Source organism: Cygnus olor, chromosome 13 (assembly GCF_009769625.2).
Source record: "Cygnus olor isolate bCygOlo1 chromosome 13, bCygOlo1.pri.v2, whole genome shotgun sequence".
In the NCBI taxonomy this organism is placed as follows: domain Eukaryota; kingdom Metazoa; phylum Chordata; class Aves; order Anseriformes; family Anatidae; genus Cygnus; species Cygnus olor.
This window is the reverse complement of record NC_049181.1, coordinates 7,425,315-7,483,908: the sequence shown is the minus strand read 5'-3', so window position 1 is coordinate 7,483,908 and position 58,594 is coordinate 7,425,315. Positions and strand designations below refer to the sequence as shown.

The 58,594-nt window shown below is 39.3% G+C and overlaps 2 protein-coding genes, 1 long non-coding RNA gene and 1 other non-coding gene across 7 annotated transcripts; 1 reads left to right on the top strand and 3 right to left on the bottom strand.

Annotated features, from left to right (window-relative positions):
• Positions 1-5,068: 5,068 nt before the first annotated feature.
• On the bottom strand, positions 5,069-15,731 carry RBMX (RNA binding motif protein X-linked). 4 transcript variants are annotated; one of them, XM_040572730.1, is made up of 9 exons: positions 15,575-15,731; positions 14,117-14,243; positions 13,819-13,925; positions 8,288-8,459; positions 7,106-7,222; positions 6,598-6,712; positions 6,354-6,479; positions 6,174-6,262; positions 5,069-5,673 (listed from the first exon to the last, which is right to left on the bottom strand). In XM_040572730.1, the coding sequence occupies exons 2-9, from the start codon at positions 14,223-14,225 to the stop codon at positions 5,366-5,368; spliced, it is 1,143 nt and encodes a 380-aa protein (XP_040428664.1). In that variant the 5' UTR covers positions 14,226-14,243; positions 15,575-15,731; the 3' UTR covers positions 5,069-5,365. The 4 variants fall into 4 exon arrangements, with proteins under 4 accessions (XP_040428664.1, XP_040428661.1, XP_040428662.1 ...); XM_040572727.1 differs by having other exon boundaries at positions 6,174-6,277; positions 15,575-15,730; XM_040572728.1 differs by lacking the exon at positions 15,575-15,731 and adding an exon at positions 15,456-15,555 and having other exon boundaries at positions 6,174-6,277.
• LOC121077601 lies at positions 13,994-14,065 on the bottom strand. The gene has a single exon (XR_005824193.1). It is a non-coding gene; the product is annotated as a small nucleolar RNA SNORD61 (small nucleolar RNA).
• A 2,522-nt stretch (positions 15,732-18,253) lies between the features above and the next one.
• Positions 18,254-19,303, bottom strand: LOC121077460. The gene is made up of 2 exons (XR_005824057.1): positions 19,227-19,303; positions 18,254-18,716 (listed from the first exon to the last, which is right to left on the bottom strand). It is a non-coding gene; the product is annotated as an uncharacterized LOC121077460 (long non-coding RNA).
• LOC121077458 (transmembrane 9 superfamily member 2-like) lies at positions 19,215-51,265 on the top strand. The gene is made up of 17 exons (XM_040572726.1): positions 19,215-19,526; positions 20,013-20,080; positions 21,435-21,528; positions 23,227-23,354; positions 23,567-23,696; positions 25,909-26,036; positions 28,428-28,539; positions 31,092-31,171; positions 32,065-32,173; positions 35,830-35,962; positions 37,485-37,604; positions 37,782-37,839; positions 39,864-40,023; positions 40,630-40,781; positions 41,694-41,805; positions 43,008-43,179; positions 50,643-51,265. The coding sequence occupies exons 1-17, from the start codon at positions 19,410-19,412 to the stop codon at positions 50,708-50,710; spliced, it is 1,941 nt and encodes a 646-aa protein (XP_040428660.1). The 5' UTR covers positions 19,215-19,409; the 3' UTR covers positions 50,711-51,265.
• The last annotated feature ends 7,329 nt before the right edge of the window (positions 51,266-58,594 follow it).

Genomic DNA, 58,594 nt, shown 5'->3' with positions numbered 1-58,594 from the left:
CTCAAGACTGTAAGCTACTGCTGAAAAAGAAGTCTTCTTACTGTTACAGAGTACGACCGCTTCTTTTCAAAGTAAGGTAAGTTCTCTGAGACCACAGACCACATCTTAACAGTACACCACCACTACGAAGTACTTGTTGGTAAACACTTCTACTATGCAAGTGTAGCTGAGTAACTGATTTTCTTAAGAACAAACACATAATGCTTTTATTTAACTGCTTATTTATTAGCCCTGGAAAATATTGTTATTATACCTACGTGCTATATACAGGCAGACTTACTACTAGAGTCTGCAGTCTGTAACTGAAGTTTAGTGATACTCTTATACCAAAAAAATAAGATAGTTTTAAATGCCTAGAAAGGGTATAAATGCTTTTTCTTTCTTAGCTACTCATTAGTAACAGGACTGTTTAAATGAAAAAAGTTTGTCTACTGTTGAAATACTATAAACTGTGTTAGCCACGACTAATTAGTTAGTTTTCTGTATGATATACCAATGCCTGAGGATTACTCTCACAGACATTGGCACATCAACACATATTTAGGACAAAAATGCATCAAAACCAAGAAAATATTCTGAAGAAAACATCGTTTCTATGGAATTCTACACCTGTTAAGAGATGCACTGCTGGGTGGAGTTCTGTAAGAACCTAGTACACGTAAAAACAGATCATTCTCGAGATTTATCACTAACATCATCTCAGTACATGAACACTTTCTTACTCTAATCCAGAAGGCTTGGACAATTATAAAACTGTTAATGTAAGAATACTGTAAAACTTCTGATGGTTTCTTTGTGAGGTAGAATTTGCAGCAATTTTGTCCTTTGCAATTTAGGTGACTACAATTTACTTTCATGTAACTGGCTATTTTTCATCAGAGAGGGAAAACACTGCATGTAAATACCCTGGATTATTTTTCTGCTGCACAATCTACTGATGCATGTACGCTGAGACTCCTGGAAGATGTTCGCTGCAAGAGACAATAACTGATTTCCACCTATCTGAACAGTTTTTGTATCCAAGAGATTAGTAGCACTAGGCAATACCCTGAATGGTAACACAACCCTCTAAAACAAATACTGCGTAACACCATGGTCAAAAGACAAGTTTTATCAGCTGCTTTATATTATCCTTCGCTTTTCCAAGCATATCCACTGCTGCACTGCCTTCTTCTAGTCTGAAAAAAAGGAAATTCAAGTTAGTATACTCTCAGAAACCAAGAAACACAAAAAAGCCAAATTGAGTTGTTTTTGTATATTCAACAAATACATTTGGCTTATTTCCAAACTGTCCCAGGATCATAAAATACATCAGAAGCTAACCACAATAATTAAAATGATCTGAAAACTATTTTTATTGATATGGAACAACAGTGTCTCTAGACTGACTACCAAGTAACGCCTCTGTAACACCCATGCATATCGTCCTCTCCAAATCCTGTCTACCAGAAAAACCCACTGGCTTTTGACCACTCAAGAATCTTTTAAGAAACTGGTACACACAAAGGTACAGATTATAAATAATGTGCTATAAATTAAATAAAACGTAGGATAAAAAAGCAATCAGCTTCCTGAACTAGTACAGTTAGTATTTTTTAGGAAGTTACTATTACCTTTCCTGCCAGGTAGTCACTTAAATGCTATTTACTGCTCCCTAAACTAAGATTGTCATAATTCCTGTTAAAAACTTGGAAATGTTTATAAGCTGGAGAGTAGGCTGAGAAAGTGTGTTATTATTTTTGCTATCTTTATTAATTACAACATGGCCCACACTAAGCATTAGTAAGCAACAAAACACATCTAGTAAATTAAGAAAGCCCCCCTTAATTTTTAGAGAGCTTTTTCATTTGCCTAGAGCAAATCGGGGGGGGAAAATCTTCTACTTCCCAACTAATACAAAGAATTGAAGCTGACGTGGCATATATGTATTATGAAGTTGAAAACATTCTGACACAATCTATATGATGATTTGGCAAAACCTTTTAAAGTCACTTAGGATGCTGCATATTAAAGACAGGCTGTCATCTCTGTTATAGAATTCATGACCTGGACCAGCCTCAAACATTAAGTTTGATAATTGACTCCTAATTTTTAGTAGGTGGGGAAGGGTGGGAAAAGAACTTAATTTATGATGTATTTTCCCATTTTTTGTTCACTGAGATTTTATCAGTAACAGCAAAATATTAAACTGGCCAGGTAACAGTTTTTATTTAACTATGTGCTTCCTCCAACTCGTATTAGAAAATACACTTGATGCTTCTGTATTTTATCTGAAATAAAATCCAGTACTCTGAAATGAAAGAGGAATTTGTCAGGAGCATGTACAAAATATTACTGTAATATTCTGACAAAAGCATTGTATATAGAATCTTAGAAAAAAACTGTAAGCAAACTGAGATTATAATACCACACAGTATGCAACAAAACCTATTCGTTCAAGATGGATCTTCCCTAAAATCAGTAATAATGCATCAAATGAACAACACTATCAAGTACAGCTTTTTCTGCTCACCATTTCAAAGCTGGTTCTCAAAAGCAGTACTTGAAAGTAGCAACAAAATATGTTCTTATATTTATATAGTATTTTGAATACTAATAAAAAAAAATACATAAAAAATAATTCTGGCAAAACTTACCTAAATTTTAAATTTTTAAAATTTTAAATTTTAATTTTTAAAAAAACTATACACATTTCTTACATCAGTACTGCCATTGAAAAAAGGACTTGTACATATCCTTCACTCTATGCTAGTTTTTAAAAGGCATTACACGCATTTTTTTAAAATGATGTTTGTTTAGTGGACAAGTTTGTCAGGGCGCTACGTTAGCAGGGCAGCCACTACTGCTTTCTTTTTTCCTGGTAAGTATCAGAGAAACAGAACAGTGACACTTTCACATGAGGTCTGAACAGTTATTCCAACATCAACTTGTCCCTCCACTCACAGAGAGAAGTAACTTTAATGTGGTGGGCTTTGAAATCATGAAGTACAACTGACCTAAGAAGTTTAAAGCAATTTTTGTAATGGGTGTAAGCCTGCAATTTAATCCAAGGACACTTGCAGAGATTAACTCCTAGTCAAAGACTACATTTTACTGTAACCATTAAATTCTACATTCTGCATATTTAACAAGACCAATTAAAGGTCTGTACCAACATCTATTATTTGTATTCATATTTTTTTGGTCTTATTTAGTGAAAATTGCTAGATTAAGTAAACTCCGCATCTTTATTTATTATGGACTTGTTATCATATTTTATTATCTGCTGTTCTTAAACTGCTGGTAAGATTGTCATTCCTAACTTGGCAATTACAAAGCCCAGCGAGACCGCCTCCTCCAAAATTTGCTTTCAGCAGATCATAAGGGATTATTTAGCCACCAAGACCATCCACCCAAATCTATAAATACAGAACCACCAGAGATCTTCCATCCAGCTACTTCATTAGTACAATAATTACCTGTTCTATTAGTACAGGCACCACTCATGTCTGCCATCCACAGACGAACCAGCGTTACTTCAGTGTCATCTTCTAGAAATTATCACCCTGCAATCAAAGTAAGATATAACAAACTGAGAAGAGTACATTTTATAGTGCAAGTCAACCTACAGTGCTTCCCCCCATTTCAAGTCACAAGCTTGGGTTTGCAGATTAGTCTCTTGCAAGTTTTACTACTTCTCTTCTAAGTGGTGGAAGATTCACTGGCTTGGAATGGACTGGAATGACTTAGTGATAGGTTGCATGGCTTATGGATTCTCATTCCTTTTCAATGGTGCACTGCCATGTTAAATCCATAAGTTGAACGACAAAATTTACTGAGGACTAAACAGTAGCACAATGCTTTTGTTTTGTTTTTAGTTGGAGGTCTTCATGTCTATTACATTCAAGAGCATCTTTTGAACTTCGTGGCTTTACCTGAGTCATAACTTGCCCCAGGTTCTGCCACATGTGCTAGATATCCCTGTAACGTAGTGTCAAACTAAAGAGTCAGGCATCCAACTAAACGTCAAGTTTGCAATGGCTTGCTTCAAACTCCCAATAGCCGAGATGGTATTTGTCAATCTAAACCAATTCCTGATTTCACAAGGCTTTTATTTTTAAAATAATAGTATATGCAGCCTGTTTAAGCATCTTCACTGAGAGATACTGGGCACAAAACATCCCCTCCCAACCCTACTTCACAGTATTTTGTCTATAGCGAGCTGCATTCTCACGTCTTTAGTTTCAAAATCAGTGCCATAAATGCTTTTATCCAAGAAGAAATGTTGAATTTGGAGAACTTCTAATGCATTGAAGTTTTTCGTTTTCTTTTTTTTTTTAATCTAGACAGCACTTCCATTGCCATGACGTGCAGATTGTCTTACTGTACTAGAAGACAACTTGATTCAATTTCGACTTAGACTGAAAAACTAGTTTGCTTTGCTTACCATCTTTGCTGTTTCACAGGCATTTGATGCTTTAAATCAGCTGTGGAATGCTGAAAGTTTCACTTGTTTTTATGAAGCCATAAGCCTTTGAGAAGTGGAGAGAAAGACTTCCTTGCTTATCTTATTTTCTCCTTTGGAATCAAAGATGCTCCTTTAAAAGTGAAACACTACAGAGTTGCAAAAATTTGAAACAGTATGAGTAAGCATCGTTTTGCAGCTTCTTTGATGGAATTGGTCAAACTTTTTATTTTTTTACTTTTTTTCATACAGTATTCTGTAGCTGACTTACAAGTACACGGTTCATTTGGAGGGGACATCTTTTAATTCCCCATGGAACAGTAGGGAGGCAAAAAAAATAGTATTATCCACTTGCTTTTTCATTCAGGTTAATTGAATGATATCCTCTATTTTCTTTACACAAGGATCTGAAGGCATTTTGAACTGGGAACACTAACTTCAAATTCTAGACAAAACTGAACTTTGTGTGGAATATCCCCACCACCCTCCACATCACAACCAATACTTTAAGAATGAGATGCTGAATATGTAGAACAATCCAGCTCCATCCTAGATGGTTAGATGTTGTGTGGAAGATCGTAAGAACTGCTTATTCCATTCATGAGGAAAGTCAGATGGGAAGTGTGGCATTTCAGGGAAACTTTACTTTGAAAATTACAACACTAGTACACAGCTCAACTTTTATACATTTAACATCTGCCTTTTGAAAGAAATGTTAACAATTTTGAAATGAAATTAAACATTGGTTTAACTTTTCTTCACAAAAGCATAAAAGTCATGGAGGGGAAAACTTAACAGGCAACAATAAAAAAAGGTAAAAACAACTTTTCCTTTTAGTAGTCCTCTGGTAGTAAAGATAGAACAACTTCCACTTTTTTTGTTTGCGAAATTTATCTTGGTCCAAAAAATTTAAGAGTGTTTTTAGTATCTGCTTCTGCCTCCACCTCTGTCAGATCTGCTTCCGCCACGGCCACCACCTCTGGGTGCTCCGCGGCTTGAACTACTGTATGAATCACGAGGCGGTGGATAGCCCCTTTCCATGGATGGGGGAAGACCCCTGTCTTGTCTTCCAACACGATCACGGCCACTTGAGTAGACATCACTTCTGCTGCTTGAGTAACTTTCTCGGCTTCCATATCCATCACGTGTGCTGCCGTAATCATCATACCGACTGCTTCCACCATAAGATGGCGGGGGCCCTCGTGCAGGTGGAGCACTACGTGAGTTACCTGCAGGGTCAATGGTCAGGTAATATGGCAACACCATAAGTTATATATAACAATTTCAATCTGAATTTACAGAACTGCTGTATTAAATGTTTACTGTTACTCTTTTGTATGTATCGAGATGCTCTTTATATAATCTGCCATGTTAAGGGTACTTAAAGTGGGAATTGAGTATCAGGCAGTGAGTGGATTTAAAGACTTTGAAGGAATGCAGACGGTGTTTATTCAGGCAGGCTCTTTACTGGGTATTCCAGAACAGCTTGTTACTTTAGAGAAGAAACTCAGACATTTTCCAGAGATAGTTGCAATTCTGAACTGTAGACTTTGCTTCTTTAGTTTATAGCTTATTTAACAAGACGATCAAATGATAACCAACAACTGCACTTTCACTGTAGGGGAAAAAAAGTGTGCCACTTCCCCCTAAAACATGAGCAACCTAGTAAAAGTCAGATTTTAATGACACCTGTAAAAATTACTACGTGAATCTCAAAATGAATTCTTACCATAACTCTCATATGAATCTCTGTAGGATCCTCCACTTGGATGATCGGAGTAGTCTCTGTCACGTCCGCCACCGTATCCGTCACGATCACTGTAAGAGGAAAGACTACTGAGACTTAGTATAAGTCAGCTGGACCACAGCAGAAATAGAAGGACATGGACAAAAATCCAGTAGTAGATACCTATAGCCCCTCGAGGGGTATTCATCACGTGAACTGGAATGACCGTAATCACGATATGCATAGTCCCGTGGAGGTGGCGCATAGTCCCTTGTATCCCTGGAACTGGGATAATCTCTGCTTGAGTAACTACAAAGAACAACAATTGCGTTGTTAACTACTTGTCACACTTTGAAACAATCAGGGATCAAAATCCTTCTCAGAAGAACTTAAAATTAAGCCAAGCTAAATGAGTAAGAAAATTTACCCGTCTTTAGTGCTGTAGCCGTCATCTCTTGGAGACATGTAGACATCTCTTCGTGATGGCATCGGTTCTCTGCGTGGAGGACCACCATAACTGTCTCTTCCACGTGACACAGGAGCTTAAGAGAAGCAACCCAAATTTTAGAATTTAACTAGCACTTGAACACACAGAAGACTCCTCAACACACAGAAGACTCCTCAAGGCAGTATTAGCAAAGTATTAGCAAACTGCTTACAGTGATTTAGGAACACCATCTGTAGTTCACCTTGCAATAATTTACAGTGCTGCTTTAAAACTATACAAGCAGAAATAACATGAACATCTTTAGAATCACACTAAATTGTACAAACAGCTACAAAGTGGTGTAAATAAGAGAACTGACAGATTAGTAAAGAGAATGCACTAGCCCACAACAGATTTAACTTAAAATCAATGATTTGCATTAGTTTCTGAAGACTAAGGTACTGCAAGCTGGCTGACTAAGCAATAACATAATTTATCAAGTTCTTACCTCTTCCTCCCATACTACTGCTACGCACTGGTCCTGAAGGTGCAGATCTTTTAGGTGGAGGGCCTCCACTTCGTGGAGGCGGACCTCTCTTCATGGGAAGTGGTCCTCGAGAAGACCCTAAAAGGGTAAGCCACACACCTCGTTACTTCTGTAATACTCACCTATATGCCCTTAAAAGCCTGAACTGCAATAACTGCTGTTACCAGTACTGTGTCATCAACAGCAAACCTCTTAATTTTAGGCACCTAAAAACCCCTCCTCTTGTGCTTTGGCCACTGCTAGATACTGGCAGAATTGAGAGCATGCCAAATTAACTTTTTCACAGCTTAAATTCCTTTTAAGAATTATCTTACAGAAGTGAACCAAAAGCCACAGGGTGTGATGCAAGGGAGAAAGAAAACTGGTATCTGTCATCAGCCACAGCTTAAATGCTGAACAAGTTATTGTCCTCAGAAGACAAAAAGCCACCACCTGGGAAGATGTACTAGAGAAGATCCTACATAAAGAGGAAACAGAGGTTCTGTAGGACCTACTACACAGACTCTCTAAGAATGGAGTTTTTACTATTTCCATTTTTCCCCTCATTATACCTCAGGTGCTGCTTTATTTTTAAATGACTATTTTGATACTGAAAAGTCTCTAAACAAAGATATATCTAAGTTAAAGAACATCCAGTATCAAGTAGCATATTACCCCTGCATTTCAGAAAACTTCAACTGAAAACACTGTAACAAGTAATGCTTAACTTCCCTAATTGCCACTGTGACCCAGAAGGATCAGTCATTTAAACACCTACAGTTCACTGAGTTTTGACCACTTTCTACATAAGAACAGAAGGCAGTTCCCTGTCCCTGGTGGAAGAGAATCACTTTTTCAACTTGAATACCAGAAAACTTCCTTTCTCACGTGCAGGGCAGGAGTTTTGCTTTTCTTTCATAGCCAAAAGTCAGGTAGAGTGTTAGATGTAGAAGGGAATCTTCATATTTGAAAGCCTTTTTCTTAAGGTGTACTTGCCTAATCAAAAATTTGACTCAACTGCCGAGATCATATTTCATCATTTTAATAATGAACAAGGAGTGCACTATTCAGCTCTTTGACTTTTTCCAGTAGGATTATTGTCATCTTCCAATGGAATTGTCTTGTATGTTGTCCAAGTATATAATGAGATAGGTAAATACATACCCAAGTGACTCCCTCTTGAAGGTGGTCCTCTTGCGCCACTTCCGCCTCTTCCACCTCTAAGGCCCCTGGGAGGACCTCTGCTTCGTGGAGGGGGTGGCGGCCCACGCCTACCACCACTTTCAAAGGAGGGCTTGGTTGCTTGTTCCACTTTAATTGCTTTCCCATCTAATGACTAAAGAAGAAGCTGCTTTACTTATTGCTCAGTCATGTTTGTATTTCTTAAATTAAGCCCCTCTTGCTTCACTATTATAGGGCTTCCATTTTATAAAGTTAGAGCAACTCTAGAACAGATTTCAGTCTTCAGTATTAGTCCCCACGTACTCAGCAGCATGTTGGGCCTATTTCTACAGTACTTCATTCTTGTTGTATTGATGAAAAATACAGAGCAGCATCGAAAAGGACTTTCAGTCAAAACAAAAGGGTCCAATGACTACGGCAGCCCCATGTCATTTATTCTGTAAATGAAATACGATTTATGAGCTCCAATTTACTTCCAATTGCCACGAACTTTTGTACCAAACTGACTGCACCAGTAGCTACAGGATTAAGCTGAAGGTATCTTAGCTTCAGTTGGGGTTTCTGGCAATGGGGAGGCCGTTTAAGTACATTTGCTTGATGTCCTGATTAAACGGTGATCGCTGAAGTATTTAGAAGTAATTTCAGCATCTACAAAGCAGACTGAGTATGGTAATTCACCCCTCTTTTCTACTGTTTCAAGCTGAGTTTTCAAAAAGAGGTGACTGCCACAAATTACTCTTACTTGCTTTTGCAGAGGGGACTTTTCTTTGAAGCGTATGTTTTTTCTGGAGCACAGACCTGCAGTAACAGGAACTCTGCAGCCAGCTTATTGTATCTCAAATATGAGCAGGTAGTAAGACATACCAAGTAACTTAAGTTTATCAGATTTCTGTATTGCCTTTCAGACACCTCACATTTGGTCAACCGAACAGAGCCAAGATCACAAGCTCTACTGAAGTTGGCTTATTGTACATTTATCCTGGCAAATATGTTTATTTGCCTTTTGTTAAATATTTGACTCTGCTACAATACCTAATGAATTAGAAAAGAAGTGCTGTTAATTGCACTTCTTTACTGCAATAATGGTCAAAAACCGACTGCTAGTAGTATGTTACTCTTGACTGCTGGTGATTATTTACTGAGGTAAAACAATCTTCTTCAATGAAATCTGTCCCTTTCTGAAATCATCCACTCCAGTAGCTCATGTATCCTGCCACCAGAGTTGTACCTACTGTTTGAAAAACGTGTGTGTATCCAAAGGTCTGACTTGATCCATTGTGGAAAAAAATACTAGCAAAATCACACTGGTCTTGTCTTTGACTTAATAGAAGTCTTTTAATTATATAAAGTTTCTCAAAAACACATCTGGCATGACAAGCTGAAACATTCCAGGAGAAAGCATTAATACCGCTAATCCCTGGAACTTAGTTTGTATCTTAGTTTGTAATTTTACCATCACATCTCATATCTCAGTCATCCTTCTCAAAACTGGAAAAAGTAGGCTTGAAGCCTTAAACTTTGCCATCACAACCGCAGCTGTCCCATTTCATGAGAAATTCCCGACAGCTTGTTTGAATTTTGGAAACCTAATATCACCACTTTTCATTACCATGAGGTTTTGAGTATCTGGATGCCAAGTCGGTGTTTTTTTTTTTTTTTAATTTGCTTTTCTAAATATAGGGAGCAGAGTTTTCCCAATGACTTCTACTATTTCCTTATGTCTTGAACCTATGCATCCTACCCAGGCAAAACACATTTCTTTTCAAAATGCTTTCCAGCAGTCCTGAAGTCCAAAAAGATCTTTTAAACCAGAAGGTATCTGTCAAAGTTTGTCCTATTTTAAAGCAGAGGGAACATTTTCATGTTATCAGTTTTCAGGTCAAGTAGAGAAAGTTCTCATCTTACTGAACAGATAAAACTCAGACAAGCCATCTCAGAATACGGAATTGTTTTTCCAATGGGCCCAAAGCGAAAAAAAAAAGCTGTCAAAATGAACTTATTAGTTGGTGTTTATAATCTTGACACAGAGTGTTACAGCAGCATTTGTAGTATGATCCGGGCACCACTGAGTGGCATCGCCTTGGTGCTAGAATGTAGGGAAGTCTACTGAACAGTCATCTAAGGCTAGTAGTAGATTTGCAATCATAATTAAAACTCCCGTATGTGGAATGAACAACCTGTACCATTTTGTATTGTGCCAGGGAACCTCAAGCAAACAGAATTAGAGAACTGTCCTGCAAATTGCTCCCTTTCCAACAGAAGTTAAATGTAGTGTATTTGGAAGGTTTCAATGGCCGTAATTTGAGAGCTCCAAAGAAACTTGCATGAAACAGCAGCCTAACATCACACAGGGCTTCACTCTCAAATGGAAGATTTTACTATTGATGCTGCAGTGACTCCACCATTTCTGCATGTTCCTTGACATCACATCATGAAGGCTTCCTTCCACCAAATACATTCAAGAACTGAAGGTAATTTCCTATCAGGCTGAGCTTCTGCATATTGTATCAATTCTTCACCAGAAGAATGGGAAATAAGTTTCTGATGATTAGACGAAGGCAATCTTCTCCAGTGCTGAGTACAGTTTAGACTGTCATTTGGATTGTAGTATTTGCTTCCAACATCTCAACACGCTCCAGCTGGCTTGGCAGGTCTTCAAATGGAAGAATGCAATGCTTCAAATGGAATTTTATCTCTGGCTTCTCCCGGATGTTTCTCTAAGGTCATATTCTCTTTAATTATAGATTATTTTTTTCCCCTCAGGACTTAAAACCAGAAGATCACAACAGCCTACTTCATAGAATGTTCAATACATACTTGGAGTATTCACACTTGTATTTAGATAAGCAGGTCCATTTCATGACATCAGGATGTTGACTTTACTACCATGCAATTAAGGTTTTTCCTGAAGAATTCGCTATAAGATACTTCTAACATTTTTACTGTGCAGCTCAGGCTAAGATTGATCCAATTCTGCAGAGAAAGTTTAAATTGAAAAAATTGCCCTTCCCCCAAAACTATTATCTCCTGACCTTCTTCAGGACTAAAATTTTCAACAAGCATGCTGAGACTAGTTTATGCCTGTTCCATTTTAAAGTGAGCTATTTAACCCTTTTCTTCCCTTCCCCTGTCCCTAACACGGCAACTGCAGATACACTCTTGCAGAAATCATTGAAGTCAGCCTCTTCTACTGGCTGCAAATTTGATTTTTCTTTGGAATGACAGAATGAGCTATACACAGGCCACACAGAACCTTCTTCCCTGGCTAGACTGTAACTTACTCCTTATAGACTGCTTGAACTATTGTCTGCACAGTACTGCTGCTGCTGCGTCTTTTGAAGTGCCTGTAATTTTCATGAGAACTCCAACCCATCGCTTCCAAACGTGAAGAGAAGCTTCTATTTCAGACAGATTAGAATGATCTCTTCCCACAGCATGCCTCAAGCATCACAGCTCTTCAGATCTAGAGTACAGAGTCTTTTTGAAGTACAAGCATCACTTATTGTCTAGAAGGCTTTCTCAAGATGAGGACGAGAGGCTACCTCCCAATCATCTTCCACATCTTCCATACCCATGGTTAAACCACGCTAGACCACTACAGAATTGGCATGATATATAGCAACACCTACAAGATTTATGTTAAACGGTCATTCTTGGCCAAATCCTGAGTGAGGAAGCTCTTTTCATACTTCGGTGTTCAGATTTCAAAGCAGATGGAGGCATGTTTAGTTTTCCAGCTCTGAAGACAGAATCCATTAGAATGATGACCCACAAGGCAGTACTTTCTAACAGTTCTTGAGTGATGCATATGGTGCGGTCCAAAACAGGCATCTCAGACAAGCATTAAATTTCATTTAGCTACTTTACTAAGCATTATTTTCATGAATGTTTCCAATGTGATCGAAAAGACAGTACTAAAGATCTAGACCAGTTGGTGATTTATTTTCAGAGGCATTAAATGAAAATGGTGCACTCCGCAAACAGTTCCTAGGATTAGTGACTAAACTCCTTTCAGTCTGACAGTTAGTTGTTGGTGCTTCAAGTTACCATATGTGAGGGTTCAGTGGAATGATTAATTCCGAGGAAATCAGGGTTTCAGAACTGCAGGTAAACAGGTCTTCAGAACTGTAGCAAACTACACAACGGGAGGTACATTCAGTAAGGAACGCACCTTTAAGGATGTTTAGACCAGCAATAGAAAGGACATTATCTGACTTGTCACTCTCCACCTTGAGAAAAACGACTAACTTGAATAAGACAAAGCAAGTCTCTGAAGAAAGCAACACTAACCATCATGAGACTGTCCTCAAGCACACAGGAACTAAGAAGCACACACAGCAGACAGCCCACTATAACACAAACCAAGGAATAACTACATTTTACTATATGCGTTCTCTGTGAACACTAGAAAAAGATTTTTTTATTGCTAGAAGTGCAAATATTTATATGCATTACCTATGGACTGCAATAACGGACATTTTTCTTTCAATTCAATATCTTGCACCAACAGCTACCAAAAACACAAGTGTTATTCAATCATTGTAAGTAGAAGCTTTTTTTAACCTTACAAGAAAGCACCACCAGAAGCACTGCTTACAGAAAGGCCGATTCAGCATGACCTTAACACCTGACCTGTTCAGATTATGCATTAAAGACCAGAGATTGAAATTCAAGTTAACTGAGATGACAGCTTGCACTGCCTAAAAAGACAGCATCTCTTTGAAGATAGGCTGCTGTTGACCGTTAAGTTACAGACTTGCATCTAGCTTTTCAAACACATCCTGAAACAGACACAGATCACAATAGCTTGTTGAAGGAATTTACGCTATCCTGATGCTAATCTCAGAAGTCTTTGTTCCAAATTTTCAGGTTTGATTTTCTTTTACAAACATTAAATACATATTAGTTATTTAGTATTTTCTCCAGTAAGTCATATAGTTCCACTGTAGGGTGTAAACAAGCGATTCAATTGCTAGTTAACTACAGAACTATTTCACAGTAACTGGAAAGATGCTCCACATACATACCAAGCGGGTTGACGATGCAACTCGCATATGTACGGACACCTACAAATTAAGGGTGTATCAATGCACCACAGAGTAGGGAAGTCACATTAAACCCACGTTACAGGGAACATTCACAGTTTTCAGGTAAGTCACTTCCCCAAATTGTAGTTTCTACAGCACTACATTCAAATACAGTTTAAAAAAGCATCATAGAACAGAAAATAGTGAAGAGCAGTCTACTAGAAAACCATCCATCACCAATTGAAAAAGTATGACTGACTGATGGCCAGGCTTCACTTTCTACTGTCATATCCAGGATCAGGAGAAAGTGATTCCAACTTCATGGAAGCTCAGAAGTAATACATTTTGACAGATTTAAAGCTATGACTTGTCTCCAAGATCTTCTAGTCCATTGTCTTTCCCAGTCTTATTATTAGTTAATTTATTCCATAGATCAGTATTTCTGGTTAGTAGCAACAGCAAAGTGTAATTGATCTTAATTCCTACCTTTCCATTCATGTCTCTGGCAGCATCTTTTGCGTCTGCTGGACTCTCGAACGTTACAAATGCAAACCCTCTGGACTTGTTGGTTTCACGATCTTTCATCAAGAGGACTGTGGAAATAAAGCTATGTTATTCTTTTTCCATAATTAGGTTTCAACACAGCCTTTATTTAACCTTTAAGCTCAGAACTTCTTAGAGGACATGAAAGTATCATCATTTCAGATGATCAACACCAAAGAGTCATCACAGCTAAGTTTTTTTTAATCTTAAAGTAGCAAGAGCTTTTTCTTATTGTTTTTACCTTCCACAATGCGTCCATATTTGCCAAATACAGCCTCAAGGGCTTTTTCATTTGTCTCTGTGTTCAGGCCCCCGATGAACAGTTTTCCAGGACGATCTGCTTCAACCATTTTGATGCCACGAATGACCTATTAAAAGCATATGGCTGTCATTAACAAAACATTAAACTAAAAGAGACTTCCAGACAACCCCATGGAATATTCAACTTTCCTCATACATTCAAGGAAATTTTCCTTGAACGGGACGTCAAGTAAGAGATTTGATGTATAACAGACAAAAAAAAAAGTAAGAGCCTAAGGCAAATAGCTATTTCAAATAGAGTACGTCAACTTTGAGAAGTGAAGCAAAGCACTGATGAAAACAGTTTTAACATCAAATAATATTGGGGAACACGGAAAAGCAGGTTTTTTTGGCCTTGATAATAAACCTAGCAGTTGCTCTTAAGCCCTGCCACAAGTTTTCCAATAAATATACTTAATATGTCAAGATAAAACCAAAGTACTTAATTTAAAGCCAGGTGGGCCAATACTCCGAATTAAGCACAATCTTTTAAGTTATTTTAAGAACATCGAGGCTACGCCAGAGTCTCGGCCTACGGAACGCATACCACTCCATCACTGCAACCCTACGCAGGCTAATGGGAGTGGGAAGAGCCCAGAACAAAGACAAAGCACAGCCTCAGAATGCCTGGCAAAGCGCCTGACGCCTGGGGCCAAGCGTTACCCGCACGCCTGCGGGCCGCTGGCGGGAAAGCCCGCAGCGGGGCGCACCAAGGGCCTGCTCCGCTCCCTGCGCACACGGGGCGCGGAGACAAAGCAGCCCCCCGAGGCGCGGGCTGCCGGGGGCCGGAGGGGCCGGGCCGGGCCCCCTCAGCCGCGCGGGCGGCCGCAGAAGCCGCGGGGGCCGCCCCCTCCGTGCCCCGCGGAGCCGCCGGGAAGGGGAGGAGGAGGAGGAGGACAAGGAGGGGGGCGGCAGACCCTCGGCGCTCTCCACACACCTCTACAAAATGGCGGCCACCTCCGGCGGGGACTCCTCTCCCTACCGGCGCCAGACGACCGCCTGGGCGCTGACCCGAGCGCGCAGCCCGACCGCATCCCCATCCCTCCGCACGCCCCTCCTGTGTCCTCCCCGGGGACGCGGCGAGCCCGCGGCGGCACCCCGCGCGGAACCCCCGCACCTAAAATGGCGGCCGCAGCGCGCCTCGCACGCCTGGGACCCCCCCGCGGCCCGCCGCGGCCGCGCTGCTCCCTCGGCGCCGCGCGGGGCGGGCAGGCGGCCAGGCCCGGCTCCGCCGCGCCTCGGGCCCGCAGCGGCGGCCGCGCGGAGCCCGGCTGCCTCACCTACGCACCGCGCTTGCTACCGCGCCGCCGCCTTCCGCGGCCGGCCCCCAGGCGGCCACGGCAGCGGCACCCCGCTTCCCCGGCGCCCGGAGCCCCCGGAGCCGCCCGGCAGCACTCACCCCCACTCCCGCCGTGCCGCAACTGCGCAATGAGAGCGAACAAAGGCGCTGCAGGCCTTTATAGCGCTGACGTCACCGGCCGGCCGGGGCCCCGGATGCACGCGGCGCCGGAGAGGGGGGGGGGCCGGGGTCTCCCTGGGGCCGCCTCGGGCCCCGCGCCCCGGGAGCACCGGGAGGCCGGGGGCACCGCGCCCGGGCCCTGCGCCGCCCCCGGGTACGGTAGGAGCGGGGCTTTCTCGGCCCGGCTGGAGCCACGTTCTGCAGCCGCGCCGCGCTTCTGCCTTTGTCTGCAGGCGCCTGAGCTCGGGAGGCGCGGCCGCTCCTCGCCTTGCGCTGGGACGGGCCACCCGGAGCGGTCGCTTCGCTGCGTTGGAAACAACTCGCAGTAGGGTCAAACTCCGTGGAAGTGCCTGTGTGGGAGTTTAACACTTAGAGCGGTCTCAAGGCACTATTAGTTAATATATGTGTACGTCACATGGCAGGCTTATGTCAATACCCCTTCCTCAGAGACCTATGGTAAACTGAAACAAGCCTGGTTTAAAATGAAATACGTTGTTCGTAACACGGAGTTTTCCACTATTTCAACTAACTCCAATTTTAATTATACCTGAAGTTTAATTGTGGCCATTTTGCCGAGTAAATTTGATAGCTGAAAAGTTAGAAAGAAGTCTGTGCGTACAGAAATTTGCTAGGTTTCCATAATTTGAATTTGTGTTTCATCTAAACTGTCAACGAGGCCTATTTTCTTAGAGTCACCCCAGTGTAAATATCATTCAGTCTTTTAATTTAAAAGCAAAAATGGATTTTTCTGTTACCTTCTTAAAAATAAGTGACAAAACCAAAAGGGAAGTTGCTTGATTATTTATTCTGTGAGGTTTTAAACCGGATAGCTATTTTGTAAGTCCTTTCTCAATTTGTTATCTTTTACAAAAATTCAAAAAGCCTAGCTGGTTGCCAGGATTACTAATGTCTTTCATACTCTTTGAAGGTCCCTTAAATTGATTTCTGCAAGATGCAAAAACTAGGGAATTGTAGATTCCTTGAATGTTTTAGGGGGTTCATATAGTTCCTAACTCATCCTTGTACATTAAGGGAATGGTGACAAGATGTATTGCAGTAAATTAATACACCTGGTTCCTATGCTGAAATCCTACTAGTTAAAAACCAGGGAACTCAGAACCCCACATGAAGCTCCCTCATCTCAGGTTTGAGTAATAAATAGGATGCCAGCAGCCAGTCCTTGTGCGTTCCTAGGGATGGATTTGCTGTACCGAGGGATGTTAGCTGGATGTTAGCTGTGAGGAGCCAGTTTCCAGAGCCGCTCCATATTCTGGTACTGCATCTGTATCAGTGGCATCAGGTCACCAATGGCTTTTCCTAGGGCTTCTCAAAGTAATCGGAAGTGGTGGTGTAGTTTTCCAGGCCGTGTTGTCCTGTGGCAGTCATAGGAGACAAAGAATATGGGTCCAGCTGCACATTCTCATCCATTTTCTTAGCACTTGCCCAAGCCCTCTGTGTCTTGTATTCACCAATGTGGCATTCTTCAGACTGTCCTTCCTCAGAGGTGCCACAGAGTCCACAGACTCTATTCATTCTGCCCAGTGCAGTTACAGTCACGTGGCTACATAATTGTCACATCCTGATAAGAAAACACCAGACCCTATTCTTATCTTCAATTTTTCAGACCCTTCTGTTCAGTTACTGACATTCAACTGCCCTGTGTGTTGGTGAGAACAGAAGGCAACATTGCTTCAGACTACCTCATAGATCTGCTGAGAATACAAAAGAAGGTAGCTCTCAAACACTCTGGACTGTAGTATGTACTTAAAAGATAACTTTTCAGCATAGATGGTAAAAGTTTCTGGATGATATTACTGTCCATTGGAAAAGGGAAAGATGACCTTCTGTAATTCATGCAGACGGGCAGTACTTTGGATCCGCCTTTAGATCCTGCATTTTTTCATCAAACATATTGGCCTTTCACCAAGTTCTTCATACTTTGGGCTTAATCTAGATAAAGGGATCAGGAGAGCTGGGGGATGAGGACTACTGAATACAAAAATAATCCGATCACATAAGACTTGTTTTGGGGTTTTTGTTTGTTTGTTTGGCTTCATTTTTAGAAAACCAGGCTAACGAGCATAGATAATCACAGAAACAGATCTGCATGCACCACACGTAATCAAATAAGCCTGAAACAAAATATAGAGAACAAACTGCGTATCTTCCAAATGTCTGAGCAGAGAAAGAATTAAAAGTATGTCAGAAAATGTAATCAGAATGAATAAAAAAGGAACATAATTCCCTCCAGATATATAGTCAAAAACTAATAACTGAAAAGATCAGATTAATACTTCCATGACAAAGAACAATTTTCTGGGCAGCTGTCACTTGCTAGGTATTTGTAGAAAATCAGTATTTTTGCTCCGTGAAATTCAGGATAGAGTGGATCAAAGCAGCACAAACCAATTGTTTCTGGGATTAACTTTGTTAACTTTCTCTAAACCGCAACTCCACTATGTGTTTCTCCCAAATAACCTATTTGGGATCTAGTTGTGCTCCCTTTCAGATTAGCAATACAAGGTGGATCACAATTCCCTGATCTATAATTGGAGCTTCTTGAAATGACAACTCAGCTTCCCCAGATTCAACAGAAAAGACACGTGAGATAAGCAATTATTACCCTTCCTTTATTTCTTCTCCTTTTGCTCAGTGCAAAATGGTAAGGGCAACACACCACTGATTTACGAGTTGGATAAAATTGTTGTACATAGTTTTGCATGGGAAATGCAAATAGATAGATTGGAAACCAGAGAGGCAACAGTTTGCCTCAACAGGAATTACAGAAAGGAAGATGGAGACATTCCCTACCCTGTATCAACAGCGATACTTTTAGCTTAATGTCTCAGCAGTGAGTTTACGTCTTGCCACAGTGGCATGGAGCTTGGATTGCAGCCAGTGCTTTCACATGCCCTGCTTCTCAGACAGGCTTTGCAGCTGTCCCCGAGCACTGCTCCTGCCGTTGCTACCTGAACAAGCGATCCTGGAGCCTGACACCATGTTCGTGGCACCGCTGTAGCTGCACTGTAGCGGGAAGGAGCCAGGCAACACCAAGAGCTGGTGTGCATCCCACTGTTACTGGCTGTAAGCATCACAAGGTGATGAACCAGATATCCAGACAAACAAACAAACAACAAAAATAAAACACACTAAACCAAAAAACAACCAACAAACAACGTCCCCCTGCTCCCCCTACAAACCCCACCACATTTAATTCTTGAAAGTGATGGTTGCAACCACAGGTTGCAATATCTGGGATTTCCACCCCTAATTTCTGAGCTGGTAAAGATCTAATTTAAGTTTTTCTCTGCTATGCAGGGGGCTAGAACCTGGAAAGAGGCTCTGGTACTAATCACCCATAGGAGGCTTTAGGAAAAAGAGCACCTTTCTATTTATCGTGAAACTGAAAATAAATAGGGAGCACTGCAGAGGGTGCAGCTGCGTGGAACCCAGTGCCAGCAGAGGGCTCTTAGAGCAAGAACTGAAGTGAACGTGGAAGGCGAGGAAGAAGAGAAATCGCTTCCCCCAAAACGTCCCAGAGTAACGCCAACCTCCGTGAGGAGCGGAGCGGCCGCGCCTCGCAGCGCCCTACCTCAAGATGGCGCCCAGCCCCTCACCCGGCACCACGCAGGCGCCGCGGCCCCAACGCCGTTGTGACGCCGCCGCTGCTGGCCTCTGCCTGGGCTGGGGCTGCCTCCGCAAGGCGCTGCCGGGGGTGGCGGGAGTCGGGGCTGCCGCTTCGGCTCATGCTGCCTTCGCCCCCTGAGGCTGGAAGATGAGGCTGCTGGCGGCCGGCATCTTGCTGCTGGCCCATCTCTGCACCGCCTTCTACCTGCCCGGCCTGGCTCCCGTCAGCTTCTGCGACGACGACAAGGAGAGCGAGGGCTGCAAGGTGAGAGCCCTCGCGGGAGGCCCGCCGGGGCTCCTCCCTGGATGCGGAGGCACCGAGCGGGCTTGACGGGGTTCCTGCGACCGGGAGGGGCTGCCGAGGAACCCTTCAGGCGCCCGGCGTGAGCCCCGGCCGGTCCCTCTCGGGAGGCAACCTTTGCTCCGGGAAGTGACACCCGCCGCCTTCTCCCCGGCACACCTGAAATTTCCCCCGGGGGGGTGGAATTCTCCCTTTCCCGCCCAATTTTTCAGTCATTACTCAAAAAAAATCAAATTTCCCTTCATTGCTGCAGCCTCCTGTGGTGGACCCGGTGCTCTTGGGGGTTGGCTGTGGCGTGGCCCAGTGCCGCGGTCGGGCCTGTCAGAAGAGTGTAGTAACTCTGCCGTGCTGTAACTTTGATTAGCTCCTGACAGTTGGTGATGCGCTTCGTGTTGGCCGTGCATCTGATTTTGCAGATTTGTATTTTCACACTTCTTTTCTCCGTTTCAGTCACTAATTGAGCTCTTTGTGAACAGACTGGACTCAGTTGAATCGGTTCTGCCATATGAGTATGATGCGTAAGTACATCACAACTGGCTTGCAGAAGCATTTGGAAAGTCTGTTTTCTGTTCTTAGTGCAGTGATACAACCCATAATACAAGTACTCTTGTTTCTTGTAAGCCTTGTTTTGGATGTACAGAAAGGATTGTTTTGGATGTACAGACAGCAGAGCAAATCCAGTACTCAACAGCAGGACTAAAATGCAAGAGTGGAGAGGATGAAGGCCAACCCTGTGCCTCCTGACCACCTTCTGTTATTGTTAAAGATGAGGTTGTTGAGTTTCTACAGTTTTTTTTTGCATTTAAGCTCAGTTTTAGATTTAGCATAGACTGTTTGACACATTTGAAACTCCTTCCTATTTGTCAAATCCAGGAAGACAGGATCTTTGTGTTCTTGGTTTGTGGCAACTAAAGTAATTGAAAGAAGAGTCACTGTTATTTTTCTTTTACCGCCAAAGCTCTGTATGTAATTTTTGGGTTTTATTTTCACTTTGATTCTTGTTGGTGAATACTGTAACTATCTACAAAAGCACTTCTAGTAAGCAGTTATATGCAATCAATAAAATTGCCTTGCTGTTTAACATAGAGAAAAGAGAAACTTGCTGTTAATGTAGCTCTAACGCTGTGTAATGCAACAGTAGCAATAAGGCCACAGGCTAGCTCAAAAAGCCAACTATATCTCTATTTGCACTAAAGTTTATGAAAGCCAATGAATTTAGGCCCACACGTTGAGGAAAAGTACTTATACAGAAAAGATAAGTGAATTTCTTTTTTTCATAACCTACTGCTGACCATGTTTAAATAATAAAGACTCAGAATGGTTATATTCTCTTTCCTATATTCAGCTGTTTCAGACTACATTGAGTCAAAAAGAGTTGGTGAACGGCATTTGGCAGTGTGGCACGTTAATATTGGAAGTACTTACCTTCTTTGGAACATGTTTCATATTAAAGAATCTTTGTAAAAACCCCTTTAAGAATGGGGGGTGGTTATTTTTCTTTTTTTTTTCTTTTTTTTTTTTTTTTCCAAGAGAATGGACAGACAGTCTGTGACAGGTTCTTTTTTTTAATGTGAAACATGATATTGTTTGTTTAAACTCTACTTGAAAAGACTGTTTGGACTAAAAGCCACCTGTTTTGTTAAATATACTTTACCTTTGAAATATCTTGGTTGAAACTGACATCAGATAGGAATATTTCTATTTAGTATATACAGAAGCACTTCTATTTTTATTAACAGCTGCAGACCTACTGAAAGAAACGTGAAAACTGCAATGCTAAGGACAAAACTTAAGAAATTGTTTTAGGCTATTATTTACAATTATATGCTAATTAAAAATTAAAGGTTATCTTTTCTACTTTTTTTTTTTTAGTTTTGACTTCTGTCAAGATAAGGAAGAGAAAAGACCATCAGAAAATCTTGGGCAAGTGCTGTTTGGAGAGAGGATAGCATCATCTCCATATAAGGTTGTTCCATCCCTCAAATACAATCCTGTTTAAATTTGATAGCTCTCTTTTTGTTGGCTGTAGTCCGTAGATATAGCTGAAGACATGGCTGAAGAATTAATGTTTGTGTGGGTTTTTTGTTTTCGTTTTTCATTTAAACTTTGTACAGTTTATGCAATAAAAATGAACAAAAAAGAAATCCTTCCAGTCCCAAAAGCATCAAAGGGTGGCTAATTAAAGTTAGGAAGCTGTGAGCCAGTAATCACTCTTCTTTCCTGTTTCTCTATGATAGAGGAATCGAGAAACTAAGTAGTTCTGGAACAGCTGTGTGTATAGCCTAGAGTGTTAGGTGATCTGAAATCGTTATTTTTTGAGCTGTGATATAGGAGGCTATAAACTGTTGGTTCAGGAAATGTTTGTCATATATCTTGGTTGTGCTGTCAGGCAACTTCCAGAGTGGGAAGGGAAGCCAAGCTGGGACTCGTTTCCAGCTTTCCCTGCTTGTATGCATTTAAAATCTGTTGTCTAAAACCAACATTTTCATTTTTGAAGCATGCCATTTGAAATCTTCCATAAAATAAAAATGTGCAAGTATTCCATAGATTAGGTATTTTTCTGTCTTGTGCACTGTGTTACCAATGACAAAAAAGTAGCATCTGTCAAGTACTGGCCAATCAGATTGGGAAAATTATTGGCAATAAAGGAGATATGGTCAAACTGTGGCTCTTAACGCTTGAAAACTGTGTGCTGTTCAAGTGCGCTTTCCAAACTGGGATTTGTTGGTGAAACTGAAAACTGGGCTATGCTTGTCTGTGAGGTTACTGGGTAATCCAAATCTCTGTGAGACAATCAGGCAGCAGAGTTTGAGTCTACTGCTGCTCAGTCGTTAGGGACCTAGTCACATCTTTTCATAGGACTGTTAAGAAGGTGATGACTCCTCCCTTGTGTAAACTACTCCTAGAGGTCTCATTCTCCTTGATTCTCTGAGCTAATGTAGTTTTGAGTCATGCGACTGCTAACCGCAAGAAGTTTTTAAGTACAAAGTATGATGTGTCATTTGGGCTTGATACTTGTAGTGTAACAGTTATGTCTTTGAAATGGCTGTATACTACAGTAATTAAAAAATGCCCTGTTATTGGTTAGCACTTAAGCCTTGCTAATGGTAGAATTTTCAGTCATGGTCTTAGTTATGTTAGCTCAGTAACAGGTAAATTCTAACTGGGTTAGAATACCAGTTTGATATACAAATGTGAGCATGTTAGCGTTAGGTGGTATCTGCCCTTGAAGCATAGACGTTGTGCAACATGTTGCATTTTTGGCAGCGTTGTCTGATAACTTAATCATGGGGAAACACAGCTAAAATTAAAGCAGAACATTCAAAAAGATTTAGTTAAAAGTCTGGTGTAACAGTTGATGAAACTGTCAAAATAAACTGTTAAAATAAGAAAGCAATACCTTTTCTGCTAACTTTAAAATGTTGATCATCTGAAGGTAATTTATCTGGGCTGTTGTAGACGTTTAGCAACATGAAAGGGGAATACAGTTTCCAGATATACAGAACTCTTGAAATTTAGTTAAAGCAATTTATTGTATGGGGAATTCTGCCTCAAACTTTTGTGTCAAGGATGTATGTCAAATAAGTCAGCTGTACATGAGAAAAGTCTGGACAGATTATTGAAGCAAAACTTAAATTACTCTTTTTGTATACTTTCATATCAGTTCACTTTTAAGAAGCAGGAAACATGCAAGAAAGTTTGTACAAGGTCTTATGACCCAGAAAACAGTGCTGATAGAAGCAAGCTGGCTTTTTTGAAGAAAGGAATGCAGTTGAACTATCAACATCACTGGTAAGCTGAGATGTGTGCTTGAGCTTTTTTCATGTTCCTTTTTTAGCATCATGTTATTTTTCTTCTAAGTGGTTGCTTTCTTCCTTCTTCTATCTGATTGTTGTGCATCTTGTGGGTGCTACTGAAACCCGTGCATTACATGGATGCTAAATGTCAGTATGAAATAAGGTGCATCTCTTCTGAGGACTTGTTCTTTGATGATTTCTTTATAGGATTATTGATAACATGCCTGTAACATGGTGCTATGATGTGGAAGATGGACAAAAATACTGTAATCCAGGATTCCCAATAGGATGTTTTGTTACTCCAGATGGTAGAGTTAAAGATGCTTGTGTTATAAATGTAAGTGGTGGAACTTTTTTGTTTAGTATGGTAGATGTAATTTCATTGAGAGTTTTATTTTTAAGCTTTGTTTTCCTGAAAAAGAATAGGTATCCTCCTAAGTATAGTTAATATTCAGAATGCGGGCACTGAAAAAACTGAATGCTTCTTTTGTATGCAGTGTCTCACTGATACAAGTGTCCAGAAAGACACTTTGTATGTTTGTCTACATGATGCTATAAAATAACTGTTTTGATGTCTGAAAGCCCTAGAAAACTCAGAGTTTTTGTTCTGAAATATCATATGTATCCATCCCCGCACCTATTAATTCTGTGTCCACGCAACTTGAATTGTATCTGTGTGCAAGACCTTTTATGGATTTCACATACAAGCTGTCTAGTGAAGATCTAGAAATGAACAGTGTTCTAGTTGCACAACTTATGTCTAGCACAGTTTACAACCTAAATATCTCAGGATTTTTCCCAGATGGCTGGAAGATAACACAGCTGTGATAGAGAAAAGAATTATATTCACAACAGTTTGAAATGTGTCGCTCATCCTGGGAGTTGTATGGTGAACTACTGCTGTTACATATATTAGTGATGCAGTTCTTCTGAGGCGGAGGACCACCCTCTTGAGGGAGCTGTTTGCTGTGGCTGTGCTCTGCCGCATAACTTACTGCTTGTATGTAGTGCAGTCAATTTACTTGTATTCACAGGTGATGCATTTATCATGCATGTTCACTTAACTCTGAAAATGGTCAGTGATTTGAATAACCTGCTGTAGTTAGGTGTTCGACTCTATTACTTTGTGATGTTATACCGTAGGGTTATGGAGAAGATTGATTTTATGTTACATTGATACTGGTGTATGCTGTCTTGGAAGCTATGTGGTACATGGAAAATGTTTGTGGCAAAGTCAGCAACTGAAAAAAATCTTTTCTTTTTTTTTTTCTTTTTTTTTTTTTTTTTGGTAGGATGAGCTTCATACATAAGTGGCAATGGTTGAATTTCCTAGTGAGTGCTTAGGGAGCTTGTATGGTATATCCATGAAATGCTGCACGCATTGGGTGTGCTAGCTATGGTGTGGGTGCTTTGCTAGTGTAGCTGCAATACCGAGCTTCAGTTTTAGTCTGTAGCATCTCATTGCAATGAGAATGTTGCAAAGCATAGCAGTAGAAGAAAGAATTGTTACCTGGGCAAATAAGAACTTAGCACACGGAATATGACTGATCTCTGGACTGAGTTGGGGAATATCATCCTCCTCAGGAAGTATACCTAAATAACTATTTTGGAAGATGTAATTACCCCTTCAAAATGGGGCAGAAAAGAGGTTGTTATCACGCAGTGTCAGAACTACTGTTCATCCTCACATTTATGCAGCTAACAAACTATATTACTGCCTCAGCTGCTACTTTAAATTGGAGGGAAAAGGTACCTAAAGATAGGGTTATAGTATGATACAGGCATGATTCTAGTCTTCTTCTGGCGGTTAAAGATGAGGAATCCAGATAACTTTAGTGCAAGACACTAATGTTTGGCCGAGAGGGGCAGGAGAGGAATATTTTATGGCAGTTGGAAAGTGGCTAACATATAAAACCAAGAAAGGAACTTTAAACTTGGAAACTCAACTGGAAGTCCATCATCCTCGTCCCTTAATTCAAGTGAAAGTTATGGTTAAAGTTTTCTAAACAATGACAATTGTGAGAAGAAAGGAAAATTCAAGTCAACTTGAATTGACTCAGGTATCTTCTGTGATTTTTTTGAATGTGAACTTTATATAGATCTTCAATTCCAAATTCTGGAAGGATATGGATGACAAAGCAGAACAGCTACTGAAAGTGAAAGGTATTTTTTTGAAGCAGAACCTGTTTTTTCAGCTTCAGTAGCTGGAGTGTCTACCAGGTTGGCTGTATGTCTTGGGCGGGAGTGGTGGTGAATTACTTGCAGTTTGAATAAGATCTTTGAACTTGTTTTGGCAACTTTGTACAAAAATAGTGTCAAATGCTTTTAAATCTTAATAGAAACACGTGATGATTTAACTATTATGTGGGTTTTATTTAGATAACATACTACAATGTACTATTTAAGAAAATGTGTATATATTTTATACAAGCATGTAGAAAAACGTTTTTCCTGCTCCTTTATTGGACAGTAGTCTCATTCTAAAATTCATGACTGCATTGCGCCCTCTCCTGCTGGAAGTTTCTGAAGCTTTTGATGATATTTTTTAGTCAGAGTTTAACAAGAAGAACACTTTCTACCTCTTCAACCACGTTGACATAACAATCATGTACCATAGTGGGAAGGATGAAAACTGGCCTGGTGCAAGACTGGTGATGGCACGACTGAGACCACAAAGGTAATTCTGCGTTAGAGCAGCAAATTCTAATACTGAGGAATCTATCAGTAGTTGCAAACTTTGAAATGATGCTTGGTGTTACTAAGTTCTGAGGAACCAGTTATTTTGAACTCTGGTGAAGTTTTCAGTATACTGGTTCACAGCTGGAACTGTGTTTGCAAAGAGGAGTTCCATGACTGTAAATATCATATAACTTCGCTTTTCAGATGTTCTCCAAAGTCCATCCTGATTGGAAAAACCGCTTTTGTGGAGTCTTACAACCTGACACAAACAATAGAAGCATTCTCATGTTTATATTGATTTGCGTATGGCTGGGTATTTTTTTTCCTTTAACAAACATGTTTTAGATACACAAGAAACATCTATTAATTGAGTTAAAGTTTCCCTTGTCATCTCTCTTATTTTTGCTGCACTGCACCCCAAATGTGCTCTGTACAAAGGTACAGTATTTGTACAGATATACTTTTTCCTGCGTTAGTTTGGATACTGAGGTACAAGTGAAGTACCAAGTTAATACTGCCATTCAAAACAGCAGAATATCTGAGAAGACTGACTGATCTTCTTATAAGTAGCTTTTTGGTTTCTGCACTACTAGGTTGACCAAGAAAGGAGATGCAAGAATTCAGAGGTCGGACCGAAGTGATTACTTTGGCCTATTGCTAGTTTGCTCATGCATAGTTAATACTTATATTTGAGAACTGCAGTTCAGTCTTCCCCCTTTTCTATAGGGATTAAGTACATTCTTAAATTACGTGACTACAACTTCTCAAATTATACAGATGTGTATGATCCGTGTAGAGATTTGGGTGTAGTTGTTTTTTTTTTTTTCTGTTGCCATGGTATGGTGTATTTTTAGTGAATTATACTTGCTATGCATGTTTATTCCTTCCATTTTCCTCTGCTCCCAGATGGTGGCAAGAAGATTCTACCAACCTTGTCCATTTTTGTTTAATGCTTTATTGGTTGCGTCCTGAATGGTTCAAAAGAGAACTTGATTGTAATGCAAACCACAAGGGGGCACAGTTAGGTTGCACATAACCTTAATTTTGCCATTCTGTGACCTGATGTTTTGCTTGGTGCTTTGCTTCAACCTTTAGTCTCTCCCAATGGGGAGTATTTGAGGTTGGAGCACCCTAGACTGTTCATGAAAGTTTTTATTATCTTGTAGCTTGACTCAGTTGTTGACATGTAATAATGCATATAACGAATAATTGTTTAGCTACGCAGGGTAACTACATCTTGGTCGAGAGGATGTGAGAAGGAAGCTATTTTCCAGTGTTAGAAAAGGATCACAAGAGTACATTCAACCAAACCTTAAGGTTTCTTTGATTTTGTGCTTCTATAGCTGTAGTATTTCTAAGGTGCAACAGAGAAGGGTTTGTGCATTTGAACTGTAGAATGTTGTTCGGAGTTGTTCTATATTTTTCTGAGTATTAAAGGCTGAAGAGAGGTGAAATTAGACTACTTGTATAGGAATGGAAAATGAAAAGGTTTACGCAGTCGCTTCTGTTGCCCCAGTGTTTAAAAATAAATAAAAGGCACTCGCAAATCCACTAAAAATAAAATATACAACCTTCCCCTAATGACACTTGAGGGAAGGTAAGAACCTGTGGGAGACTGATAAAGTCTCCATCTTCCTTGTTGACAAGCATATACTGATGTTAAGTCCCTCACCAATAACACGGTCTTGTTTAAAATGTGGAGGGGAGGTATGATGGCAGAGAAAGGGGTGTTTCATGTTAAAACTTACCTTCGTACCAGGTAAAGATCTTCAGGTTTCATGGTCCTGTTAATCAAGCAGCATATTAGCTTAGGACTAGGATGCTGTTCTGATGTGGCAAAAAAAAAAAAAAAGTGGGTAGGGCGAAACTATATCTCCCACAGTTTTGGAGGTCTTCGTTTCTTGTCTCTCACATACTTGACAATCCTGAGCATACCTGTCATGTTCTCAAGTGCCCAAAAGTCTGAACAGGTATTAACTGAACTTAAGATAGTGATCCAAATCCCTGGGATGCTTTCTAGGGATATTTTAACTCACTGCAAGTGCTGGTGAGAAACAGTGTTCAGCTCTGCTATAACTCTATGAAGTTGTTACAGAAATTATGAATAATGATGCCTAATTATATAAATGTATTTCTTCCATATTGTCTGTAGCTACAAACATAAGAGATAATAGAGGTATCTTTGAAGATCTTTGACCTTTAGTGGTAGAAGCATGGAAAAGCAAATTCTCAAGGAAGTTGAATAGCTGATTCAAAATTGTATACAGCGCTCTCCCTGTTCTTTTTTTTCCAATAAAAACCCATTCTGATTACCTTTAAAAAGAAATTGTGAAAATTCATGCTGTTGATTAGATGCAATTGTATTTTATTTAACTATTTTTTTCCTTAGCTACAAACATACAGATGAAAACAACTTAAGCTGTGAAGGTCCACCTATGGAGATTCCTGGAGAATTCAACAACAAACTGAATTTGATCTATACTTACTCGGTGACATTTGAAGTAAGTATTGAATCTGTTATACATAATTCCCCAAAAGTACAAACCCAGAAAAACTGCATAATTTGCTAAGAGCCATAACTGGGTTAAAACAGCGTAAACTCCATAAGGACGATCTTGTGAAGCATTTTTCCCCAAAACTACTATGTTTCCATTGCTGTAGTTTAAGTGACACTTGGAATACGTAGAGACCTTTTGCCTTCATCCCCCCACCATCATTACCATCATTTAGGATTCTCTGGGTCAAATATCCTCAAATTTTATTTGTAACTGCAATCTTTACTGTCCTATTGAGAACCAGATCTTTTGGTGTTAGAAAACAAGCGGAAAAAATGTAGACTTCAGTTTTGCCCTGTTTTATTCAATCTAATGACTTTCTGTTAGTAATAAATTGAAGAGTTCTGTTCCTTGAGTTATACTGTGTTTTTCAGAGTTCAGTCTGGTTAGCATGAGTCTTGTGGTGAAGAAATGTTTATATAATATTTGGAAATACTTCTGCATTAAGGATTTAGCATATCATAAAGCTGTCTTTGTAGTGAAGTTGCAGTTTTTGTCTGATGGTGCCATGCTTTCATTTGGTAGCTTTTTTTTTTTTTTTTTTGAGTAGGGGGCCATTTGTCTTTTAGAGTATTATGCTTTATTCAGCCTGCTACAACTTAGGCTGGAGGAAATCTGGCTTTTTTGCTACTGTGTCTTTACCCCAGCATGGAAAGTGAGCCTCCTGTGGGGGTGAGAATAATGTGATTTGAGCTATTGCAAACCTCGGTGCCTCACTTCCAGTCTGTCCTGAAGGCATGGTTATTCTTCTGATGTAAGACACTGATCTTAAAGGATTTGGCTTGAGACCACCAGCTTATTTTGCATAGGCAGTCAAGCCGCCATCATGTGGTAACAGCTTTCGTTGTACCAAATGGAATTTGATTTGAACCAGTGACCTTGAGGTGCAAGGCTCTATATGCAGTTACTTTTCCCTTGAGACACTCAATCCTCCTTAGACTCTCTGATTTTACTACGTGAATGAACCTCCTGTCTATTAACATTTTTGTTTAAATTTCGATGATGAATTGCCATGTAGACTTGCAATGTGCACTTTGTCCTGTTATCGACGCAATGTGTTAGGTGTTTTGGCTATTTACTCTCTTTTTCTTGGGAATAGAACAGGTAAGGCTGAACTGCTGTTGGTTCAGATGCTTCCAGCAGATGGCACTCAAGGCACTTCAAAATTGACTTTTCTATGTTATCCATTAGCTTTGATTTGAAATGAAAGAAAAAATAAAATATATCAGGCATTATCAATAGTTTCAAAATAAATTAAAAGGGTAGTATTCATCAGTGAAAAATATTTTAAAAGGTGAGAACGTTAGTTTCAGTAATCTTGAATACATAAACAGGTAAAATGCATTCATGGTCTTTTTTGATATGAGAGCTGATTTCTGATGAGAAAGCTTTGGTGTCTGTTCTAATTCGTTATAAAAGGCCAAGTATTCAGCTTCGTGTGTGTGCAGGGTATACAATTGTGCCTCACGTGTTTAATACACAACTGTACAAAAGTTGAGCACTTTGATACTCAAATAACAAACTTTAAAACCACCCTTCTGGAATATCTGTCCCAAGTATCCGTGCGCCACTGATCAACTACAGATTGTGCCAGTAAAGAGTAACTTGTGGCAATTTCAGCCACTTAGTTGTATTGGTGCAATTCATTGTAACGTTTTTTTGATCCAGAACATGACCTGAAACTTAAATCCTAGGCCATTGTCAGTATAGTCTAAATTTTGATAATTAACTGTACAGATCTATCACCTGGTAAATAAGCAAAAAATTTCGTATGAACTTCACACCAGTCAGGAGACAGAGTTTGGTAGCAGGACCGCAAATGTACCTTCCATGAGACTAGCTGGTGGAGGACGGGGCTTTGAGGTCAGAAGTTATCTTCTGCTTTCACATTAAGCATCTAGAGGAGGAGATAGGAGAGGATGGAAGTCTCTTTTGAAGAGGAAACTTGCTGAATGATTTCTTCTCATATCCTTCAAAGGGAAAATGGAAATCAAAGTTGTCAGTGGGTGTGTTGCCAGGAGTGGAAAATAGTCTGTGTCATACACCATTATGGCAGGGAGCAAGAAAGTTTGTGCTAAACACAGTAAAGATGATGAGAAAGGGAAAATTCCAGGGAAAACTAGAAACACGCTCATAAAGTGCGTTGAACAAAGTTGAAGTTTCATGTCATGTGCTATGCTGGGAATATCTTGTAGCAATGGCATGATTGTATTTGGGAGTTGCAGGCAGCTACATATCAAATCATGGGAAGATGAGGCTTAGTGAAGCCCCATTTGAAGGTAGATTCATTTCAATAAATGAAATATTCTTGGAAAGGCTCAAGAGATGAAAAGAATTATTAATGCACAAGGGAGGTCTAACATCCAGGGCTGATACCAAGCTTAGATATTAATGCTGAATGGAAGGTTTCTGGAAGAGATTTTGTGTGCTTATTCCTTCTCAGAGACTGCAACAAACTTGTACTTGTCTCTATTAATTGCTATTTAATTTCTTTATAGGAAAAGAATAATATTAAGTGGGCTTCCAGATGGGATTACATTTTGGAGTCCATGCCACACACAAACATCCAGTGGTTTAGGTATGACTTGCATTTATGCAGCGAACAACCTTGCTGGGGAGCACAAAGGCTTCTTATTTGTGCTTCTAGAGATACATAACTTCTGCTGTGGTAAAACAAAGTCTGTTAGTCTTCAGGCAAGCAAACTTTCTTGTTTTCATATGTGGAGTGACTTATCAGTCTTGCATCTCTTGGGAGCAACCGTAGTATTGCATTTCACCAAAGGAATGCAACATTAGTGTCCAAAAGGAAGGCAACCTCTACGGTCTTACTTCTTCATCTCCATTTTGTAAAACTTCTGAGAAGTTGCTGCTCGGCAGTGTTGTTATTGTTACTGGCTTTTGCCATTTGTGAAGTAAGAGGTACATATGTGCACTGCACGTTTTGTACAGAGCAGCTGCAAACAAACAAAAAGGGCTTCTTTTATGAGTAAAATACATCAAGTATATAATTTATGTTGAAATGATAATGTTTTGCAATATTAAGTGTTTGAAAAGGCTGATCAGATTAAATATGTATCCAGAAAATACTAACTGGCATGATATAGATTTGATTGGCTCATACATGTAAAATGAGCTTTGAGAGCTGTAGCTGTTTCACTAGGAAAATACCTTTGGAGCTATATAAAAAGGAAGGTGAAGAAATGCAATATGTAACTGTCTTGAGAATTAACAACATAAATAGTATTCTTGCTTCTGTCTCCTAAGAAGTCATAAAGGTACACAACTTAAAATGGTGTATCTTCTCTGTATGAGAAAGTACTAAAAGGTCTGATGGAATGTCTTGTCTAATACCTGAGTATCTGAGGCTATTCCTATTGACTTGAGCTGTACACGTGGTTTTGAATTGGAGTGCGTGTCCTGAAACCTGAATAAGTGGACTGAAAGCCTGACTTTTTTTTTCTTTACCTACAGTATAATGAATTCCCTCGTAATTGTTCTCTTCTTATCTGGCATGGTGGCTATGATCATTCTGCGGACCCTTCATAAAGATATCGCAAGATACAACCAGATTGACTCTTCTGTGAGTAAGATTTACAGCTTTTGTATATGTGAGCATGTTTTCTGGCAATGGGGATATCTCTCAAATAGTTTGTATACAATCTGAAGAGATGTATAACTATCTAGAATTTGAAACATAATTTATCTGGGAGTTAAAAATAGCTTTATTGCTATTTTGTCCCTCCTAACAGAAGGAATAAATGGGCAGATATGACAGCCATTCTTCTTGGGCATCGTTTGATGAACTTTTAATCTGCAAGGACAGACTTCAGCTTTAGGAAGTAGGTGGAGTGATTCACAGATTTATTTTTTTGCTAGTGAACAAACTCATTTTTAAAACGTAAGTCCCTTTGTTCCAAAGTCTTAACAAAGGAAAGCTGGTGTTTTTTTTCATTTTGTTTTTAACATAGATTTTCACAGCATACCAACAGCCACAGGATGCACTGCAGACATTGAAAAGCTGAAGGAAAGTGTTCTGTCAGTGGTTCACCGTCAGAAGGTGTCAATTGCTCTGAGTCCTATGACTGCATTATGGAGTCAGTCAGGATGTACGGAGGGTAGCATGACACTGATCTAAGCAGCCAGTAATGTTCTTTATGGAATCTGCATCACTGGAGATACTCGGAAGCCGTCCGGACATGGTTCTGGGTAACCTGCTCTAGGTGGCCCACCTTGAGCATGGGGGTTGGACAGGATGACTTCCAGAAATCCATTCCGACCTCAGCCAGTCAGTGATTCTATGACTGGCAACCTGGGATTATACAGAAGATTCCCCGTCAGTGCAGCCCTGTTTGTAGTCACGTTACATAGGTTTAGCACAGGAGCTGTGCTGTAACTGTTGTAGGTATATGTGCAGCACAGAAACAAAGATTTTGCTATCCATTTGGCATGTTTTCTCTCTAAAAATGTGTTTTAAAGTTTGAACAGCCAAACTTGTGAAGAGCAGATATTTTTATTGATAGCTGTGTTTTCCCCTCTTGATGAGAGATCAGGCTTAAAAACTACTGCAGCCAGGTGTTGTGTCTATCTGAAGCTGCAATAAGAAGCTCCATTGTTGTAACTTTTTCAGTTCCACGGTGGTATTTTTTTGTAGTAGTTTGTCAGGTAGCTTGTCCAGAAAGCAAATGTGCTAGCATGTGACTTGAAAAGTTTAGAAAATTTGTGGTCTAACTCTCATAAGAAATATCATTCTATGTATCTTTGTAAGGTAAGTGAAATCCTTTAAAAGTAACAGACAGTTATAGAAAAAAAGATTAAAATAAATAAATAAAAATTAAACTAAGGGCTAATAATGGAGTAAAATTAATGTGAGGAACAGTATTTTCTTACTAAATGTGACAGGAGAGATTCTGATTAACGTAGACTAATACAAATTGATGTTGCCTTCTGTCAGTGGCTAGAAAGTGTGATGGAATCATATACTTCCCCTCCACTGAGGAGATCACAGTATTGTATTTTGTGTGCAGCATGACTTCAGTACATTTTCAAGTAGCCTCTAGCTGTGTTAGAACTACTTGGTGTATATAACTGTTTTTTTTTTTCCTAATACAATTGTCCCTGCAATCCCTGTGTCAAACTGAACCTGGTTTGTGTGACCGAAGCTTGTTGCTGACTGCCTGAATCCGTTACAAGTTCTTTTGAAATATTTACCCCTTCAGAATGGGAAGGGGCAAGTCTCTATGGTGGCTTGCTGCCTTGGAAGAGAATATAACTGCTTGTAAGGGGAAAAAAAAAGACTTGACCAGTTGACTGAGAGTGAAAGACTGAGTGAAAATTTACTCTTTCTAATCGGTAGAAGTGGTATTTGCAAGCCAAAGATGAGAAGTAATGTCAGATACTACAAAGGTTTGAATTTGCACTGTCGTTGCTGTCTATCTGGATAAAAAAAAATACTTTAAATGCACAAAAATGTTTCATATTGAAGCTAAAACATCTGAAAGTACTTTTATTCTTCTGTGTGTTTTTGATATTTAATGTCTTTTGTTAATGCAAATGCAGACAGTAATTAAAGTGGAAGAATTTTTCCATGTTCTTTAACTGCTCATTTTTATGAAGCTCCTGTTTGATCTCTCAATTAAATCATGTTCGGTATCTTATACTGTGTTGTCTTTTTATTAGTTGGTCATTCTTAATGTGATAAAGAGCGAGACTTTTAAAAGTTTGATTAGTTTTTACGGATAACAGCAGGGATAGGTGCAACTTTCGAAAAGCCACTTTTTTGTATTCTAGCCAGTGTAAGAGACTTAAAGATCTGTTGTAGTTCAACGAGCTGATTTTAAAAAGGTGTGAAATAATGGTGCAAAAGAAGGCCCAGGCTGAGGAAGATGCAGTGAAGGAGATTAGTAATCTCACTTAGGGAATGCTGATGGTTCACTTGAACTGGTGGTTCACTGGAACACTTGAAGAGAGAGAAATGCGTGGGCCATCCATTCCAAACCTGCACATTTTCGTCAGGAACTAAAGTACTAAGTGTTTATGCTTAGTGTTCACCATTTTGAAAACAGATAAGGATTTAGCTTCAGATGGTAACCTTTTACATTCTTTCATTCCTTACAGTTACCTGGGAAAAATCTTCCTTCTGTCTTTATTTTCTTATCTTCTGAACTTCAACTAATTGTGGTGACTTATAGGAAAGTGTGTTTTTTATTCTTCTTTAACTAAACAAACCTTTCTTTACTGGAAGAGTACTGATGTGTTGGAATTATACCGAGATACCTGGTATCCTGTTCTTTATGGGCATAGTTATAATCAAAGTGTTATCTTGTGTTTAAGAGACATTTCTCAATTTTTAATACACCAGACTTCTGAGAGTAATTTCTAGCTAACAAATGCAGGCAGAGGTATCAGCATAAGGAAGACAAAGATAAGATGCTTTGTGTCATTCACCGGTTTGGTCTGCATTCTTTGTTGCAACATTTATTGCGTGCTGTGATTTTGGTGTTTAAACAGTCCAGTGAACTATATGCAATTCTCTTGGGTTGAATGAAACCTGTAGCTTTTAACTGTATGAGGAAGAGAGAAGTCTTCTTGAGTGGTTGTTTGCTTGCGGTTGTGTGTTTAGGTTTTGTTTTCTGTGAGGGGGAGGTATTTGTTTTTAGCAACTTCATTGAAAAGCTGTATTCTTCAGCAGTGGTTCCTTAGTACCAATGGACTAAGGATTCCTCCCTCCCCCCATGCCATCCATCCATTCACTTCTGTCAGTGGGACAAAGAATGTTTGTACTTGCCCCCAGTGAGTCTAGGGAGCAGACTTTCTTCTGGAGTACAGGGAACAGACCACTTAATCCTTTTCAGTATTGTCATTGAGACTGATATGCTTTGGAAGAGGAAAAAAAAAAAAAAGAAAGCTTAGCTTGAACTACATTGAATTGCTATAATCCAAGTTAAATTAAATGAAATGTTTTGTTTTGGTTTAAATTTAGAATGATGTTACATGGTTTGGCTAATTACACTTTGTTTTTTCTTGCGCTGAGATGAGGATTTTCGTGATAAATCCTGCCTTTTTCTTTCACTGAACCGTTAGGGGGTTATAAAAACCAATGAGTGATGAATCAGATGCAATTAGTCTGTCTCTAGAACTAAACTGGAGGTTAATCAAACTCTAAATATGTATTTCACATCTTGTTAATTCACTACTGCGTTATGTATTTTTGCTAAAGACATTGTTGATTTTGTACAGGAAGATGCCCAAGAGGAATTTGGCTGGAAGCTGGTTCATGGAGATGTGTTTAGACCTCCAAGGAAGGGAATGTTACTGTCTGTCTTCTTGGGCCAAGGAACACAGATTTTCATTATGACATTTATTACTTTATGTAAGTAACTTTAGTTTATTAAGGTGATATGTTTGTAGCGCAATAGTGTAAGAAAGATGCAATGTTTTTACACAAATATTAGAAGCCTTCTTTTGGAAGTGAAGTCCTTCCTTTAATAAAATAAACTATCAATGCTGTTTCATAACAGTAATCTAGATAGCTTCAGTAATGTTACTGGAAACGATCCTGTTCAAAATGTTGTGGTACCTGGACTAGTTCAGATTCTTCATGATTACAGAATTGAATCTTCCCTGTTACAAGCTTCTTTAAAAACAAAACAACAACAACAAAAAAAACCACAGTTTGTCATGGTGTAAATTATCTAAGGATCCAGTTATGCAAGTTCAAAGACATATAATCAAAGCTTTAATGTTCTCAGAACACTTTCTATCTAATACGTTTGACACAACAGCCTGCAGCCATGCAGAAATAAGAGCTAGAATGCATGCCGATGAAATAATACTGACACAACATTGAGATAATGACAGCCTGCAATAAATAACTAGACATGTACGTGACTTTGGTACCTGTCACAAGTCAGTGTTTTATTATGTTATCTATAAAGCATATTACCATTCTTTTTTCTTTAATTTTTGGGGATTTTTCTAGACATCATGGTCTTTCAGTGCTACCACAGAATGGCTCCTTTTTTTTCTATTCATTAAGTGATGCTATAAGATTAGTACAAACTTCACATTATTTTCTTTGCGGGTTTGTCCTTCATTATTGATTACAGCTCTTTTTAACTCACTTAACTGAGGTAGTTTTTTGCCCAACCAGAGTGCGTAGAAAGAAATTGGGGTAGGAGGGGGGAGAATCCTCTTTCTGCTACAAACAAAACTTTCTGCTAGTGATCACTAAGAAACTTGTTTTCTGAGTATCTCGCTGTGCTGGCCTCTGTAATTAGTTTGGACTCAGACAATTTTTTTTTTTTAATAGACAGGCTTATTTTCAAGGTAATGCGTTCTTGAGATAAGTGTTGTCCATCGTGGTGGCTGAGTGCTTTTGTGGTTTTCCAAGCAACTGACTTAGTCTTTCATCTTCATGCTTATTTCTATCTTAAAAGGCAAACAAACCACAACCCTTAGCTCTGTCAAATTTTTCGGCTTCTCCAGACCTACTGTTCTCACATCTGCTTTATGCCGCATACTAAACTTCTCGTATTACTTACCATGTGTGAGTAGTGGCCATGCGTGTTTACAGCAGAAACGTGGGATGTTGGAAGCAGACTTCTTCAAGCTGCATTGTGGTTCAAGTTCATTGCTCGTCTCTGGGGAGGGGGGCTGTTTTTTAGTCTGCTGGCTATGAGACACTTCCCGTAAAAGTTGAGGTGGAAATAATGCTTTGTTATGAAGGAAACATTGACGGTGGGGGTACTGTCATATGATGAGATATAAGAGAACTCAAACATGTAGTCTTCATCTGAATATCTGGTGGTGGAATGGGGTAAGCCTATACTCTGATATGTGTTACAGGAGAATCTGATGTTTCAACGAATATCTAAATCTCTCTGTATCTTTAGTCCTAGCTTGCCTTGGTTTTCTTTCTCCTGCCAACCGTGGTGCTTTGATGACCTGTGCAGTTGTATTGTGGGTCTTACTAGGAACTCCAGCTGGTTATGTGTCTGCTAGAATGTACAAGAGTAAGTAGAAGCATTTGTTTAATGTGGCACAGCAGGTTAAACTCAGAATTGCTGAGCTTAATATAAACTTCAGACTGGAGCTCATGTCTCAGACAATAAACCTGCTTCTTGCTGCCCTGCTATAAAACAGTTGGAAAAAGTCCACACCTTGAAATTATTTTTACTTCTTCCCCTCAGCATTTAGAGGCGAGAAGTGGAAGACAAACGTTTTGCTTACAGCTCTGCTTTGTCCTGGGTAAGTGTTTCCCCTTGTTCTTAGAATTCCTCTTGGCCTTAGAATTCTTCTGAGTGACTGGTTGAAAAATGTTGCTTAGGAAGTTAACTTTGGCAATGTAGCTCTGTTTTAATAGGCAGTAAATCTTAAGCCAAAACAGATCTAAGAATCTGGAGAAGTTTAGTATGCTTCCAGGTGAGAATAACGCAGAGATTCTCTAAAGTTGTAAGCCTTTATATAAATGTAGGTAATGTCCAGTTTCTGAGATTGCTGTGGTTGTGTATCATACTATGGCCAATGCTGTTGTGCTTGGGAAGAGTGATAGTCCTCCTACCTTTCGTTTTCTCGTAGCTCTCAAGACCTTTTGTGAGAATTAGGTCAGTGAAGAAAGGGAATAGAAACTAATTTCTTCTGCAAGTCTTCTGTATTTTGTGGTTTCAACTTTGGCTACATGAAGTTATCCTTTGACAAATGCCCTTGGCAAAGGTTAAGGAAAAGGTTATAAATTTCTTAAGGTATTTCTGCCAAAAAAAAAGAAGTATAAGTTGATTTCAACTAACATAGAGCTTCATCAAATGAAATGTAATGTGTTCGATAACAACTGAGGGTAGTATTTCTATGAGGAGATCTTATTTCTAAACACAATGTGCTTCAGTCTCCCTGCTGTCATTTAGATATTATCTTGAGAGAGAAGAAACTATTTATCGGTGGAAGAAATATTGTTGTGATCATTTAAACTCCCAACTAAATTAAGTTTCACAGAGGAAGTAAAATGATTGGGGGTGGTAAAATAGGAACAGATGTCTTGATTATGCTATGCTAGTTCAGTGAATTTGCATAACATCATAAACAACCTAAGGCACTTACAGTCTCAGTAGACTGATGGGTGTTCATATATGCGGTATTTTTTTCTAACTTTGGAGGGGGTAAGTGGGGTCTGCATTAAAAGCGTGGGTAGATTATAAAATGGATTTATTTTTTATTCGACAAGATGCATACACCATAGGTAACTTTGAGTGTGCTTATTTAACATGTCTATTCCCCCAAACGGTTTTGCAAATTTTTGGCTTCTTCTGCCTGCCTATTAATCTAGTCAAACCCTCTCTCCCCTTCCTTTCTTAATTAAATAGGGTGGAATGTGCATGTTTACTTAAGGGTAGTATAAATTCTGCCTCAGGAACCCTTTTTTAACAAAACCCAGAGAATGGTGCATTTTGCTGTGGCCCTTCCTGAGGCTGAATCTTTGTGAATTCAGAAGATTCAGAACACAGGACAGTGGGAATTCAAGCAGGCTTTTAAATGGCGTTCCCTTGCAGAACGTTAGAACATTTTGTTTTACTTTCAGAATGGGATGTTTGAAATCTTCATCATACGTCTTGGAGTTGTTTTTCTAAGATGTTTAGAAAATGAGGCGTATGCACTCAATGTGGGAGGAAAGAACAGGTCTGTAGATATGCCATAACTGATGACATATTTGTTTAACTTCTCCGAAAGTGTGAGCTACTTAACTGTGTAACTTCACGGGGTGTTAATACAAAGACTCTTGAGAGATTTTCCCCATAACAATCCATCCTTCTGCTGCAATGTTGTAGCATGGTGTATGTTTGTTGTGAGACTGACGTGGCCTCCTAGAGATTTTTCTATCACTATGGTTTTTTCAGAGAGAATTTACTGATTAGAAAGGACCTTTGTAAAGGAGTTAAAAACTGGCAATATTAGGAAAGTTGATTCAGATTTTTTTAGTTTTTTTAAAAACTAGTCTTTTAGCATAGATTTTATAATGGAATCTTTCAGTTACTTTTTTTGTTTTGTGTAGTATCTTTAGATAGTGGCTTTACCATAGATGCCTTCACTAGAGGCATTGGGTGTTGCAAGCATTTTTATATTAACTGCTCTATTGCTGAAAGTAACTATGACTGTTAGAGAATGAAAGATTGCAAGAAGCAACATTTTTCTTATGCAGGCCTTTAGCTGGCTTGGTTTTAATACTAACTGATATTTATTATTTCCTGAGTGTTTTTTATATTATCTGATCTTTTTTTCAGAATTGTCTTTGCTGATTTCTTCATTATGAATCTCATTCTGTGGGTAAAAGGATCCTCCGCTGCCATCCCTTTTGGTACTTTGGTTGCTATCCTAGCCATGTGGTTTGGAATTTCAGTCCCACTAACCTTTATTGGCGCATATTTTGGCTTCAAAGAGAAGGTAGGGCTCTTTGTATACACTTTTGAAATACACTTGTCTTCTGCAGTTGAGCCATTGAATCCCTAATACAAGAACTGGTTTGACTGAAATGCAGCACTGTGACTGAAGTGATGTTTCAATTTCTCATGATTTTGAAACTCTGTATGTGCTCATAAAAAAGCTGCATCAAACTTTTCTTCTGACTACTGGAATCAGAATTTGATAGTGCTCTTGTAGAGGTCTTAAGCGCTTGTTTCTTCTACTTCAGTAGTACTTCAACCTTTTCAGTTTTGAAGTAACTTCAATTTGTGTTTCAGCAGTTTGAGATAATGCCAGGCAACTAAGTTTTATTTTATTTTTTTTTCAATTAAAGACAGCAGAGTTCTTTCCTCTGTGTTCTAACTTGCTTAATGACCAATGGCTGGAGTGTTTAAACTGTGTGTATTTTTCCTAATGATAGATATCAGGTTTGTAGGGTTTTTTTTGGTTTGGTAACTTGTGATAGCTTATGGATGAAAATAATTGAAAGTTAAGTTTATCAAATCTTTAGATACTTAATACTAGGGAAAAGTAATCTTATTTATGATATAACAATTTATCTTCTAATCATGTTAATTTCATTCAAAGCCTATTGAACACCCAGTTCGTACAAACCAGATTCCTCGCCAAATTCCGGAACAGTCCTTTTTCACAAAACCATTGCCTGGTATCATAATGGGTGGCATCTTGCCCTTTGGCTGTATTTTCATTCAACTCTTTTTCATTCTGAATAGCATTTGGTGAGTATTGCTTTGTTGTTATTGCTGCTCTAGTTACACTGGTTTGATAGCGAGCACTCTGAGTTTGAACATTCTAAGCCAGTTAACATGAGGAATAACAGATTCTTCGTGCAGACTTTTTTGGAATTTCCAGAATCTGCATATTTTTTTCCTATGCTTAAAAATTAAAAAAAAAATAGTAGTTCTTATTGACACCCATGAAGCATGAAATTAGAGTCCCAGTTGTCTTGTTTTATCTTTCTGGCTCTGAACAGCATATACACGGTTTCTTGCTGCAGTGCTTAGGTAGAGCTTAAGCTATTGTATAACTATATTGTGATCTATGAAACTAATATTATTTAGCAGCTTTAGCTCTTAAATCAGATCAATATATTGGGATTCCATCTTCTGCAAAACAAGGACTCCACCCCTTCTGAAACATCCACAACAGTCATGAATCTTGTCAAAACCTGGTTAAGCAGGTGGATAGAGAATTGACAGTAAAATCTTTCATAACTATCACAATGTAAATATGAAGAGTTTAATATTTCATTCCATGGAAAATATTAATATTAAAGTGCCAGTTTTTTCCAGCCGTCCTTGGTCTATCCTGAGATTTCTTACAGAACATTTTTCTAAATAAATTCTTAAATGTAAATAAATTAGACATACCAGACTTTCACATTAGTCCTCAACAGAACTATGAACTCTGTAGTATACCCGTGCTGGAAAATGTAATTGACATATAAACAGGTACACTTTGGAGCTTTTATAGTTGAAATTTTTTTCCTAACTGTATGGGTGTGTTGATTTTTTGTTTGTTTTTATTAGCTTATTATATGGCCATGTAACACTGTAAGTTAACTCAGAACTTCAGCTAAAAATGATACTCTTATTTATTTATTTATTTATTTATTTATTTATTTATTTTAGGTCTCATCAAATGTACTACATGTTTGGTTTCCTGTTCCTAGTTTTTATAATTCTTCTAATTACGTGTTCTGAGGCTACAGTTTTGCTGTGCTACTTCCATCTCTGTGCAGAGGTAAAAAATACAGTTCTGATGTAGATATCATTTTTAGCTAGAATATGTTAGAAGTAGAATTGAGGTATTCACATACACTGTGGTGTGCTGGATGCCATAAATGGCTTGTATTGTCAGCCCTTGACATGCCTATCCTAGCCACTTCTCTGAAATGCACCTCCTGCTTCAAAAAGTTCTTGTAGTTTTTCCAGTGGTACTACAACTATCATTATAAAGTGCCTGCCTCCTTTAATGGTGCAGGCGTTTCTGGAAGTACATGGACATCAGCGCTAGCCTTCTAGGCATACTGTTTCTGTTCATAAGTAGGCTGAGTAGGAAGGCTGCTATGCAAACTTGTCATACAAGACTTCAGGCTTTATTTGATGGTGGCTTTAGCTTAGTGGTAGAAAGCAATGGGTGTGCAAAGGGGAGAAATTTTTCAAGTTGACTTACGAGGTTTGAGTGTACTTCAGGTTTTATTAGACTTTTTTTCAGCACTGAAATTTATATCATTAAAAGGTATCTTTCCTTTAATGTTTGGGAGAAGGTAAAACCTGAGGTTTGTCCTGTCAAGCACTGCATAATGCCATTATGATACGGTTTCAGCATCCAGTTAAAGGTTTTGTGTGTTGACCAGGAGAGATTTACAAAAACTCTCAGCATCCATAACATTTGTATGCATTGCAAGTAGGGAGAACTTCGGTCTTTAGTATCTGTTCCTTGCAGTTAGTGTCTAGTCTGCTTGCAATTAAACTGTATACTAGAGTGCCTGTGCTGCTTTTTTTTTATGGTGATATGTTACTATTTGTAAAGTTGCCAATCTGAGAATGAGCACTAACAACTTTAAGATTAATCCATTGGAGCAAAAAGTCTCGGCATACATGTGGCTGATAAGTAATATTGGTACAAATATGGCGGGAAAATCTACATTTACTTAAGACAGTGTAGACTGGACCTGTATTTTCTGCAACCATCTGCAGTAGATAAGCACAAATAAACAGCCTTGATCCTAGAATAATTCAATGTTCATGTTGGAAACAGTACAGCGGACTTTGAGGGGAAAAAAAAAAAAACTAGTTATGCACTATGTTGGGTTTTTTTGGAGATACCTTTGATTCTTCCAAACTTGTTTCATGAAACAACGCTATTTTTTAAAAAACAGATTGTTTATTTTTTGTTTTCTATGTGGTGTCTCCTACTGAATGGTTTATTGTTTCTTTCAGGATTATCATTGGTGGTGGCGATCGTTTCTGACAAGCAGCTTTACAGCTGTTTATCTCTTTATCTATGCAGTTCATTACTTCTTCTCTAAACTCCAGATAACAGGAACTGCTAGCACCATTTTATACTTTGGTTACACAATGATCATGGTCTTGATTTTCTTCCTTTTCACAGGTGAGTATAGCATTCAATGTAAAACGAATGCAGGGGTTTCATTATTTGTCTAAATTTCACCTAACATTTCATGTTTCAGTCTGAAACATTAAATACAATTTATGACTCCTTGGTCAGTATTACTTTTATGGTTTGTGAAACCACAGTGAGATATTCTTAGAGGCTTTTTGTTTAACTTGAAATTACTTTTATAGTACAATTTTCCTTTATTGCACATTATATTAGCAGCGAGTTCAAACCATTCTATTTTCAAAGAGCCTTTCTTGTTCACTTTGATATCAGGGGTATTTAACTTAATTTTGGATTTCATAATTGGTTCTATTTCTGTAGTTAAAGATTGTACTCAGTATATGGAGGATAAAAGATGTTTTCATCTTTCACTATTAGCAGGTGAAGCAGAATGGTACTGGATGACAATAGTGAGCTCTAGTACTGTTAGAGATAGGTGAATTGTGTACCTGTTGAATTGTGGCACCCCTTCTTAACGGCACGAAAACACCTTAACTGGAGGAACCTTTTTGAAATACAGCTTTCCATTTTAGTAATCCAGTTTCTGTTCCTGATGGTACTCATGCAGACTAAGTGCCTTTTACATAATTACTCCAATATTCATAGTCATGTGGCTCAAAATATAGTTTTGAGGTTGATTTGATGGGAAAGCCATGCCAGTTTTACCATGTGAAATTAGAAGCTCTTTGAAGCTTCTCATAGCCAGGAGTGTTCTATATGGGTGTTCTTCACTGCTGCTGTTCTGTACGTAGTTTTAACGCATGAAGTTATGTATTACTCTACTTGACATGGGAAAGTCCTGCAGTGATGGAACTAGAAAAAATGCTAGTTCATGTATAATGAATTGCTTATAAAACCAGCCTTATGTTCATTCCTGAAATTTGTTCCAAAAGAAAAGGATCTCGTTGTGGATGGTACGATGGTTCACATTGTTACTTCTTAACATCTACGTGATTATCAAAGCCTGCTGTAAATACTTTCTGTTGTCTTCATGGAATGTGTCACTTAACTCTCTTGATGCAATTGAGAAAAGAATGGCTAAAATAAGTAATGAAAGAAGCCTTAGCATCATACTTTGTAAGTTCAGCGGTGAGAAGGACCTCCTTCATCTTTGTGTCTTTAACACTAGTTGAGTATGTACAAAAAAGATAGCACTATTCATATTAAAATGCTGAAGAAAATTACTGTGTTTGAGAAAAACAAATACTCTCTAGAAATTAAATTTAATAATAATAACTGTTACCTATTCCTAGATCTTTATTGTTTCTTGTTATTTAGAACTGTCTTCTAAGGAAAGTCAAAAGAAGCTTTAAAAACAAAAAAAGGAAAACAAGGAGGACTTAATTCTTCTAATTCTTTATTATTAGAAGGCAAACACAGAAGTTGACATATTGCCAGTTAAAACCCTGCTTAAATCCTGGCAAAACAGACAAGCTCCAGATGTCCTCTATAATATATATATGTGTATATATATATATATATATAATAGATTTATTAAAAAGAAATTAAAAAAACCCACCCTGTAGTCTGAAATGTTTTAATTACCTTTAAACTAAGGCAATATGTTAACGTGTCTGGGTTTTAGCATAGGTTAGCTGCTATTCTGCCAATTTCAATTTCACTTACAAGATGCAAATTGGTCGAATTAAAAAATATCCCTTTCATATATAAAACGATAATTGAAACTGTCATGGCAGCTGCTGAAATGGCATTAAAAGCTTCAGATGTGCTGATCCTGGAGTTCTTGATGTGGAGACCAGTGAGGCCCCAAAAGTACAATAATAAATAATAAACTGTGCTGCTGTTACTGCTGTGATGCTGTCATTTTTAGTTATTTACTTATTTTTAAATATGTTGGTGGCTGTGCTATATTTGTAGTTCATGAGGAAAGCTTTTACGTGGTCACTTTAAAAAAAAAAAGTTGTAGAATAGCTAGTCACTAGAAAGGTGAAAGATGTGTAGAGTGTATAATAAATCTTTGCTAATTTAAAATGCAGTAATAATTTTCTTTCCTGTATTCAGTTTGGTAGTTGATGTTTGGGCTGAAATTTAAGCTATTGCAGATAAATGATTCAAAGTTCGATGTTTTCAGCTTTATTTTGTAGAATATTCCTTAATAACACTTGCTTTGGAAAGTAAGGGTCCTTCACAAGTTTATGGAGGTTAAATAGTTTACTAACATAACTTGGCACGCTGTTTGTAGTAATAGCATTCTTCCTGTACGTATGTTCCCAAAATGGGACCTTGGCCTGTTCCACTTAAGTTAGCAGTAGGCATTCTGGTTTTCTGTGTTGCATGCTAGGTCTCAGCAGCTGTGACAGAAATATGAAGGGCAGTGTTAATACCTCCTACGCGGCAGTGTGTTATGTTACCGTGAATGTTACAGAAAGGATTGTAGTGAATAACTATATAGGAACTGAATACTTGTATGGCAACAATGACAATAATATAATCTGGTGAAGACTAAGCGTGCACACCCAAACAAGACAATTTTATTTCAATGTGCAGCTAATCTTTCAAGAAGGAATAAGTATGGTTAAATGTGGATAGCTACATGATTACATGCATTTTATGCTAGGAGACGAAAAATGCTGATCGTAGTCAAAGCATGTTGCTTTAGTGACCTCTATTTTTGAACATCATTTTCACTTGTGGGTTAATGCCATTTTCAAAATTGAGTTTTGATCTTCTGGGTAGATTGTGTTTAGAATCTGAGATTCTGAAGCACCCACCACTGTGCAATGATTGAAACCAGTATGATACAGAGAGCTTTTAAGGTACATAAGAAGTATCAGCCAAGTGCAGAGTGCTTTTCTATTTGCTTTCTTACAAATTGTTCGTGCTTTGAATTCTTTTTTCTTCATTAAACAATAAAGCTAGAAGAGATGAATAGAGCAGAAAAGTCTGCTTAATGTATTTCGGCATTATTCTGTGGAATAATCCTTGTTTTTAATGTTGAATCTAAACTAGTTTACTAATAACCTTCCTTTAACCAGTTAGATGCTAGCTTTTGATCTTCTTTCTCATATAAGAAAACTGTTGCTGAGAGGGAGTATATATTACCGGCCAGAGTATTCAACACTATAGGAACTGGAGGCCAAAAACTCAAAGAAACAACTGAGATGTCAGTGTCTCCCTAGTAAGTATAAACAGGTGCATTGGACGTATTTTGCTTCCTGGATGGAGAAACTACTCAAGACATCTTCACAACTAGGTACTTGAATTTTAAGTATCTCGCACGAAAATGATCTTTTAGCTGTGCCTCCCTAGGAAGAACAGTCACGTGCAGTGGGCTGCAGTGCACTAGGATGGTATCAGCCTCCTAGACTAGCAGGGGTTATTTAGAGAGGCAGGATCTTAAGATATGAAGGTCACCAACTTGGGGAAAAATAAAGGCTTATTCTGCGAAAGTGAGTTCTTAAATGTATGTTGTTCAAATGCTTTTTCATATAACTGAAGCTGCTGAGTACTTGTGATTGGTTAAGGTAGACATTACCCACAAAATTAATTGATCATGTTGAATTAAAACAAATAGATTTTACAGGCTCAGTGGAGGAATTGGTGTCAGGCTTGGTATCTTTGTGCTGTGACATTTAATAGATTTGCATATTAAAGCTGTGAAAACCTTACAATGGAAAGGAGTTTAGACCAATCGTAGAATAACTTTAGAGGTTACTTCTTTGAACTGCTGGCGTTTTTTTGTTTTGTTTTTGAAAGTACTTACTGCTAGAATTTAACAGCTCTAAGGGAAAAAAGGCTTTATGTCTTTATGTATCTGTTTTCTGTTTTGTTGCGTTCATTGATGTGTGTCAGTGAAGCGGCAAGCTGAAGAGGTATGCTCTTTGTTGGTAGTGTCTCAAGACTTTGATTTCAGTTTGAATGTGTTTGAAAGAAACATATGTAAGCAAGATGCTTGGGTGATTACAGCTTATCTAGGTAGTCCTGGTATTCTAATCAGAGAAGCATAATTTGATAATTTGAGAGGGATGATTTTTATTTAGGAACAGGATGTGCTTAGAAAAATGCTCAAGATTGAAGAGCTGAGTGCTTTTCAAGAAAATACACTTCGAGCCATGCTACTTTGGATGGCAAAGTTGTACTGTAAGTAGTGCAACCAGTAATGACAACTTTACTGGGTAGAGCGACAGGTGTAGGGAACTGGTTGTATGCTTATCTGTATTAAAATTAACTTTAGTTAAAGCAAAAGAGGAATCTGAGAACCTGCTACCCAAGTCATCACTGTCCTGAAGGTCCAGTATGTTGAAGCTTTTGTATAAAGTGCTAAAATTTGTAACAAATGGCAGATTTGTGAAATGGTCTAAAATGTAGGAAACATTCTGGCTAGAATTTTTTTTAACAAAACAAACTAGGTCAGAGTTGTTTTTCCCCAGTCATTACTCATTTGAATATCCCTTTCTAATTTGGATATTTACTGCTCTATAGAAAATTGAAAACCTTCTGACAAAATTTGTGGACCTCTTTAGAGGTTCATGGAATCATCGGCACCTATAGGTCTGAGGTGGAGGGAAAAAACCTGAATGTCAGTGGAACCAGACACTGTACTGCTTACATTCTTTAAAAAAAAAAATAAAATAAATAATAAGCTTTTCATTGCACTAACATAAGCAATGCTGTAGGTAAGGTAGCAATACAAGAAAACCTTATAAATAATGTTTCTTAACTTATGTCAGTTTCTGTCCATTAATACTGATGGTGTAATATCAGCACACCCATGCACTGACCTTTCTGGTCTGTAGAGCTATCCACACCTGAAATTTGTAGGATACGTTTGTGTCCGTGGGGAAGAAGAAATTACTGTCCTGGTAAGCCCTAATTATAGATGTGGGACTAAAGCACTGTGGAAGTAATAACGGAAGGAAACTCTGCTGACAAAGAAGGTAATGAGTACATAAGGCTGTATTTTAGGTGATGAGTCTAGCCTTTCTCTCTTGAGCTTGTAAGTTCATGCTTCAAATCTGGTATCTGACAAACATTACCACTTACTGCTTGTGTTACAAAACACTGACTTGCTCTAATTCCAATACATTGGTAAAATTTCTGATAAAGTTTAAAAAAAAAATAAAGTGGGGGGAACTTGGTCTTTGATTAGCTAAACAGGCCTTTTTAAGAGGGAAGCTGAAAATCAGTGTTACTGAAACCTGTGAAAATCTGTTTATAGATGAAATGCTTGTTCGCAGTGTGAAGTCTGCTGATTCTGCTATAAATGAAGCCATGTTTTTTAGAAAGCTGGTGTATCATAAAAATTCAGAACGACAAGGATTGGAGGAAAATGCTGTGCATTTAGAGTATGTTCCCATATTAAGTTATGACATGTTCAGAAAACTGTGGTAAATCTCATTCTTGTGTTAAAGTTCTACCATTTTCTTATGATATTACAATTCTGTTGTAGAACAGCAGATAGATTTTAAGGTATGTCATCTGTTAAACATTTGGAAGAAACATTGCTTTCAAAGGCATAGAAGGCTCAAAGTGGGCTATATTATAAAAACAACTAGAAAGCAGATGCTGACAACCATTATTAGGAAAAGAAAACATGAGAGTAAGACTTAGAGTAACAATGCTGATATTGGAGTATTGGACACAGTAGGAAGGAACGAGAATTGACCATAAACTGCAAAGACTTCGCGATGTCAGGCCTACAAAGGAATTAAATTCCTTCTGTGGTTAGTGTCTGATCTCCTATCAAGAGCAGTAAATCTGCTGTCTCCTACTGTTTCAGAGGATGATAACTGCAAACTCAGAGGGAAAGGGTAATCTGTGGCACATAATAGTAGGCTGTCAAAAAGCCTTTAACTGCAAATATACGTGGTAGCACGAAGGACACAAGAATGGGCATATAGATAATAAGCATCCAAAGACAGATTCCTCACTTATCAAATGCATAGATGCAATCTGAAAGAGAGAAAGTGTAATGAATGCAGAAGAGACAAATACCTAATAATGAACCTCCTAGTTAGTACACCAGTCTCAATGAAATAATGAAAAAGGTTGGAGCTGATGTTAAACGTGGGCTGTAGAAATAGAAAATGAGGAATGTAAAATTGGTGGAGCTGAATGCATCATCTTGAAAGTGACGGTAGTGTAGCTAATAAGGGTTGTCACAGGGATGGTGTGTAGTTGTGTCTTTGAGAGCGAGTTCAGATGAAACTGAGACTTTTTTTTTACTGATAAAGATTAGTATCTGCATAGCAATTTACACATAGGTAAAAGCATGAGAAACAATGTGTCACTTCCCAAAGTAGCTTAAGACTTAACTGTATGGGAATCAATGTCTCCTTGTGTAGTAAGTTTTTAAAGGAATTCATAAATAAATGTGCTGGACAATGTCTTTGCAATTGTCCCTTAATATTTCCTGTGGGATGAAAAACACAGTCTTGTTCTTCTGGTTAAAAACAGAAAACTGGTATAGCCAATCTCATTCAGTGTTGTCATATCTCTTCGTCATCTTAATCTGGGGCACATGTCAAGTCCTATGGCTTGAGTTACCAAAGTACAAAGTGCTTGCAGAAGATTATTTTTTTTTTCTCCTTCTGTTGGGTTTGATGGCTAAAGAAATGGATTGGTAAGAACTCGAGGAAGGTTATACCCAAGAACCTTAACAGCAGTACTCCAAGTCAGGGGTGTGAGAACAGAGCAAGCATGTTAGTGGCACTTTCTCCCAGCCTTCCATCACCTGTGGCTCAAGGGTTTTTTTAGCACTTGAAATGGTGTCTCTGTAATTAATAGCCTTTGGATTTCTTTGTTCATTAATTTGTTCAGTTGACTGAAACACTCTGTGTTTTTAGGATCCATAGTGACCTGTGGCAAGCAAATCCACAGCTTGAATATACTTTACATAAAAATTGTTCATTTTGGTTTGAGCTTGCTACTGCTAGTTTTGTTTGATTCTTGCTCCTAACTGTTGTAGTGCTCAGAGCATTGTTTTAGCAAAAGGAAGTAACGGGATATAGAGTTAGATCATTGCTCTTGAGTGTCAGTAGAGCACAATGAACAGAAAACCAGGCCAGGTGACTTTTCTGAAGGTCATGTTTTCTAGCATAAGTCATAGATGACCATGAGATACTGTAGTCCTTAAAAAAAAAATCAAAACAAAAACAAACAAAAATGGAATGATTTAGGTAAATGTTGACTGTGCTTGTATATAAAAATCATTTTCTTAAATGGTGCTTGTGTGCCCGCTAGTGGTGATAGCAGCACCACCTTCAGTACATTAAATGTCCATTAAGTAGTCTGGTCCTAAAAGTCATCTTTGATCTAAATAAATAACTTAGCCTGGGGATGAGCGTGTGTTGTTAAATTTAACAAGTGTTGTTATTTTGGATAGTTAACTGGATTACAATGTTATATTTTGTCCTGCTGGGATATACTTGTTAAATTTTTCTCTCAGCACAGTCTGGAGGATTAAACTAAGCATTTTCACTTTCTCATTTTAGGAACTATTGGATTTTTTGCCTGCTTCTGGTTTGTAAGTAAGATTTACAGTGTTGTGAAAGTGGACTGAAAAGCTTCAAAGTGTCTTCTGAACATATCTCCCTTGCTGTTTGATATTTTTTTACCATGTATTGAGAAACGCACCGTGTAATTCTAATTTGTAAAAGCTGAACAGCAGACTACAGCTTAAAATACTTTTTTTTTTTTTTAATGGAAGGAAATGGCACCATTGGGAAAAAAAAATGTTTACATCAGTATGCTCATTGAACATGTTAATTCTAATCATTCTAAAACTTGTATCCAAAATTTGATTTAGCAGAAATAAAACCCCTGTGAACTAGTTTATTTGAGAAATGAGTGCATTATACCAGTCCTCCAGCTGAAATTTCTTGTATTGTTTTTTTGTAACATTTTTTGGTTTCCAATTATATACCATCAAAGCACAGGACTGTCAAGTAAATCTATGTAAAATGTGAATTTTTAACTTAACTATGATTGTACATATTATCCTACACCTTCTGTACAACTAGATATCTTCTTACAACTGTACATGCTCTTAGTGTAACGTAGACTTTATTAAAAATATCGACACTGGTTTTTGTTCAAATAAAACTGCACAACTCCACCTGACTTGTTTCCTTTTTTGTTAATTAGGCCTTCGCTATTTGAACACAGATCACATTAGCTTAACCCATGGATAGCTGTCCAATTTATATTGCTTATAAGTAGCTTGGCTATGACTTCCATGCGCTATTTTTCTTATATGGCTGGAAATTGTCTCTGCAAGCAGGACTGCTATGCTACTTGAGTCCACGTCTCTAGGATGGCCAGAGGCTTCTGAAATTGCTGTGCTTCAGCTGTGCGCTTACTTTCTCTCCAAAACATTTTTGATTTGTAAATCTTTGCTTTCTATACTAGAGCAAATTCCCTTTCCCTTCTTTTAGCAGTCTGAAACACGCATCTCATTGTTCTTTATCCTAGGAAAACTCTGCAACTTGTCAGAAAGTTTAGCCATTAATCTAGTGGGCTTGAGAACTGATGATTCTTAAAGGTGAAACCTTTTCTTTCCACTCTGCAGAGCTGTGCTTAAATGCTGGATTACATGATATGGAGTATTTTAATAGCTTCTTCAGTTACAAGATTGCAGGCATTCTTCTCTCAGGAATGTCAAGGCTTTAAAGAGACTCTCCAACATCTTGAATTGCACTTGAGGCCGAGCAGAAAGTCACTGCAGACATAATTCAAATGGCTGTGTTACTGGCCCTGCTGGAGATGAATAAGGGGATGTTCACTCAGATTAATGGGTGAAATACTCAAAGCTTATTAACTGGCATATGGAAACATTCATTGCTGGAAGCTGCTTTTCAAGGTCTAAGCCAGCAATTTAACAAGACCCAAAATGACTCCATACCTTTTCATAGTCATATAAATACCAGGTAATTGTAGTTAGTGTTTAATATCCTTTCAAAACTGTAACTTTGGTATGAGGATTTCAAGTTTCACCTCTTGTAGTTGTTCCTTCCAGGTTACTTATGTGTGGGACAGATCACCTGGCTAAGCAGATATACCTGGCTACATCTGCAGAACAGTGCCTGTGACATAAAAAAAAAAAAAAATTAAAAATCCTGGCTCTTGGGGAACAGGATATGAATATATAGTTCAGGTGAGAGGAAGCTTGGATGGAGTGTGTAGCCACAGTGGAAACCTCACTGCTCAAGCAATTAGAGCATTAACTGAGGAGTGGCTGTGTTGTACTGTTGTACTCAGGGTTATACGAATAACTCTGTTTCAAGCTGATGCTTTTCTGCTGCTTTCAAATTCTTACAAGTTTGGGAAGACTGCTGGTAGGTCCCACAGAGCACATAAACTATATACATATTTTTTTTCTTTTTCCAAAACAAGACAGGGAACAATTCCAAATGAAAGCTTACAGAGTACATACAACAAGAATACATGTTATTGCATGTACTTTTAGGAGTTCTTCTCATAAAACTATGACAATACAATAAATTTTATTCTGTGGAACACCAGCTTTAGACAAATTGATTAAAAAAAGATCCAAGCACTTTAAAGTTAGTGTATCAGGAGGAACTGGCAACTGTAAAGATTGTTTCAAGTGAGGTTCAGGTATGCTTTTGATCACAACTTGGCCTCCCAACTGTTTTACCACCAAAATCTCTGCTTCCCCTTCTGTTTCGCCCAGAGGTAGAAACCTACAGAGCTGCCATGAGAGAGATCGTCTTGCAAGTCCAAGAACACCATTCCCTCTTTAAAGACTTAATGCTCATATTGAAATTAATGTTGCTCTGTTTAAAAAGGTCCTTTCTATTAAATCATATATTTAATATTTTTTATTTTATTGAATTCATTAAAAAAGAAAAAAAAAAGAATCGCTGGCTGAAGCTCCTTTTCAATTTTACGTGTTCAAAGGCAAATGAATTCACGAGAGAATTTGGAGCTACAATTGGCATAAAATGCTGGCAGGAAATTTTGCCAGATTAATAAATATGTGTTTCACAAGAGGCAAAATAAAAAGAGTTGTAAAATTATATTCACAATGCTTTCTCTGCTTTACTGTGAATACTAGTGAGTTAAAAAGTAAAGCTGACTTAAGTAAGTTTCTGAAGCTTGCAAGTAGACTAGAGCCATGGCTGTAAAAGAAAAGTCAGTCATTCTCATGCAGTCATCAAAAAACATTTTTGGCTTTTTTTGTAATAGGTCCCATTCTTGCAAGTCTGAAATTTCATAATTCAACAGCCTTTGTAACGGAGACAAAATGTTATGGAACACTAATGCCTAAAACAATCAGAAAAATGCTTTAGTGGTGCTTAGGGACATGGTTTAGTGGGTGACATTGGTGGTAGGGGAATGGTTGGACCAGATGATCTTAGAGGTCTATTCCAACCTTTATGATTCTTCAATTTTTTTTTGTGGCAAAGACAATTATTCTGCTATTATGGCCTGTCATGGGCTGTATGCTTATGTATATTTAAAGTGAATTTTTAAGGTGTCTTTCTTTTTTTTTTTTTTTTTTTTCTTTTAAGCATGCTGCAAGGGTGAGCTGGGCCAGGCTGTATCATGACTAGTGACTGAATGGTGGCTATTAGAGTCCAGAGAGGAGGTGGCAACTGGAACTACAGTCACTGATGCATGTTTCAAGACAGTTTGTCCATTGTCGTTTTCCCATCAGCAGGCAGCTATGAGATTTGCTGTCACTACTCTGCTCTGCTTGACGAAGAGACAATTACCCTTCTTGTCTCTTGAAGTCCTCCACGTCTGAATATTTTTGCTGGCCCCAGATTTGGGATTTGTGCAGTTTGGAAAGAATCTGGACGTAACCCTTGGAAAGAATTTTCTGGCATCTGTTTGACCGAGGAAAAGTTGAAAGCTGTCTTTTGGCTTTCCACCTCCCCTAGAGAAAGCCACAAGGCTGCAAGTTAAACGCAGGTTGTTAGGAGCATGTATCAATTTAAAGGTTGTGTGCTTACCTAGCCAGAAAGCAATAGACAAACTTCTTGGTTTTAATTTTATTTGGCACAGAATAGGCTTTATTAATGTGGCTTTCCAGTAAGACTCAATGCTCTTTAGGAGTTTCTAAGGGAGATGGGTGAGGATCTTGTTCACTGTATGTTCAATCTGCCATGGGTTCTGAAGATGAAATGGTCAGCGTGGGGACATGGATGTTTTAAGTACTCAGGTTACTAGTAACTGGAGTGTGATCTCTAACGCATTTTATATTAACTGGTGAATAATAGCTGTCAAATGGAAATAGCTGTCACTCATCTACTCTATATAGAACAATGGACTTAGTAAAGCATTCCCTATCCTGTTGCAGATACTTAAGCCTTTCTGCACTCTATTAAAAAAAAAAAATCAAGCTAAGGTTTAGTTTTCCTGAAGTAGAAGTATAGGTATCTACATCTCATTTTTGCAGTCCTCCCAGTAATGGACTCAGAAGATGAAGTAAAGCATCTCCCTTGTGAGACTCTTCTTGTAATAAATACCCAAATCCAGCAAAGTTTGCAGAATGTCATGTTTGTCATATTTTAAGTAAAACTTGACAAGTTACAAAAGAGCCTCAAAGAAGGAAGGAATTTCAGTGCTGTTTTACATTTCATTCTACTTGCTTGAATAGTGTTGAACAGACACAACTTCATCTTCACTCCCAGTTCAGAATGAAAATGTCAGAACAAGGCTGCGCTGATGTACAGCGAGGGTAAGAGTCAGGTGCCAATATGCATATGGGATTCATGTGTTACCTATTTAAGCCTCTTCGAGGACTGAAAAACTGTGCTGCTCTGGGGGAGCTATGAACATGTGAGGTGCTCGTGTTCAATCAGCAGGCATACATGCTAGTAAGATGCACTAAAAACAATAAGAAAAGCAAAGTAAAACTCCTCTGAGGAAGACTTTTTGTTGTATGTCAGTCTGCACTATGGACAGTCATATTGTTTCTTAAAACCCATTAAATTTATCAATAGTGTATGATTGTGCAAAATGGTACAAATTGTGGATACAAACCCATGCACATACGGGTTTTTAGCATTCGCTAAAACTGTTCTTCCCTGGCAGTCCCGACTTTGACAGGAAAGACTGTGAGCAGCCCAGAGTGTGTACGAAAGCACCCTGTATCACACACAAAGTTAGGTTTTTTTTTCTCATTCTTTTCTAGTGCCCAGAGGCTCCAACCCAGTTTAGGTCAGCTTCCCACTTCCCCACAATGGTTGGTGTCTCAGGGGCGAAAACGAGAGCAGGAGCAAGCGGCTGGGGAGGGCCAGATGTGCTCCGAGAGGATTTAGTGTCTTGGCAGCCCCTGTTCCCGAGGGGTTGCTGCTCCCTGGGGTCCAGCTGCTCTGGTTCTCATCCCAGGTGTCATTTTGGGACTCGCTGGTCTCCTGCCTACTGCTCACATCTGGTATGAACACACACTGAAGTGAAGAGGGACTGGGGGTCTTTATCCCAGCCAGACTGAAAACTGGGTCCAGGCACACATACAGGGGTGCAGGGGGGAGGCAGCATTACCCCCTGTCCCTTTTGCCAGGGGGATGCAACAAAGCCAGGAGGGAAAAGTGTTACAAGAAGAGATCAACCTGTTTGTTTTAGCCTCTTTGTTAAGAGCAAAATGGTGAGTTGACGCAGTGAGATTCGCTTGTGGAGAACGAACTTTCTGTGGCAGAGAGCAGGTAGGAAAGGATTTAACAACAGCCTAAGCTTTCCAGTGGGAGAACAACCAGCCATGAAACTTGCCTGGAGACGTGGAGTATCCTTCTTAGTACATTTACTTTACACCCAGGTGGGATGTCTTTGATGGGATAAAAGGAGGATGGATGTCTTTCATGTTCTATTGAGATGCTGCAAGCCTGTACCCAAAACCTCAGGTCAGAGTCACTGTCGATTTTGGCATCCAAAGTAGCTACAGTTACGGTGCTCACAGTGCGGTACTTTATCTTCCCAATCTAGATGCCTCCTAGTTACAATACTAATTAACATTGCTCATATAAAATGGGAAGCCCTTAGACTTTCCATGAAGTTATTAGTGCCAGGATTTTATAGATAACATTAGCCTCTGTGGAGTTTACCGAAGGTAATTTATGTTCTATTTGCAAGCAAAGGAAAACTCTTAGTTGTTTGACATCATAAAACAATAAAACCAGGAGATTTATTGCAGGGGCAGGCGGAACAGGGCCCTTGAGCTGCTTTGTTTATCATAAAAAGTCGGGTTAATCAGATGTGCACATGTGCCTCCCGTATTTTCTGGTTCAGTTTTCCTCCCTGTGCTGCTCCTTGACAGGCTTCGCAAAATGTGAAAAGGCATGGGAGCCCTAGAAAAAAAAAAAAAAGTGGATTCTATAGTATGAGGATTATATTTGTACATCTAGAGGGTATATATCTCCCTCTTGAGATACCATTAATAGAAAAAAGACATGTAACTGAGCTGTAACTTCTCTCAGCAAAGGGCAACGTAGGAAATCCCTGCAGCTGTGCCACTGCTCCTGGTGTGCTGCTGAAGGTGCAACGCCAGCACCTTGGGAATGCTCATCCCCGACGATGACAGCTCCAGGCAAAAAGAGACATAGTGAGGAAACCTGAGTGTCCAGGCTGTATTAGTTAGCTTCATAAAAGACAATCCCTCTTCCAGAGGAGCTTTGCTCACCGCTGTCCTGAGACCATCGTGGCTGCAACAGCCCTGCCTCTTCTTTAGGGGCTTTCTGAGGTCCTGATGTGAGTAATATGTGGGCATTTTGGGGGGTTGCAGGAAAACGCTGCTGCCTTGAAGGTGCTGTGGCTGGCAGAAAGAGTTTTCCCCAAACTGTGCAGGCCAGGGCTGAATTTGGCTCAGCTCAGCAGCAGATGCTGCTGGTGCCTTTCCCTGCCCAGGTGCCTCATTGTCTGTCAGTCATGCGTTTGGGGTTAAACAAGCCAGATCCAGAGACTGGAGGAAGAAGAAACCATCCAGATCATCAGATTGGCAGGGACCAATGTGTAGCTTCTCCTCTGCCTTAGCACAGGGTATTTTTTTCCAACAAATTTCCTACTGCTGCAGGCACTCTCGGGGTGATCTCCATTCTGCCTGGAAATTAGGGAAACTGAGGCAGAGGGAGGAGAAAAGCAGGTAAGGTGGTTTAGCACATGTCTCCATGGGTTGTGCGAACAGTCCCAGCACCAAAACCAAGCAGTGAATTGGTGCTACTTGTGCAGCTGTGGGTGGTTAAGCAGCAAAGCTCACAAGGCCCCTGACTGCCATAGTAAGTGTTCCCAGGTGCAGTGGGGAGAGAAGCTAGGGCAGGATGTGTGTGCTGGGGGAGCTTCTGCTGATCCTGTGGTACCAAGCAGCAGGCGATAACGTGAGTTAAATGGTGTACTTTTTGAGTTTTTCCTCTCTGAATGGGGTCCTAGGAAAGAGGAGGGTGTTTGTGGCAGTGCTTGGGCACAAGGGTTGCCTGGTCAGAAGTGGGGAGGTGGGAGCTGGCTTCTGGGGCTTCTTACAAGCTGGGGGTGCCTCTGGTCTGGGAGGGTGGCTGTGCTGTGGTGGGGCCCGGCAGGGTGTCCCTAGGCTGCAATGGCACTACCACAGTAAGTGCCACTGGCCATGCAGGGCCTCAGGGTGGGGAAAGGGTTGTCCTGAGCTTGACTGAGACCAAATAACTTTGGGGCGAAGTGCCTAAACTGTGAAACTTAAAGTGAGCGATGCGTGTTCCCTCTGTGAGCAGGGAAGTTTCTCTGCCTTGAGTGTCAAACCGGGAGGAGGGGGCTTACCTCGTGGTGGCAGTGAGAGCAGGTGGATGGCCTTCAGAGGTGGCAGGGCAGTCGTGTTCCTGCCATGGGTGCCGAGGTGTTGTGGGTGACACCAGCTTTTGGTTGCATAGGAGAGGTGACTGGCGGTTGTGCCACATCTAGCTCTTGTCCTGTTGTGGTGTGGCCAGCGGGGATGCATCTATAACATGTTCAGGGCTTGCACTACGTGAAAGAGTGGGCTGAGGTGGCTGTGGACATCGTCCTACCTGCAGGCCTTACAGGACAATGTGATGGGGGATGCAGGGAGGGTGACTTTTACCTCCCAAACTTCTGACTGTACCCCAAAAAGTTACAGAAGAAAGTTCTTTTGGGGTCCCTGGGTGGGTCTGTGGTCTACAGGCCAAACTCAGCAAGGGCTCCTACCTCCCACTCCCTCTTTGCACGTCAGATGCTGGGGGTGCTCTTTGCAGGCAATCCTCTGTGCGTGCTGACTGGGGGTGTCTGGCCTTCACAAACGTGCTTGCTGCCTACTGGGGATCTCATTAGCTGCTCCTTGGGACCCAGCCACAGGGATGGGCCCCTTTATTTCCCCCTTCTTCAGGCTCTGAATGACTCCGGAGTTTTCTTCCTTCTCTTTCCCTTAATGAGCTGTGTTGCATGGAGCTAAGTGGGGAATGTGCAGGCACGGATCTCTTGGCTGAAAGAGTCTAATTGCTAG

Bases quoted from the DNA above. Each gene is read 5' to 3' on its own strand.
- RBMX (XM_040572727.1), bottom strand. From the start codon at position 14,225: ATGGTTGAAGCAGATCGTCCTGGAAAACTGTTCATCGGGGGCCTGAAC. The intron at 13,926-14,116 runs GTAAAAACAATA...TTATTTCCACAG, and splicing joins ATATGGACGCATTGTGGAAG to TCCTCTTGATGAAAGATCGT. The intron at 6,278-6,353 runs GTATCTACTACT...AAGTCTCAGTAG, and splicing joins TACCCCTCGAGGGGCTATAG to TCTTTCCTCTTACAGTGATC.
- LOC121077458 (XM_040572726.1), top strand. From the start codon at position 19,410: ATGAGGCTGCTGGCGGCCGGCATCTTGCTGCTGGCCCATCTCTGCACC. The intron at 37,840-39,863 runs GTAAGTGTTTCC...TCTTTTTTTCAG, and splicing joins ACAGCTCTGCTTTGTCCTGG to AATTGTCTTTGCTGATTTCT. The intron at 40,782-41,693 runs GTGAGTATTGCT...TATTTATTTTAG, and splicing joins TTCATTCTGAATAGCATTTG to GTCTCATCAAATGTACTACA.